Source organism: Quercus lobata, chromosome 4 (genome assembly GCF_001633185.2).
Source record: "Quercus lobata isolate SW786 chromosome 4, ValleyOak3.0 Primary Assembly, whole genome shotgun sequence".
Classification (NCBI taxonomy): domain Eukaryota; kingdom Viridiplantae; phylum Streptophyta; class Magnoliopsida; order Fagales; family Fagaceae; genus Quercus; species Quercus lobata.
The window spans coordinates 22394779-22466867 of NC_044907.1; the positions used below are offsets into that span (position 1 = coordinate 22394779).

Below are 72089 nucleotides of genomic sequence, written 5' to 3' on the forward strand. Positions count from 1 at the left end.
CGCAGTTTTATCAAACCATCCCCAACAATTCCGGGATTGGACTGATGGGACAAATGTCAGTGTTTGTAAAGACTGACCCTACACGTGGACGAAGGATAGCGAATGCAAGCTGGTATAAAATAAGGAAGTAAGTAAATCACAAGGGGGCCCAGCCCCAAAGAAAAAAGAAAGACTACGTGGGGAAACATCTCAACCAGACTGGACTTCACGGAAGAAATCCCGCCGTTGGGTAACTGGGATAAGATCTTAAAAGGTCCTCGGATCAGCTCCGAGGAGCTCCATCCCACGGAGTACGACGCCTTCGAGCTTCCTCTAAAGCCATGACCGGGCATCACCACTTGGCCAGCGGCCAGCTTTTCAAGCCCACTCTCTACAAATCATATTGTGAGGGACCTTTATTGCGTGAGCCCAAAAATGTTAGTGGGCCGCAAAGGAATCGTGTCCTTACAATTGGCGCCGTCTGTGGGGAGCTTGCGCGCTGGCGCAGGTGGCGGTGGAATCGACTCATGGGCAAACAGAAGTTTCTGGGATCTCCTCCGTCTCCGACGACATCTAGTTGTTGCTCCGACGTAAGTTTCTGCTAGGGGCTACGTCTCGCAGTACTGAGGGCGCGGATGTCTCTAGGGGCTTCTAGCCTCAGACCAACTTTCCCCGCCCTGGTGTAGGAGCTTGTGGACGAAAAATAAAAAAAATCTTCCAAGTTTTGGACAGAACCAAGGCCTTGCATGGTCCACGGACTCAAGCCTATGGGGAAACCAAGTACAAAAAATTTTAATTTTTACAAGCTCTGGACAGAACCAAGGCCTTGCATGGTCCACAGACTCAAGCCTATGAGGGTACATAAAAGGATCCTAAGTTTTGGACATTGCAAAAGCCTATCCTAAGGGACAGAACCAAGGCCTTGCATGGTCCACGGACTCAAGCCTATGGGGAAACCAAGTACATAAAAGGATCCTAAGTTTTGGACAGAACCAAGGCCTTGCATGGTCCTCGGACTCAAGCCTATGGGGAAACCAAGTACATAAAAGGAGTTTTGGACAGAACCAAGGCCTTGCATGGTCCTCGGACTCAAGCCTATGGGGAAACCAAGTACATAAAAGGATCCTAAGTTTTGGACAGAACCAAGGCCTTGCATGGTCCACGGACTCAAGCCTATGGGGAAACCAAGTACAAAAAATTTTAATTTTTACAAGCTTTGGACAGAACCAAGGCCTTGCATGGTTCTCGGACTCAAGCCTATGGGGAAACCAAGTACATAAAAGGATCCTAAGTTTTGGACAGAACCAAGGCCTTGCATGGTCTACGGACTCAAGCCTATGGGGAAACCAAGTACGTAAAAAAAAAATCTTACAAGTTTTGGACAGAATCAAGGCCTTGCATGGTCCTCGGACTCAAGCCTATGGGGCAACCAAGTACATAAAAGGATCCTAAGTTTTGGACAGAACCAAGGCCTTGCATGGTCCTCGGACCCAAGCCTATGGGGAAACCAAGTACATAAAAGGATCCTAAGTTTTGGACAGAACCAAGGCCTTGCATGGTCCTCGGACTCAAGCCTATGGGGAAACCAAGTACATAAAAGGATCCTAAGTTTTGGACAGAACCAAGGCCTTGCATGGTCCTCGGACTCAAGCCTATGGGGAAACCAAGTACATAAAAGGATCCTAAGTTTTGGACAGAACCAAGGCCTTGCATAGTCCTCGGACTCAAGCCTATGGGGAAACCAAGTACGTAAAAAAAATCTTACAAGTTTTGGACAGAACCAAGGCCTTGCATGGTCCTCGAACTCAAGCCTATGGGGAAACCAAGTACGTAAAAAAAATCTTACAAGTTTTGGACAGAACCAAGGCCTTGCATGGTCCTCGGACTCAAGCCTATGGGGAAACCAAATACTATGGCACATGAACCTCAAGATCCATCCGAAGGGAACTCCTCGTTAACAGTGGGGTCAATCCCTTAATTGCACGGGTTCCCTGGTCAACCCTCGGATCCCCCTGTGCCAAAGGGAATGGTGTGATACGGAGTTGGTCTAGCGTGCATCGCACGGCACTCAACAGCTATCCCGGTTAGTTCCATGAATTTAATCTATTTAGGATAACCATTGTTATACTTGATAACATTTGCGAGTTTGAACTAATAAGGGTTGTATTAAAGTGTTCTTCCGCCCAGAATATTGCTAAAGGCAGGCTTAGACTTAATATTCAGACCCAAAGTGGTTGTTGCAAAAAAAAATATATATAAAGAAATAAACACATCTTTTATTAAGACAAAAGAACAGCACAGTGTACAATTAAAGCTGAAACAAGCCTACATTAGAGTTAACTGCGTAAGTAAAAGAAAAGTACAAAAGAGTGAGGATGATGCCGAGGAGATATCTCAGAGGAGAGGTTGGCTACTGTTCCAAGATGTCGTCTAAAGGAAACTATTCCTCGACGCCTCTACATGCCCATAACTTAGGCAGCCAAAGAACCTGACCTCAAGCTAACACCATCTACAGAAAAGATGCAGGGAGCCAGAAGTTGGGAAGCCCCCGCAGAAATTTGCCTGCTACAAGGCAGACGGCGCTGATGGCGGAAATTCCTTTTTCGGACATACCAAAAATCTGGCATGACCAGAACCTGCTTCGGATTTTGACTAAAAGAGGGAGAAATATCCTTTCCCCTCTCTCGAGCTGAAATATTCTCTTGAGTCTACGCCTCCTTGGCCCGTACCTCACTATCTGGAGTCTCAGGAAGACACGGCGCTTTTGTGGCGGAGAGAGCTCCTTTGCCCCAATCCTCGCCTCAAACATGATGTACTAGGAGAGGAGACTGAAGAATTTGTGCGAAGGCAAAGCAACTTTCTCTCCTATTTATTTAAAAGATGAGGTGATGTCATTTAATTCACGCAGCGTCCCAAGGAACGCTACAGACAAAATGTCTCCGGCTCGATTTCCAATGCCGTCTGCAACCCTGAGATTAAAGGAGTCTCGTGAAGGCGCACCTCGAACACTGGGACGCCAAAAAGTACCGCGTGACCAAAGACTACGGAAATGCCTCTAAAATCTGTGGGCCTAATAAATTCGCGGCCCAGGCCCATTCTGCATGGAAGCCCACGGACTATGGCTCACACCAAGGAATAACCTTTGCCGAGGACAACTTCCTACTCGGCAGCTTATGAGACACCTGAGGAAAGAGCATAAAGTTTTGGACAGAACCAAGGCCTTGTATGGTCCTCGGACTCAAGCCTATGGGGAAACCAAGTACAAAAGATTTTTAATTTTTACAAGCTCTGGACAGAACCAAGGCCTTGTATGGTCCTCGGACTCAGGCCTATGGGGAAACCAAGTACAAAAATTTTAATTTTTACAAGTTCTGGACAGAACCAAGGCCTTGTATGGTCCTCGGACTCAAGCCTATGGGGAAACCAAGTACAAAAAATTTTAATTTTTACAAGCTCTGGACAGAACCAAGGCCTTGTATGGTCCTCGGACTCAAGCCTATGGGGAAACCAAGTACAAAAAATTTTAATTTTTACAAGCTCTGGACAGAACCAAGGCCTTGTATGGTCCTCGGACTCAAGCCTATGGGGAAACCAAGTACAAAAATTTTAATTTTTACAAGTTCTGGACAGAACCAAGGCCTTGTATGGTCCTCGGACTCAAGCTTATGGGGAAACCAAGTACAAAAATTTTAATTTTTAAAGCTCTGGACAGAACCAAGGCCTTGTATGGTCCTCGGACTCAAGCCTATGGGGAAACCAAGTACAAAAATTTTAATCATTACAAGTTCTGGGCAGAACCAGGGCGTTGTACTTTCCTCGGACCCAAGCCTACGGGGAAACCGACTGCTCGGATAAAAAAAAGTTTGGACTTCGCAATATGGGCTACTGGATAAAAAGGTCAGGTCATTTCATCCACGGCTTAAACACCCTAAAGGGTTAGGCCCAACGAAGGAGCAAGGAAGGTGGTGGAACGCCCCAGTATACAATGACCTAAGAGGTCTGTTCATTTAGTGGGTAGTATGTTTTGAAACGGTTATTCCTCACACGGCATCAAGCCTTCATTTCTCTCCTCGGCTAGCAGGGGGTAAGTATTACTTTTTACTGGTCTGCTTTATTATGCCGAGCACTTCTATTGAAATTATGGCAACACCTTTTTATTATTAAGTATTTTGGTCTTAGTCGTCATTGATTTAAATGCGATATTATTGAGCCGAACAGCATTTGCAAATTTATAAAAATAAAGAGACAGAACATGCAGAGTGAAATAGAAACAACTTTTATTAATATGAAAAATTATTACAACGTACAAAAAGGGGCTTCAATAAGCCTATACAAAAGAGGGGCTGCCGAAGTAGCACTAACATCCACAGTACAGATAAGCAAACAGTCAAGCGCCTTTTAAACTTGTCTTCGAAGTCTCTCCAATCTCTGCCACATTGTTGCTCATGCTAAGAGAAGAACTCACTTTAAAAAAAAAACGAAGAAGAAGGAAATAGTAAGGAAGAAATCAATGAAGAAGATGGAGGAGATGAATGAAGAAGATGGAGGACATGAGTAAGGAAGGAGGAGAAGAAGAGAGAAGAGATAAAAAGAAAGAAAAGGAGCAAAAGAGGGAAAAGAGAAAGCACCAGAACGGAACTGGTGCTGGGAAGACTATAAGAAGAGGGCGGGGGAGGGCACCAGGGAGCAAAAGAGGGAGAAGCAGAAGCACTTAGCCCCTGCCTCAGCCCTGACTCCTAACACGCTGGTGCCATATTAGGTACGCTCGTGAGGAGCCGGGTGGTGCTGGTCTTGGTTGTTCTCGACTCAGTCACGCCGAGAAGTCGACATGACGAGCCCCTGCTTCGGATTTTGGCTAAAAGAGAGGCGGGACAGATCTTAAGTCTGCGCCACCCTTGCCCTGACCGAGCCATTTCAAGTTTTGTCAGAATATGGTGTTTTGAGGAGGAGCGTGTTTCCTTCATCATTCGTTATGGAGGGCGTATGCGGATATGATGTATAACAAACGGGCTAAGTGGACGCTAAAGGGGGATGCGGATTTCAGATTTCAGAAGGAAGGAGAGGAGTCTGTACGAAAGTCACTGCCACCTGCTTGCCTTCTTATAGGAAGGGCAAAACGGATGGAATTAAATGCGTTCAAAGTTTCCAAAAGAATCTGAAGAGAAAAGAGGCGCCCGTTCCGTTTCCCCACCTTATCAGATGAGCCGCCGGACATAAATGTGCCTCGTAAAGGGAATTCATTTAAGGGCGCGTCTGGGACATCCAAGCGGCAGGAGTAGATCACGAGCGGATTAAACGGAATCCCTTGAAAACCGGCTGACTTCTTGGGAAACCGCTCACATAAATGCGGGGTCAAACTAAATGGGCCATATTGAGGGCCCGGGTTTGCCAAAACCCTCCTTTCCAACCCGGAAGTCGGACAGAAGGGTTTTGAGGGGCTATTGTGGGGCCCAACAATCCGTGGACCAGGCCCATTTGCCCTTAGAGAGTCCGAAGGCCCAATCCGAGGAGAGCTGTGGCCCAAGCTCTACAACGCAGAGCACAAAAGAATTTTGGGAGGCAGCCGAGGACAGTGTAGTCCTCGGCAGATCCATAGTCCCACCAGAACAAAGGGGTGAAACTGGTATAGGGACGAATTCGTAAGGAGATCCAAGATACCTTGGGGAGGTTATCCTTACTACCCTTCCAGATAAGACCCAGCGCCTGACAGAGCCGTACTCTGCAGCTTTATCAAACCATCCCCAACAATTCCAGGATTGGACTGATGGGACAAATGTCAGTGTTTGTAAAGACTGACCCTACACGTGGACGAAGGATAGCGAATGCAAGCTAGTATAAAATAAGGAAGTAAGTAAATCACAAGGGAGCCCAGCCCCAAAGAAAAAAGAAAGACTACGTGGGGAAACATCTCAACCAGACTGGACTTCACGGAAGAAATCCCGCCGTTGGGTAACCGGGATAAGATCTCAAAAGGTCCTCGGATCAGCTCCGAGGAGCTCCATCCCACGGGGTACGACGCCTTAGAGCTTCCTCTAAAGCCATGACCGGGCATCGCCACTTGGCCAGCGGCTAGCTTTTCAAGCCCACTCTCTACAAATCATATTGTGAGGGACCTTTATTGCGTGAGCCCAAAAATGTTAGTGGGCCGCAAAGGAATCGTGTCCTTACAGTTACCTTTCTAAAGTTTTAAAGCTCAAATAAAGTGTTAAGAGCTCAAATTTTGTATGTAACAATTTTTTTTTTTAAATAAAAAAAAAGCAGTGTATTAATAATGACATTTGAAAAGAATTGTATAATAAAATGTATAATTTGATATTGTTTCCAAGTTAAACTTTGATATTATTTATGCAAAAATGGTTACTATAGAATTATAATTTGATAATTTTGTGAGTTTAACGAAAATTGACATAAGCAAAAATTAATACTTGATGTTTATCTAATTACTAAAAATCAACATAAGTGGTGCTCTTCCTTTATTCTTGAAGGTGACTCTGAACTTGTGATCAAGACTCTCAGTAGTGAAGATGACTCTCTTTCCCCTCTCGGGCATATCCTTGCTTCAGCCAAGGCCACCGCATAAGCTAGTTGCTGTATTTTTTTTTTTTCTCATATCTGTAGACTTGGTAATTTTGTTGCTCACAACTTAGCTAAACATACTAGGTATGTTAAAGGTTTCTCGGTGTGGATGAAGGATGTTCCTCCACACCTCTATTATGTACTTTTGACCGATAATGGTTGGTTTTCTGTTAATGAAATTCCTAGATTTTATTCTCAAAAAAAAAAAAAAAAAAATCAAGGTAAAAAAAAGGTGAGATTATCATTATCAATATAGATTGTTGCATTTGATAAGTACAAAATTTATTTTCTACCACTTTACAAATGTCAAATATGTGCGTGTATATATATATATATATATATATATCCTATAATTTGAAGGATAAAGATAGGAGATTTGTAAAAAAAAAAAATAATAATAATTTGTATATTTTTAAAGGAGGGTAGGACAAGTTATACTAATTTACTAAATGCAACATATTCTCTTAATAAGCTATATAATATTTAAGATTGTGGATTCCACATCAATGAGGGATTGTTAATTTGTAACATGGAACCTATTGACTAACACGAGGCTTGAATATTATATCATCGAACTCTATAATCTTATTGAGAGAATTATTACTTTCATTCATGGACTCTTTGTATCTTTTAATATATGGGTGGGCTGTGTATGCATTGATCTATACGTGGAAGTGTGGAACTCATCTCATGTAAGAGAGAAGAGAAGTATATATTAAGCATATATATATATATATATATATATCTAATAGTTCCTCCGCTACATATCACTAAAGTGAATGCTTTCGTTCTTCTATGTCTATTTTTAGATCAAAATGTGCTAATATGATTCCCTTGACATCAATGCATTGATGATATTGATCCCTTTTGTCAAGTTGGGTGGTAGAGTGAGGTCATTCAAACAAAAAACAATTGCTTTCGAAGAAAAATATGACTTTCATTTCTCTCTCTCTCTCTCTCTCTATATATATATATATATAGAAAGAGAGAGAGGTCATTCAAACAAAAAACAATTGATTTCGGAGAAAAATAAGACTTTCATCTCTCTCTCTCTCTCTCTATATATATATATATAGGGGTGGAGCCAGGGGAGGTTGGGGGGGGGGGGGGGAGGGCAGCTGCCCCTCGACTCCTCCCAAAAAAGTCCTTCATATATTTATAAAGTTGAGTTGTACTCCTAAAGTTAGAATAGAAAAGAAACATCTTCTCTCAACCCGTGACATGGAATGAAAAATAAATAAAATACATATTTATATTTGAGAAAATCTAGACACACGTTAAAATTTCACAATATTTTCACAATAATATTATTTTTAGTTGTAATAGATCCCAGAATAAATATATTTTATTTTATTTTGACCAATAATGTACTAACACCTCAATTTATTGTAAAAGTATTGTGAAATTTTGTGATGTTACTCAAACAATTCATCACCCTTTAAACATTGAGCCTACACGAAATAAATGCCACCAAACCTGTTTACACTTTTGATCAATATATATATATATATATATTTTTTTTTTTACTTATCCAAATTTCTTTCCTATCATTTCAGGTTAAGCAAGTGGAATTCAAACTTTACACAAAATAATAAAAAAATATCTTGTATGATACTCAAGATGTAAAACGTCCATTATTTATTTCTCCTTCATTTCTTGCATTTTCATAGTTCAAAATTTGAGTTTTATCATAAATCCAAATTTTAAATAATTAGAAGATCATACATAAAGAAAAGTCAAAATTTATTTTCTCAAATTATTTTGAGGAATCAAGTTAATTGTCTAAACTTTATGTATATATAGATTAATCTCTTATTTTGATAATTGATCGTTAGGAATGTTATACAATTGTTTGTTTATTTTACAATTGTTTAAATTTTAATAGATTTTGTATGACAATTATTTTTGTTTATAATTTTATTATTAATATCGATTAATAATTTTAGGTTCTTTATTTTTTTATTTTTAACCTTGTCCCCCTAAACTATAATCCTAACTCCGCCACTATATATAATTATATATATATATATATATATTATAATATGCAGAAATTTTATTTAGAAAAGAAAACTAAGAACATGTTACATATACACTTATATTTACGACTTTTTTAATTCTATATATTGTACTTTATACTCCTACTTGAGTATATGACCTCTCTATTTAACTTGTGTGTGTAGTGCATTTGGTAAACCAAAATTATCAAAGATTGTGAAATGAGAAAGACATCATTTATTGAGTATATGGAAGTGTCTCGAACATGGCTGAATAAGTATTGCACAAATTCCATGTCAATATAATCATAAATACAAACATATATGAGTTAAATTCATGTAGTGTGAATAATATGAGCTAAGACCTTTTTTTTTTTTATTTATTTTTTTTTTTAGTTTTGATGTATGACAAGCATGACAAATATGGAGGACATACAATTCACAGTATATTACAGTTGTAATATATGATGTTTTAACTTGAACCCAGTCTTTTATATGCATAGTAGAAAGATAGAGAGGAAGAAACTTTGACAAGGTGAGACGGGAAAATCTCAAATGACTTCCTAGCTATGTGACAAATTAAATGCACTCAGAGAAACAGTACTCAATTAGTTGAAGAATTTTAGACACTCATTAAAAAAAAATATATAAATATATATATAAAAGGAATAATTCCATTTTCGTTTGTAACATATAAGGAATAATTCCTATTATAGAATTACTTGTAAAATGCCTAAAAGTATGTTACAGGAAGGGTAAGGTCAAAGCAAAGGTGTGGGGTTTTTTTTGGATATTTAATGTTGGAAATATATATATATATATATATATAAAATTAATCTAATTGATATTATTATAAGAGACAATATCAATCGACACAATGTCAACAAATTATGGAATTATATGACCATTATTACTTGAGAAAAAAAGACTATTATACATAAGTTGTGTGAATAGTTTCTTTTGTGACAAAAAATAAAAAAAGTTGCAATATCAAGTATTGAAATAAATGACGATTGATAATACATGAGTTTCTTTGGCGGCTAGGGTTAGGGTTTTCCTCTTTGGCTTCCTATAGAATTTTCGTCCCTTACTCCGTTTAGGTTCCTGTCCTCTCCAAGCATCTCTGCTCTTGGTAGGTTAGAGTGTACCCGTGGTGGTGTTTGAGTAGTCTGTTAGTGGTAGTGTTTTTTGGTGTTGGTGGTGGTTCTATCTGCAGAATGGATGGTTTAGAGAACATGTGGTCCTGTTTTTCACTAAACGAGGAAGAAGAGTCTGGTGCAGAAGTTTCAAAGGATGACGTTAAGGAGATTAATAGGTTAGTGGGCTGGTTTTTCACTAAATGGGTGCTGAACGTTGAAGCAGTAGGGCGCATATTCAAACCGCTGTGGAAATTGAAAGGAGAGGTAAAAATCTGCAATCTGGGTGATAATATTCTAGTTTTTGATTTTGAAGAAGGGCTCGACATAGAGAGGATTTTAGAGTTGGAGCCTTGGTCGTATGATAAGCATATGGTTGCTTTTGAATGGGCTTCTGAAATTGAGAATGTGCCATTGCTGGAGTTTAGTAGAGTAACTTTTTGGGTTTCAAATCCACAATGTTCCTAAGAGATCTCTAATGCAAGCCATCGGCGAATCAGTGGGTAAAACAATAGGGAAGGTGTTGGAAGTTGCTGACCTAGAGGACGATGGTGCAGGCAATGAGTTCCTTCGAGTGAGGGTGTCCATTGATATTTCAAAACCTCTTCCAAGGTGTAGGAAGCTGTGGATAAAAGGTAAGCTAGTCGGTTGAGTGGGGTTCAAGTTTGAGCGTCTCCCAAATTTTTGTTGCTGGTGTGGCCAAGTGACTCATAGTGAAAGAGATTGTGAGGTATGGCTTCGTGGCAAGGGTAATCTAAGGAAGGCGGATCAACACCTTGGCGAATGGCTCTGAGCTGATTCGGTTCGAATGGTTAAGAAATCTGTCACTACAATATCGGGGGTTTCACGATCACAAGCCCCATGGTGGAGGAAACCAAGAAGCAAAGTACACTCCCCCACTAGTCAGTCTGATGTTGCACCGGTTAGAGGTGTAAGGAATGAGAATGTTTTTGAGGTTGCTAATCCCATAACCATGGTAATGGATATTGAGGGGCTGAAGATTAATAATGAGAATGGTCCTATTGTGAGCACAAAAAATAAGGAGACATGTGCCAAGACATCCCCATGCAAGGTGAACGTGGGGTCCCATGCAATTAACCCTTCACCCATGCCTTTGGGTGACTGCTCCAATTTGGCATCTCCACTGATCCTTACACAGCGGACTAGAAAGTGGACCAAATTGTTTCGTGACAGTAATGAAGAGAATGAAGCCGCATCAATTCTGATGGATTTTGACTGTAGGCCAGAACTAGAATCTAGTGATGAACAAGGTGGTAAATGGAAATGTATGGATGTGTGTGATCGGGAGAATAAGGAAAACTTTCAAGTGGTAGCTGGTTTCCAGCACCATCGCCAGCAATGAGTTGCTTAAGTTGGAACTGTCGGGGGCTTGGGAACCCCTAGACAGAAGACGAACTAGTTGCTTTAGTTAGCAACAAAGATCCCAAAATTGTTTTCTTAACGGAAAAAAAACTTGAGAAAACTTCAATGGAGAGAATAGGTTGTCGTATGTAGTTCCATAATATTTTTGTGGTTCCACGTACTAATAGAGGAGGTGGCCTTGCTTTGTTGTGGAGGGATGAGATTAGTTTGGATATTCAAACTTATTTTGATCATCACATTGATGCTTTCATTAACCATAGAGTTGATGACGCTTGGCGGTTTACGGGTTTCTACGGAGACCCTGACACCGCCAGTCGGGAAGACTCCTGGTCCTTACTTAAAACTTTGAGTCAATGAAGCAGTTATCCGTGGGTGGTTTTAGGTGATTTCAATGAAATTCTATTGGCTGAAGAGAAACAAGGGGGTTTGGATAGGCCTGAATGGCAAATGCTAAATTTCAGGGAGGCATTGGATTTTTGTAGTCTGAAAGATTTGGGTTTCAATGGTTTCCCTTCACTTGGTGCAATAGGAGACCGGGTAACCATAATATATGGGTTCAGCTTGATCAGGGAGTTGCTACAGTTGATTGGATCCTTTGCTTCCCCACTATCAGAGTCCACCATCTAGATTGCTTCCATTCAGACCATAAACCGGTTTTTCTTGGCTTGGATTCTGAAGTGAACAGGTTTTATAGAAAAGGTCGCCCTTTCTGATTTAAAGTTATGTGGCTTAAGGACAGTTCCTGTGAGAAAGTCATCCAAACTTCTTGGAAGAGTGCTAGGTGGTTCGGTTTGGTGGATAAGTTTAATCAAAATATTGTCTCTTGTTAGGAGGGTCTCAAGGAGTGGAACCAAAATACTTTTGGGCATGTTCGGATTACCTTACAGTGAAGTCTTAAAGATCTGAAGCAAGCCGAGGAATCTAATGGTTACCGAAACAATCCTGGGTATATTTTTGAGCTCCGGTCTAGGATTGAGAAACTTAAAAAGAGGGAGAAGTGTATGTGGAGGCAGAGGTCAAGACTAGAATGGTTAAAAGAGGTTGATCAAAATACCAGGTTTTTTCATTGTAAAGCTAACCAAAGAAACAAAAGGAACTATATTGCAGGTTTGGAGGATGATTCAAGCACTTGGCAAATGGAGGAAAGCCGAATGGGAAAGATCATTGAGGAGTATTTCGTCACCTTGTTCACCACATCAGATCCAACCCTCGATCATGGATGAAATGAATGCAACCTTCACCTGTAAGTTCACTCTTGAGGAAGTCCACCAAGCATTGAAACAAATGGCACCAACCACTGCCCCTGGCCCTGATGGTATGTCCCCTATCTTCTATAAGTCTTTTTGGAAAATTGTGGGTGATGATGTGACCAAAATTGTTCTTAATGCTCTTAATATGGGTGTTGTCCATGAATCCCTTAATGCCACCTTCATTTCCCTTATTCCAAAAGTCAAAAATCCTAAATGGGTCTTTGGTTTCAGACCAATTAGCCTCTGTAATGTAGTTTACAAACTTATCTCAAAAGTGTTGGTTGATCGGCTTAAACAAGTGTTACCCAATATTGTTTCTGATTCTCAAAGTACTTTCTTATCGGGGAGGTTGATTACGGATAATGTACTTGTGGCATTTGAAACTCTCCATCACCTAAAAAGAAAGACCCAAGGGAAATTAGGTTACATGGCTTTAAAACTTGATATGAGTAAGGCATATGATAAGGTGGAATGGATTTTCTTGGAGAAAGTTATGAGGCATTTGGGGTTTGCTGACAGTTTGATTAAAATTATTATGTCTTGTATGTCAACTGTTTTTTATACTGTCCTTTTGAATGGTCAACCCGTGGGTAACATCAAACCCATCAGAGGGTTAAGACAAGGTGACTCCCTCTCCCCTTACCTCTTTCTACTTTGTGCTCTTGGTCTCTAGGGTTTGTTAAAAAAAGTTGAAGTGCAAGGTGATATGAATGGGGTGTCAATTTGCCTTAATGGTCCTAAAGTATCTTATCTATTTTTTGCTGATGATAGTGTCCTATTTTGTCGAGCCAAGGAGGAGGAATGCCAAACTATCCTAGATTTGTTAGCAATCTATGAAAGAGGGTTGGGGCAAAAAATCAATAGAGAGAAAACCAATATTTTCTTTAGCTCTAATACTCTTCCACAGGTTCAGAGTAATATCCAGCAACTCCTTGGGGTACCGGCCATTTGGCAATATGAAAAATATTTAGGTTTACCGGCCTTAGTGGGGAGAGCTAAGAAACAAAGTTTCATCTACCTAAAAGAGAGGGTTTGGAGGAAGCTCCAAAGGTGGAAGGAAAAAATTATTTCTCATGCAGGCAGGGAAGTGTTGATAAAATTGGTGATTCAGGCCTTCCCCACATATACTATGAGTTGCTTCAAACTCCATAAGGGGTTTGTGAAGGAGTTGGAAGTTTTGATTAGAAAATTTTGGTGGGAATATAATGGGGATAGTCAAAAGGTTCATTGGGTGAATTGGAAGCGCTTATGCGAGGCCAAAGAAGTTGGTGGTTTGGGCTTCAAAGAGATTGAGAAGTTTAATGACTCATTATTGGCTAAGTAGGTGTGGCACTTGATAAACAACCCAAACTCCCTTTGCCATAGGGTGTTCAAAGCAAGATTCTTCCCGGATTGCTCAATTCTAGATGCCAAAGACTCTACCATTGGTTCATACGCTTGGAAGAGTATTCTAGGAGCTAGAGATGTGATCCATAGGGGTATGGTGTGGAGGATAGGGAATGGGCAAAATGTTAGAATAAAAGAGGACAGATGGCTCCGGATTAAATCCAATAAAGCTGCTATATCACCTCTTACTTCAATCCAGGCTGACACAAGGGTGTGCTCTTTGATCAATCATGAGTTAGGAATGTGGAAATCTGATGTGGTGGAGAGGCTTTTTCTCCCTCATGAAGCTTCGTTGATTTTGGGGATCCCTTTGAGTTTTCGAATGCCTCCTGATGACATTACATGGGGTTTAACCCCTTATGGTATTTTTTCAACTAAAAGTGCCTACAAGATGTTGGTTTCCTTGGATAATAGTGGTGAGGTAGGTAGCTCTTCCCCTGATCCCCAGTTGAAATTTTGGAAGAGTTTATGGTCATTGAGGGTGCCGAACAAAGTGAAACATTTTGCCTGGCGTGCTTGTAATAATGCCCTCCCCACAATGGTTAACCTTCAACAGAGACATATCAGCACATCTGACCTCTGTGAGCAATGCACGACTGAACCCGAGGACACCCTTCATGCATTGTGGGCGTGTAGTAAGTTGGAAGAAGTCTGGCGCACTCTGTCTTGGACTCTTCCTGCTGCTCAGGCCTCCCTGTCGTCCTTTAACGCTTTATTGGATTGTTTTTTGCAGGTGAAGGACGATTACAGAAAGGAGATCTTTATCATAATAGCATGGACAATATGGAACCGCCGAAACGCTTTGAAGTTTGGGCGTCCAACGATACCGGTAACCAACATCATCCCAAGAGCAGGTTCTCTTCTTCAGGAGTTCATTGCAGCTCAAGAAGTTTCAAACGAGCCACCATCTGTTACGGTCTCATCTCAGTGGCACCCTCCAGAGTTCCCGTACTACAAAGCCAACTTCGACACGGCGGTTTTCAAAGCAAGCGCCTCAGCTGGGATTGGCGTGATCATTCGAGACAGCAGGGGTGATGCTATTAGTGCTCTCTCAGTCCCAACACACCTCTCTACTTCAGTAGCAACAATGGAAGCGCTGGCTTGTCAAAGGAGGTCCTCTTCGCCAAAGAAATTGGGCTCAGACAAGTAATCTTTGAAGGTGATTCTGCAGTGATCATTCAGGCTATCATCCAAGGCAACTCAGCGTCAGCGGAGTATGGAAATATCATAGACGATATCAGGAGTCTAGCTGCTGATTTTGATTTTTGTCTGTTCATTCATGTTAAACGCAACTGTAATGTAGTTGCTGATGCTCTCACCAAGAAGGCTAAAACTTTATCGGACCTAGTTGTTTGGCTTGAGGATGTACCAGAGGACATTGCTCCTCTCCTTTTATTTGATGTTCCTTAATAAAAGTTTTCTTCCCTGGGCCTCATGGTCCGGGTTCTCAAAAAAAAAAAAAAAAAAAAATATTTTTTTTCTTAAAAAAAAGAATTTTTTTTAAATGAGAATCTTCAAATAAAGAATTGGATCTCTCTCTCTCTCTTAAAAATCAAATAGAATACAACTAGGATTGGATAGCGTGGGCTATACTGTCATTTTCTTTAGCTCGACATGCAATAATGTTCATGAGAACAATAACACTAAAAGTGATAGATGATGTTGCCTACATTATAGTTTCCTTGGATTTTTCCTAGAGTTGATAACTTAAAAGAGTTTGTTGAGGCTTAAGGATAAAAAGAAAAAGGAAGAGACAATGATCACACATTGTATTGTAAGGATATGTGTACTGAATAATTAAAATTTAAAACATAGATATCATTCATACATATAGGACCAAACCTGTTGTGATGAAAGCCAATATGTATCTTTCATTCTTTCCTACAAGATGCATTGTGTTTGACTGTATCCCACCCAACTTGGAGGGAAATGATGTGAGCAATGCCAAAAATGCTTAGCCCCCTACATATATTACGAGGTTTTGTGCTAAGATGATGAAGACAATTCATTGCTTCTACCAAAAATAAGCCATTCATTGCTTAATACATACAATTTTGCTTTATATGGCATATGCATGGATTTATTTGGTTCGCAGTCAATCTTTCTTCTAAATTAGATGGAGTTTGAATTCTTTGCTCCAAAAATAGGAGAGAAAAAAATAACAGCTTGTTGGCAACTTGGCAAGTTGGCATTGCTAGTATTTTCAAATAACATGAAGATAATGTTTTGAGAAGATTCATTCTTCTTTCATCTGAAAACTATATATTAAGTATTAACTTCCGAAACATATTTTGCATAAAAACAAAAAAAATTTAGAAAAAATTAAGGTAGATAATGTTTATTTGGTTTGCACTTTTGTGTGCATGTGCGCACAAAGAGAGAGAGAGAGAGCGAGAGGCTATGTTTTCATTTAACTAATTTATTTAATTAAAGTTAGCTTTTATTTTATCTAAGCAAATAAAGTAGCCAAACAAATGCGTATGTGCTTAGAATACTATCATCAGCCTCAACAATTTAATATTTTAGTAAAATATTGGCTAAACTCAACCACAACATCTTGCATCAATCTCAATAGTTTGTTTGATTTTTTTTTTTTAATGAACAATACCTCAATACACATGTTGACGTGCTATTCACCTAATAAAAGTATTTTTTATTCATTCTCACTTACTCTTTGTTGTCATAATCTCTCTCTCTCTCTCTCTCTCTCTCTATGGTCCTTCGGCAGTGAGAAATTGCCTTGTCATGAGATTGACGAGGTACATCATGGATCGACAAAAAGTTGACTGCGTGATCCTTTGGAGGTGAGAAGTTGTCTCGTTGTGAGATTGATGAAGTTCATCTTGGATTCGAAGATGTTTGCGGAGTTGGGACGTAGGTCCATCATGAAGCTTGAAGCTAGGATGCAGTGGTGTTTGGGTTGTTAAGATCAAATTCTTTAGGTTGATGGTTGGGTCTTTGAGTTGAATTTGAACAAGAAGGAAAATTGGTAAAATAGCCTTGATAGAGACATTTTAATTAATTAAAATAGAATAGTGATATAGGATTAAGACTGATATAATTGTGTGTGATAGTAGATTAGCAAAAGTGACAGTGAGATTTTAAGACCAAATTTAGTAAAGAAAGTATCGAGGTTGAAGTAATGCTCTCAAGCAAGCTATATATGTGTCACTTCCAAAACACTTTCTAAAACCTCATATTAAGTAGATAGGTGACCAACTTCGCAAAAAAAAAAAAAAAAAAAAAAAGTAGATAGGTGACCAAAATATATATATATTTTTTTGAGAAACAGTGACCAAAATATTCTTATTTCCTATATGAATATTTTATGGTTGGTTTAATCCTTACTATTGTTATTACTTTGACCCAAATTTTGTGAATTTTAGTTCCACCCTAAGAGAGAGGAAATAATTGAAATGATTTCTTTTTTAAAAATATGAATAGTAGGAAGTCATGAAATTAATCAAACTTTAGAGAGAGATCCCCCACCCCAACTTTTTTTTTTTTTTGGAGTAACTTTAGCCTGGTTTTAGGATATAGAGGTAGTATGTATTGTGCTAGTCGCCGACACCATCGCCATGTAAGGCTTAGAGTTAGAGAGGTGTGGTACTCATGTTCCATAGTTCTTAGGAGGCATTAATGGATAGATAAACTTCCAACTTTTCTACCAAAAAAAAAAAAAAAAATCCACCTTGAAGTTTCCCTTTTTTGAGATTTTATTTATTTATTATTATTTTAGACAAATTAACTTAGGTAAAAATAAAATGAATTTGACTTACCCACAATACTTTTTTAACTGGACATTTTCTGTTATGTTAAATATACAATGACAAGTGATAGTTAATTTTAATCTCCACATTTTATTTAGTTAGTGAATGATGCAATAGTTTCTCATTAAAGTAAAAGGAATTCCAGTTAAAAGAGTAGTAAAAATAAGCCAAACCCAAATCAAACAAGGATAAAAAAACATATCGTAACCTTTTTTTGATGCCAACACTCATTATGAGTTACCTAAATTGTTATCTAGGAGATATAATTTTAGGCCCCAATCATCAATATTTAAAAATAATTCAACCTACTTTAAAAAAAAGAAAAATGAATTTGTGAGGGTCATCTATTAGTTAGCAAATCAATAAAAAGTTAATAATAAATATTTTTCATATATATTTTTTCTAACTTCATCACATGCGCTTTGTGCGTGTAATGAGACTTTTTATTTTTATTTTTATTTTTTGAGTTTACACATTTTACTTATTTCAGTTTTATTTTAAGGAGTTGTATTAGTACTTTATTTTAGAAGAGTTGTATTAGTACTTAACTATTAATGTGAGGGAGAAATGTGGAGGTGAGAAAAAAATAGCTCTTGGAAAAAAAAAACAATTCTATTTTTTATATTTTTTCAAAAAGAAGAAGTTGTATTAGTACTTAACAACTAATGTGAGAGAATAATGTGGAGGTGAGAAAAAAAATTGGTTTTTAATTATTTATTTATAATTTAGCTAAAAATTAGAAGTTTTTAAATTACTATTTTTACTTGTTTAATCCTATGATTTAAGCATTAAAAAATGGATGAATCTGAGGATATTTTGAGTATCTAAATTAAAGATCCCAAATAGAAAAACCCATTCAATAGTAATATAGATATCAAATATTTTGTAAAGATGATAAAAAAAGAAAAAGAAAAAGAAAATCTATTTTTTGTGTCTTAACGTTAAAATCCCGCTATAAATCGCTATAAAAAGACAGACGTAAGAAAAAAAAAAAAAAAAAAAAAAACCCAGCTAATGGGCTATATGCTGGCTTGTCAAAGTACTCAAGGGCCTATCGTCCAACACAAGCTATAGCCCATTATAAATAAAAAAGAGCTTCCACACACCCATCCAATGAGCGCTGACCATCCTTCTCTGTCACTTGCAGCCGAAAAAACTCCCACACCACTCCCTCTCTCTCTAAAAGCCCAAACCCTCCCAAACCAAACCAAAACCGCAAAACACCTCTCTCTCTGGCTAGCGTCGGTGTTTCCTATTTTAATCCAATTTTACAAGAAAACGCACCTCAAATACACACACTATATATATATATATATATATATATATATTAGCTGGAAGAAGAAAAGAGAAAAAACAAAGAAAAAGCTTTGGATCTCAGATACATACACCACTCAGATCATCATAGATCCCAAGCTATAAGGTACTCTCTCTCATTTCCTCTCTTCCTTTCTCTGATTTCATCCATGAAATACCGTTGCCGCGGTTTCTCTCTCTTCGCCGCAATCGGTTTTTCCTGATAAGGTTTTTTTTTTTTTTTTTTTTTTTTTTTTTTTTTTTTTTTTCTACATAGCGGTTTTTGATCCTTTGTTCTGTTTGATTGCCGAGAAAATGTTCTGAATCGTTGATTCTGCGATTGTTTTATTTCGTTTTCTTTGCATCCAAAAAAAAAAAAGAAAAAAAAGAGTATATTAATGATGGAATTTGTTATCAGATTCTGTGTTGTTGCAATGGAGCTCGCGCAGCTAGAGGCATTGTGCGAGAGGCTGTACAATTCGCAGGACTCGGTGGAGCGAGCTCACGCGGAGAACACTTTGAAATGCTTCTCGATGAACACCGATTACATTTCTCAATGCCAGTACATTCTCGACCATGCCCTGACTCCCTACGCGTTGATGCTCGCGAGTTCGAGCTTGTTGAAGCAAGTCACTGAGCATAGCTTGGCTTTACAGCTCCGCCTTGATATCCGTAAATAAAATTTCCTAAAATTTTATTTCACTGAATTGCAATTTTTGTTGTTGATTCTAGTGAAATTTGAATGTATGAACTTTTTGTTTATTTTTATCTGTAGGTAACTACCTTATTAACTATCTGGCCACCAGAGGACCTGAATTGCAGCCTTTTGTAACCGCCTCGTTGATTCAACTCTTGTGTCGAGTTACGAAGTTTGGTTGGTATGATGATGATCGTTTCCGTGACGTGGTTAAAGAGTCAACCAACTTCTTGAGCCAGGTTACTTTGTAGTGCATTACATTAAGAACCCTGTCAATGCGTGAGCGCGTGTTTTTTTTTTTTTTTTTTTTTTTGTGTGTGTATGCGTCTTTAACTGCTCTGTTCTACTGCATTTATGTATGCGTTTTTCACGTTTTAGATGTTCTTACTGCGTAATCATTAATTGAGTCAATTACCTAGTTAGTATATTCTCTACAGTCTATGTATTGTTTTTAATTAATTAGTTAGCTGGTTGGCAATGCTTGTTTGAAATATCTTTAAGATTTCGTTTTTGATTGGTAAGAAGAAACCAATTTATACAAGGAAAGTTTGTATCAAAGACATTTATGTAACTTTGTATACATGCATATAATGTTATTTTAGAAATGCTTGGGAAACTATACATTTTGGTTGTATAAGCGTGGAAACTGATGTGGCTGCTATAGTGCCATGGCACGTGTATCTTTACTCATTTATCCTTATATATTTGACATGTGGAGGGTGCAACTCAAGGGTATTGCATATTCCAATTGGCACTATCACAAAATCAATGTAAAAGGGCAAGCTAGGTTCTTGTCTAGGCACTCGGGTGAGGTGAGGTGAGGTGAGGTATTTAGCTAGTGCCTTAAGCCCCTTGAGGTGAGGTGATGCTAGTGCCTTTCCCTCCTAATTGAGTGCTTTGTTGAGGCGATAGACGCCAGAAGTTAGCTTCTCATTATACTAATAGCTCTATCATTTAATGTATCATACTAACACAGAAATCTGCCAATTTAATACTCATTTATATTGGCCATTCTTATAAACGATTATGTACCTTCCTAAACCTATAAAAAAATAAAGACAATATACCTTCCTAAGTGGTTCTTCATATTATTATTGTTGTTGTTGTTGTTGTTGCTGCTGTTATTGTCTGCGTCAATTCAAAGCCCAAAAAACGAATTAGTGTTTAAAGAATTATAATTATTTTTTTAAGATAATTATTTAAAGACTAATGATCTTTTGTGAACATGTAGGCCCTTTAAAAATTTATGTAATACATTGCTGTACTTCTATAGCTACTTGTTGCATGCGGTTATCGGGTGTTATCTTTTAAGTGATTTTGTTTCCATCTTTTTGACCTTTTATTTTTATTTTTATTTTAATAATAAAATTTATACAATTAATTGTGATAAAAAGTTACCAATTGAGGTCTTGAGTGTGAGGCTGAAGATTATGATAATGATGTTGAATATGAATTATTCTGTTAGGGTTCATTAGTAACTATTTTTTTTTTTTTTTTTTGTTTCCTCTCTATCTATCTATGTTTATTTTTTTTGATAAATTGGGGAATTTGCCTAGGCGTACTTGTGGTGGGTTTGGTGTAAGAAGGCGATAATCTTTCAGTGATCCGTCCATCCCTAAGAAAGTCACTAAGAGATTACCGCATCCTTGCCTAATGGGCCTTCCTAATTTCCTGTCATGCACACTGTGGAAGTCTGGCACGGTGGCCTTTTATCCTTTAAGAAGATGATGTAGGATAAATTCAGGAATTTACCTATGCTTGTGGTGGGTTTGTGTTTTGAGAGTTTGTGAATGTAGGTTTAGTTGTAGAAGAAAAGGATACTCAAAACTTGACTAGATTTTGATCAGATGAGGAACACTTGATAAGAATATACCATTTATTGAAGCAAAAAAGCTTTTACTCCATTGTACTGTGGCCTGTGAGCTGTGTTCCTTTGTTTTCTCTGACTGGGGTACAATGGGTAATGCTTAGGAGGGTTGTGAAAGTACTTTGTGGGTGGAGGAATTGGTCTGGAAAGTGTAGCGGCTCTATTTGGAATATGATCCCCATTTGCTTAACGTGGGTAATTTAGAGAGAAATTGTTCGAGCTCCCAATTGGTTAACTGAAATTATTGATTGTAAGGTTGTTTGGGTGGGCCTAAACACTTGGCAGCACATATGCATGTTTTGTTGTACTTTTTATTGTTTCAGTTTTCTTTCGTAATGTATTGAGCAATGTATTATTTTAGGGGTGCCTTATGTATACACCGTGTACATGAGGCTTCCCTTTTAACAGTAAATTAAAAAAAAAAACCGCTAAGGAAAAAATTATAGCTGAACAGTTTTGTTTCCCTTGTCCTTAATTGATATCCTTCACCTTCTTGCAATGCATTTGTTTACTATCATCCTACATTTTACTGTGCATCCATGAATTTTTTGCTTCTTGTGCATAATTTTTTTTTTCCCTTGAGTTTCTTATATAGTAGATTGCTTTTCAATTTGTGCAACCATACTCTTTAGTGCCTTCTTGCAAAATATTTGGTTCTCATATTGTATACTTTCCGTATACTAGTGTTGCACCCCTTTTTGATGGAATGCTTACTTATATAAAAAAAAGATAGCATCTGACATTTTCCCCATTTGGTTAAATGGGCTACTGTTTGCACTCCCATTGCTTCGGGGGGTTTGGGGATAAGAAAGGTAAGACATTTTAATGAAGCTTTGCTTGGGAAGTGGCTATGGAGATTTGGGATGGAGAGGGCTGCCTTATGGAGGCAAGTGACAGTGGTGAAATATGGTTGTGGATGGGGTAGCTGGTGTACTAGGCCTACTAATGGTCCATATGGTGTTGGCTTGTGGAAAAATATTAGTTGGGGATGGCCTTCTTTCTCTCGCCACATTCTATATGATATAGGGGATGGGTCTAGGGTGAAATTTTGGTAAGACCGTTGGTGTGGTGAAATATCTCTTATAGTCAGCTATCCTGAATTGTTTAGATTTTTCCAAGATCAAGAGGTTAGTGTGGCTGAGATTATGAAGTTAGATAACGGAATCCTGCTTTGGGATGTAAGTTTCTTTAGGGGTGTGCATGCTCGGGAACTAGAGGGGTTTCATGAATACCATATATGGTGTGTCAGTGAGAGGGTTTGGTGAGGATAAGATGTGCTGGAAATCTGATAGAGAGAAGGGCTTCATGGTTAGGGATTATTACAATCTCTTAGTGGGCTCTAATGACTATTGCTTTCCTTGGAAAAGCATTTGGAAATAAAAAATTCCTTCTCGAGTAGCTTTCTTTGTTTGGACTGCTGCTTTAGGGAAATGCTTAACGATTGATAGTTTACGAAAAAGGAAGGTTTTGATATTGATTGGTGCTATATGTGCAAGTGTAATGGTGAATTGGTTGATCATCTTTTTCTTCATTGTTCGGTTGCAATGGATATGTGGGCTATGGTGTTCGGTTGGTTTGGAGTGAATTGGGTTATGCTGCAATCTGTAGTGGGGCTTCTAGCACGTTGGCAAGGCTGTTTTGGCCGTCATCGAAATGGGTATATATGGTTGATGGTTCCCCATTGTTTATTGTGGTGCCTTTGGAGGAAGAGAAATAGTGGGTGCTTTGAAGATAAGGAGAGATCCATATCAGACTTGAAGCTATTTTTCTTTAGAACTTTAATGGATTGGTTGGCTGCTTTGCAGGCACAATCTTTTTTTATCCTTTCTTGATTTCTTAGATTCTTGTAATTTTTGTTCTTGATTGTTTGACCCCTTGTAAACTCCTTGTGTACTAGGGTGTTTCCCTTTTTTTGAAATTAATAAACTTTTTACTTATATAAAAAAAAGACATTTTTCTCATCATCCATTTTGGCTTCTCTGCTTTTTAGTCATACTTTTAATGCCCTGAATTGTTTCTTTCCCATCCTGTTAGATCAATTTTCATAATCTTTTACTTTAGTTGATTTCTTTTCATTAAGGGTGTTGCTACTAATTGTTCCCAACTGGTGGTGTTTACATGGATGGTCACTAAGAAATAATTTATTTTTAACAGGCAACGTCGGATCACTATGCTATTGGTTTGAAGATATTAAATCAACTTGTGTCTGAGATGAATCAGGTCAGTCTACAACTATACCCAAGTTTATATAGTTAATAATTGCTCCCATGTTAAAAGCTTGAAAGATATGTTATTCTTATCCTTATCAATATAACATTTCAGGATACTTGGAATGATCACACCGTACTCTTTATTTATTTATTTATTTTTTTGTGTTATCAAAGAATAAAGGTTGTGCAACAATTTTGATGCCTATTCCTAAGAAAGTTATACTAAAATGAAAACTAAGATTATATGTCTTTGTGAGAATGCTGATGTACCTTTGGCACTCTGATTTCATGTTACTTTATTTTGATGTTTGCTGAAAGTGAAAAAGTGAATCATGGCTGCATTTATTGGTTATGGTCCCTTTCCAAGATTAGGCATTATGTTGAAAATGTCGTTTTATAATTCACTTTCTCCTTTTATTTCTCATGTTATTACAAATGCTATCAGTTCTGTCATGACCAAACTAACAATAAACAAATAAATGCATGAATTTGATGTTGTTCTGTATTATTTTAATGAACTTTTGAAATTTGATACTGTTCTGTATTTTTTTTTTAATTATATATTATTGAAATTTGATGTAGTTCTTTATTAAAAAATAAAAAGCAGTGATTGTTATACCAAGCACAACTAATTTCCAGACTCATTAAACCAAGTTCAATTGAATTTTTATGAGACGTTTCCAATTTTTCTTTGTGGGAAGTTGTGGTTACAAGGTTGACAATGACCCTTTTGTAGTTATTCCCTTCTAACTTTATCCTGATCATTTGGATGCTAGTATAAATTTTACTCTATAGCCTAGGATCTTCAGGAAGATTTTCTTAGTAAATCAACTTTGACATGGTTTGCTTTGAATAACTTTGTTCAGTACCATGACTACTTGTTTTTTGGGCAAGTGGTGTTTGCTCTGATGTTTGTTTTCTTTTGAGAAATTTATCCATAACTGATTAAAAATAATAATATAATCAATTTCAATACTTTTAACACTAATTTCATTAAAAAAAAAAAAACCCTAACATGGATGTTGTACCAAATAATAAAATGTCTACCAGCATTTGCTATTTTCATTTGGATAGCATGCTTGGATATTAAGTTCTAGGTGTCAATGTGAACTTTTAAAAATTGAATCAACCACATATACCTTACTTGGTTGAAGGCATATTATTAATCCTGTATAATCATTTTCAAGAATTTTCATCTTTCAAGTCAACCACATAACATTTACAGAACAGCTGCAGCAATCTGCTGATCTACATGCTTTTTATAAGCATGTTTTAGCTTAAAATTTTATGATATATCTTCCGATGTTATGACAGATTAATTTCAACTTCATGTGTACAAAATTGTGATTGTGCTTAACATTAGGAAGCATATTGTTTAGATTTCTAGTATTTGTTGGTTGGTTTTTGCATTTCTGTTCTCATAGTTTGGGAATATAAGCAATGCATTTTCAATTGTTGCGAGAACCAGTATTGTCTTAAGGAATCATCTTCGCTTAGGTTTGCTGGTCATAAAGGCTTTTCATAGATTTTCTTTTTTCCTTTTTCTTTGTGCGTCATCCCTAAATATTATTTTATTTATTTTGATCTAATTACTTACAACTGCTTGTATGTTTTTGACTTCTAAATCCTTAGCCCAATCCTGGTTTGCCTTCAACACACCATCGAAGGGTAGCGTGCGCCTTTAGGGATCAATCTCTTTATCAAATCTTCCAAATATCGTTAACATCATTGCGTCAACTGAAGAGTGATGGTAATTTGCTAAATATATTTAAGCTTTGATGAAGACCCTTCATCCTGTCTAAAGTTTTTATTTGCTGCTTCATTGGTTGAATTTTTTTTTTCTGATGGTTTTGCATCTATGTAACTTGCAGTTGTAAGTCGATTGCAAGAGTTAGCGCTCTCTCTTTCACTTAAATGTTTATCATTTGATTTTGTTGGGACATCAATTGATGAAAGTTCAGAAGAGTTTGGTACTGTTCAGGTATTTGCCTCTTCTGATTTATTTATTAACCATGTGATGGTCCTTCAAGTTTTTGAATCAGATTGTTAAGTAATTATGGAACATGGTGGTGATCTGACAGATTCCGTCTTCTTGGAGACCAGTTTTGGAGGACTCTGAAACATTGCAAATATTTTTTGATTACTATACTATTACAAAGGCCCCTCTTTCCAAGGAGGTTAGCAAATTTCATGCTTCTTTTATATTCAATCTGTGTTTGTGTGTTTAAAACCTAGACATTTATTTAAATTCAATTAGTCCTTAATTTGTTGGAAAGAGGTTCTTAGACAACATTAAATTTTGAAATTGATCTTTACATGCTCCATAAAGATACACAAGAGAATAAATGGGTACCTAGGTATGTATATATGCTATTGATATTATTTCATTTGTATTTGAATTTGTGTGTGTGTGTGTGTGTGTAAGGAGGTGGGGGAGGGGGTTTTGATTGTATTCTTTGCCTTTGTGCTTTTATTTATTTATTTATTTTAATAACTAATACGTTTTATTAGTAAAAAAATGCATCAAATACGTTTTATTTTAATAACTAATTAAGTTGTAAGAGTACAATGATCTAGGAAATTTTAAAATTAGAGAAGGGAAAGGATATGCCCCTGAAGTCAGCATCCACCCAAACAATGTTCTAAAAAGTTGCATCTCTAAATCTAAAATAGTATTCTCACACCCCTTGAGGGCTCTAGCATTTCTTTCATGCAAAAGACGCAACATTAGAAAATGTGGAACGGCATTCCATATTGCAATGTTTCCATGGACAGAACTAGTGGGGTGGTTTAGGAGAGTTCAAACACCACTTGGTTGGATGGGACAAGGTGTGCAACCCTATGGCTAATGGAGGGTTAGGGGTTTGGAAACTTATTCTTTCTTTGGATAATCTCATGCTTAGGGGTTGTTCTTCGGCAAATCGGTGTTGCATGTGCCGTTGCAGTGGGTATCTATGGATCATCTCCTTTTTCATTGTCTTGTAGCCCTCCTTTGTTATACAGTGGGTCTTGCTAGGCTCAGTGGCAGGATTATGATTTTGTTGGAGTCATTGGCTTGGGAAGTATAGTTCAGATATTTGAAATTTAATTCCATGCTGTTTGATGTGGACTATTTGGATGGAACATAATCGCTGTTCCTTTGAAGATTCTTAGAAGACGTTGGTTGAGTTGAAAGACTTGTGCTAGCACAGTCTTTTTGATTGGTCTCAGTGTTGGGGTTTTACAGATTGTTCTTCTCATCAATAGTTTTTTTTCTTCTCTTAGATTAGCCTCCTGATCTCTTTTCTCTCTGTTTTCTATTAGTGCTTTTCTATGTTCATCATCATGAACACCTTGTTTGTTTCTTTCATCTTTTTTCGTCAATAATATTACTCTTATTGCCTATATATATAAAAAAAAAACCATTCTTTGTTTGGAAAGTGGTTATGGAGGTTTGGGTTGGAGGAAAAAAAATTGTGGAGATGGGTAGTTAGTGTGAACTATGGGGAGGAGTGGGGTGGATGGTACTCGAAACTTGTTCGAGGAGTGCAGCTGGACAAGCTATAGTGTTAAAGCTCTTTAGTGTGCTGTTCCAGTTTCTAATAGAAATAATGACTTGATATAAATTTTTTTTTTCTGGATAAGCTAATGAATTGATATAAATGACAATGCATATGTTTCTAAATGACACTCAATGGCCATTGCCCACTGAGAGAAAAAGAGAGAGCTAAGCTATATTTATGATTGGAATTGAATTCTTTGATGTCCATTTTGTGTTTTGCCAAAATTAACTTCATTATACAATTAAATTTTTGTAAACAAATATATATATATATATATATATATATTTTCCTGATAAGTTTTTTGTAAACAAAATTTAATTAAAGATGACAAATTGACTCTAAACATGGGGTGCCCACACGTTGCAACAAACATGATTTTATTTTTTCCAAATTTGAAATTTGAAATAGTAATAACTTCTTTTTAAGAGATAAATGACACAATTTTAACAAGTTCTTATCAATTATCACTAAATTTAAAATTTAAAACAGTCATTTAAAAAGCTTTTGAACACACGTGTAACTCGTGTGAAGAGGCTAGTAATAATAATAACCATTGTCCATTAGTTGAATTAATTGGGTTCAAGTGTGACTATACAAAGCAATTTATTGTCTCCAATTTTGTCATTTCTCACATCTTCAAGCGTTTTATCAATTGGTTACCAAATGGTGGTTTGTCAAACACTCTAAACACTAAGAGGGTGTTTGGTCATTGATTTCAAAACATATTGTTTAGTGTTTAAACACTGAACACTATTGTTCAAAAATAAAAAAAATATGTTTGGTAGACCATTCCAGAACAGGGGTGTTTGAAAAATATTGTTCAAAACATATGTTTAAAACAATGGTTTTTGAAATCACCTTCAGGCTGATTTTAAACAACAAAAACTAGTGCTGAGTGGCACTTTCGTAATTAGATTGAACAGTATTAAGGGTCCACCAGTCAGCTTTTTGAAAGAATGGGTCCACCAGTCAACAAAAACTACTCTCTCACCCACGCAGACAGGCGGGACAGCAACCCAGTAGCATTTAAAAAATATTTTATATTTATTTTGTACTTTGCTGATTTAAAAAATATTTATTTTGTACTTTATTCAGCTTTTTTTTACCATCTAACACACACATACTAAACACATATTTTATATTTTTGAACACTGAAACATGTAATTTAAACCATGATACCAAACACATTTTTTTGTTTTATAAACACTAAAAACATGTATTTCAATAACACTTTTTAAACTACAATTTTCACATCTTTTTAAACAACAATTTTTGAACACTATAACCAAACGGGCCCTAAAGCACTTTAGTCCAAAAGCTCTACAGTTAAAGATCTAGTTCCTACAATAATGTCAAATGTGTCCTTAGTCTAAGCACCTAGCTAACATGGAACTAGTTTTAGAACCGAATGATTGCACTATATGGACGGAACTAGTGCTGCTAAAGCTTGATAGCAAGGATAATTCGAAAAGAAAGTAGTGCCTATCCATTGAGAGCATTTGTTTCTTGGTAGGGCTTGTCAAATCATTGAAAGGCTTTGGTGATTCTCCAATTTGGTAATTTGAAGATTTGAAAATGGTTGAGTTTGCCAATGGTTAGTGTCTCGAGAAGTTTAGAAATGTAGTTAAAAGACAGTTAAATGACTATTAACAATAAAAATAGCTAAATCAAGATTCTAGGAAAATAGAGAAAAGGAACAAAAAAAAAGAAAAGAAAAAGTTCATACTCTTAAGAGTTTCCACTACATTTGATTTTTCATTCTAACATAGCATCAAATTTACTAGTGTGCATTGGTCATTTTAACCAAACAAAGACTTAGTAAGGAGAAAAACAAATTTCTATGGAAGAATATAAGGAAAGGGTGGGTCCAAATTTTCTGGCTTCATTAACACTGAGGTGGGTGTGGGCTTTAATATCAAGTTTTTGTGCGACTCTAAGGTGGCTTTTACATAATTATTTCGTAATGATTGTAAGGAGGAGGCTTTAGTGGTTGATCACTCGATCTATTTTGAGAATACTTTCCACTGGAACATTAGTGTACTTAGAGCAATGCAAGACTAGGTATTGGAGTCCGTAGCATCTTTATGGACACAATTTACTCGATCAAAGTGAGAAGAAGTGGCGTTGATGAATTATGTTGGAACTCATCTAAAAGAATTGCATTTGAAGTTAAATCATACTAAGCTTCACCTGCCATGTTTGTATTTTCCTTAGAAGAGTATATGGAAGCCTACAGTCTCAACTAAAGTGGCATTTTTCCTTTGGACATCAACATTGAGGAGGGTGGGGATCAAATGTGGTGCGTGTTCAAGAAGAAAGGGGAATTTGATACTCGTTCTTATTATAATGTACTTAGAGGTTCCTCTTCGGTCATATTTCCTTGGAAAGGTATTTGAGGGGTCAAGGTACCTAGAAAGGTTTCATTTTCTGTTTGGAGTGCGGTTTGGGGGAAGATACTGACTGGTGATAATTTAAGGAGGAGAGGTTTTTCTATAACAGATTGGTGCTGCATGTGTAGGTGTAGTGGAGACACTATGGGTCATTTATTGATTCACTGTGTGAAGGCGTATCAGTTGTGGTGTTTTTGTCCTTAAAATCCTTTGGAATCTCTTGGACTTTTCCTAGTAAGGTGATAGATCTTTTTGGGAAGAATTGGTTGGAGAAATACTTGTCCAATATATGGAATTTGATTCCATTGTGTTTGACACAGTGTCTTTGGAGGGAGTGTAATAGTCTCACTTTTAAGGATGTGGAGAGCTCAGATGATCAGCTGCTTGCCTCCTTTGTTGGCACCTTGTTTGATTGGTCCTGGGTTTGGGGTCTCATACTTGGTGAATCTGTCCCGATGTTTATAGATTCACTTCTTTCTTGTATATAGTTGGTTTTTTTTGGTAACCTTTGGCTGCTAATGTTTTTTTGCATATAGCAGAACTTTTATAATACTTTTTCTTACCTATCCCAAAAAAAAAAGAAAAAGAAAAGCTATCAACATTTAGGAGAATTTTAGTTGTCAAGAGCCTTGTAGCTCAACTGGTTGGCAGCTCTCGGTGTTTCCAATGTAGACATTTAGGGTTCAAATCCCCCCACCCCCAACTATTGAATTATTAAAAAAAATTGGGGAGAATTTTAGCTATAGATAATCTCATAAAACGAAATCTAATTGTTGTAGATTGGTGTTGTTTGTGTAAAATCAGTGGGTGAAAATTGCAGATTGCCTTCCTCTTCATTGTGATGCTGCTAGAGAGCTTTTGAGTATGGTTTTTAGTCTCTATGAAGCTCAATGGGTTATGTCATATGGTGTGGTGGAGCTGTTAGCAAGCTGGCCGGTAGATTTGGTAGATTTAGTAGAGATTTGGAACACAATCCTACATTGTCTCATGTTTTGAAGGATGTGAAAAATATGTCTTTGACCTAAATTTTTTATATCTAGAATTTTCTTGAGATGCTTGGCACCTGTAATTTTAGAACTTTAATGTAGGTGTGCCTCTTGTATACTGCCCATGTATATGGGTTGCGTTGTTTTGCACTTGTTAAATGAAATATTTACTTATGGGAAAAAGGTTCCTTTTGTCATCCACTTGGACATACTACCTGTCTGGTTATTCACCATTTTCCTGCAGTAATATTCTCTCTTAAACTATAGTCAGGCCCAAATAAAGTCATCTAAGATAAGGTACCAGTACGAAAATACTAATTGAAGGGGCAGGTTTAAAAGTGAAGCCTTTATTGCCTCAGGGTTTGTGCCCTTCCCTTCTGAAACATAGTAATGTACATAATGTGGTGATAAACTCAACTAAAGTCAGCTCAGCTAAATTTTTAATACCAAATAATTGGAGTTGGCCTCATGGATCCTTTATGCCGCTTGGCATTGTCTAGGGTGGCGTTCTCATTTGCTTCATTAACAACCATGTTTTTCTTTGTAACCACATCATTAAAGTGCATATTGTGGATATATGAAAAAGCTTCAATGGTATTCCCTCTTCTTATAAGATAAGGTGGATGCTGAGGTTATGGGATGGGGTACTATACACACTTAGGGGAATAGTCAGCTGCTCGAAAAGCTTTGGACACCCTCGTTAGCCAAAAAAAAAAAAAAAAAAAAAAAAAAAAAAGTGAAGGTTGAGGTTGAACGTTTAAGACCCACTGGTTGTGTGTGTTACTTGCCAATAAAAGAAACAATAAAGGAAACAATAATTCTAGTGCACTACTTTAAAGGCTTGTGCCATTGGAAGAAGGTTAGAAAGTTATGGAAGAACAACAAAAATAAGTTGATATATTTTTGATAAGTAATAAGCTTTGTTGATATAAAAAATGGGACACCCTAGTACATAGGGAGTGTACAGGGGTCAACAATCAAAACTAGAAATCACAAGAATCAAGAAAAACAAGAAGAGAAGAGAGTGATTGGTTTCGCAAAGCAGACAACCAATCCAATAAAGTTCTAAAGAAAAATAGCTTGAGGTCGGGTATGGATCTCTCATTATCTTCAAAACACCTACTATTTCTTTCCTTCCAAAGACATCACATTAAACAATGGAGAATAATTCTCTATATATATGCCCATTTTGATGACGACCAAACCAGCCTAGCCAACAAGCTAGAAGCCCCACAACTGAATGTGGTATAAGTTTATTATAGTCATTTACTTATATATATATATATATATATATATATATATAAAAGTCATTTGTTTGCCTGAATGAAAACCGTGCTTTTTATCATTTTGGGATTCAGAATTGCTTGTGCCTTTTTATCATTATGTGCACCTGCAAATAAGATTGGCTTTACCTTTAGAAAGTCTTGACCTTGGGCTAGGTTGGACTGGGAACTGCAGAGTAGGATTAGAACTCTAGAAAAAAGCACCAAGGGAACTCCATTTTGGCATTGGTAACATGTTGCGAGTGCAACTCCCTTCTTGACCAAACCATGTAACAAACCACCTTAGCTGACTATAGGTAACAAGTAAGGAATGTAATCTCCAAAGTCAACTTCAAGCAGTTTTCTCAAAGCATGAACTTTCTATGGGTTATACTTGTTTTTAAATTGACAAAATGTTTAAATATGAAATATGGAACTGAAAAAAGTTGTTCCAGATAATCCAGTCATATCTCTTCTTCTTAGCATAAATCTCAGATATATAGTACTTAATTTCTTTACTAGTTAGTTTACAATGTTGAAAATTCGTTAGGATATATTTTTGATGGCTCCTTGTGGTTGCTATGAGTGGATTGCCATTTGCAAAGTATTTTTGGATTATATGAGCATATATTTGCTTTTGATAATCGTGTCCACTTAAAATTTGAGCAATGATGGTTTGCTATTATTCTTATTTTGCTCTCCAATTTACTTGGTCTGTTTTTGTTTAAAGTAAAGAATTTCTCAGGCCATCTCTCTCTGTCTTTAACTGGAAAGTTTTTCTTGTTGATTTGTTCTTGAGTACGCTGCTTTTAAACTTTTTTTCTTAGGGTTAAAACAATTTTCTTTCCAGGCACTGGAGTGCTTGGTGCGACTAGCTTCTGTAAGACGTTCTTTGTTTACGAATGATGCTGCTCGTTCTAAGTTTTTGGCCCATTTAATGACAGGAACCAAAGAAATCCTGCAAACAGGGCAAGGTTTGGTTGGCTTGTCACGTCTTTTTATTTCTTTTGCCTTTTTACTATATTGATGCTGAGTGGCAATTGAATGATTGTTGATACTCTATCTCGCCCTCTCTGTGTATGAGTGCCCATGTGCATGTCTATGTTACTGCCTAGACATAATTGATTTTTCTTTTTTATTTTACCTTTGTGTTTTCATATTTTGTATGAGAGATTTGACTACTTGTTTGGAAAATTTTATTTGACCTAGTTCTAGTAAGCAATCATTTGCCTTTAACAGCTTTGTCATCAGGTTGTTTAAGCTGAAAATTTGCCATGTTAGGTTTTTGAGTTCTATATCTGGTATCAATGGAACTTGTGTTTTTGAAAATTTATTTATGGCTTTCTAGGGTCAGTGCTTATTTATGTATAAAATATGGTGAGAAAATAAAGTTAATTGAGGTTCAAACTAATCTATCACCATATCAGGAGATAAGTCATAAAATTTTAGGCTAAAATGCTATTATAGAAAAAAGCATTCAGTAGTGGATATCTGCAGCTGTTATGTATGTGTTATGTGGTTGAAACATATGAATTCATTTTTTGTTATAGTTAATTAGTAATAAGCTTTTAGCAAGTCAGTTAATGCTTGCTTCACTGTTAAAATGTTTACATTAATGCCTGGTAGTTAGCTGTTCTACAAAAGTGAATTAAGATTCAAATGTAGTGTTGGGATCTTCATAGCACCACACACAGCTGTTGATTATTGGAACATTTTTAATTTATGGTTTTTTCATTTCTCTTCACTTTTGGCTTTGTATTTACAATTTTTTGATTTGATGGGGGTATCAGGTCTTGCTGATCATGACAACTACCATGAGTATTGTCGTCTTCTTGGACGTTTCAGAGTGAATTATCAGGTATTTTTCTTTTAAGATTCTGGACATCTGGTACTCCTTTTTGGGCTCTGTACACATGTTGAGTATGCTCAGTAACTAAATTTTGTCATGTAACTGTCTATTTGATAGCAACATCCAAGCAATCACTTTTCTGGAAAGAGAGTTCTTTTGTGCATTTGTTTGAGTTTGTATTTATTTGCTTTTTTATGTTCATAGAACAACTACACTGCTAAATTTCTATGAAATATAACGCCATATTATCAAATCTGATGATTTCATTTTTCTTTTTATTTCTAGTTAGTAGATGTGGCATTGTTTACTAACTTACCTGTTTGCTCTCTTCTGTTGTTAGATATTCAATAAGAAATACATTTATCATGCCTTCTGTGGTTGGATTTGAATCCTTATACTTAAGATACACAATGACTACAAAATAATAAACTTAACTTATAGTGTCTTAGCTTTAGTAATTAGTAGTACCAGTTAATTGCATTAGTCCTTTTCTGCATGCTTCATTTATGGTCATCTCTTCTAATGTTTGGGCAATCACAAGATTTAAGCTTTAATGAGTTATGTTGATTTCAATTAGCTAGGTTGAAAAGACAAATTGAAGAAAACTGTATAGGAAATTTCTAAAATTAAGTTGGGGCATAAGTTTTTATAAATACTAAGGAGTAGATAATCTTTTACCAAAAAAGTAGCAAGGATCACTAGAGATACTCAAATGGCTAGCCTTAACTTCCTGCTAAGAGCTTTGTGTCATATTGCAATGATCTTTTAGTCACTACAAGTAGTACTAGGAGAGTGAGGGGCTCCCTTGGCATCTATTATTGGGACTATTCCTGCAACTAGATGCATTTCTATGAGTAATTGGTGGAACGCCTATTTAAGTCCCGACGTGAGCATGCATCTTTTTTAGTGAGGAAGTTGATCTTGGCCGTTGACTTGTGTGAGGGCCTGTTTGTATTCTACTTTTAAGCCAGCAGTTGAATTAGATTGCCAGTTGTCTCGACTGTCTTCTTTACTCTGTAGCATTCATGGGACACATTTGTTTGTAGTCCTGCAATCTAGTTGCATTAAAATCTGTGGCCATGGGATTGCCACCAGCTGATGCGGGAAACGCAAGAAGATTATTATTTAGTATTATTTATGTTTGCGAGCCAATTGTATTTTTATGTTTTAGGTCCTATTAGTTTATTGGGTTTTTAGTATTTTAATTTAGAAATAAGGTTATTTTTGTAATAAGGCAATTAGGGTTTCCTAGCCAATTAGAATTAGGGTTTAGCAATCCTTTATAAGCAACCTATTGTACTCCTTGAGAGATGGTTGATATTTTGATGAATGAAAAAATGGTCGTTTGGTCTTTCTTTGGTCTGGTGCTGACTCCAGGTCTACTTTAGGTGCTGACTCCTAGTGGTTTCCCTGCTTAGTGCTGACTCCAAGAAAGGCCTAGGTGCTGACTCCTAGGTCATATCCATTTCTTTTATTGTTGTTTCAATTTTGTTCTGGTTGTTGTGCGTCACCAGCCCTAGTATTAGATTTGAAAATCTTTTTGTCTACTTATTACCACTTTGTTTATTTTGTTATAAATTTTTTACAAAAAAAAGGATGAATGGATAAGCAACACCCGTTTCTTTTTTCATCCTTCCTTTTATCACTGCTGCTTTGTGTTAAAGGTGTTGAAGTTTGTTGATGGACGTCTTCAATTTTAGAGAGGAGACCATGGAGATTCAATTTCTTCTTTTTACAACAATTTTTTTATGTATGTGGAATCTCTGCATTGAAGCCCATTTGGGATTCATATTTGGTAGCATTCTTCATGCCTGGCATTTGGCACTGTATGTTATGCATGTGCATGATTGAGCTTTCCATAAGCTTATACTGTTAGAAATTCCTTTTTGGAGCCTTTGCTTGTGATTTGGAAAATTTTTGTAAAAAGGTTTTTTTTTTTTTTTTTCCTATTGAACTGTCCAAATTTTCTGTGGACATCTATTTGATGAAAATATACTGGAATTATTTGTGTGAGTGATTTAGTGGCATGATACTTGTTTGTAATTTTACTCTTTTACTAATGGATTTCAAGTTATTTTTTCTTCTCTTGATTTGGTGATGCAGGCAGTGCATATATACAGTGACTTCTTCAAGTGACATGTTAATGAATTATTATGGTTCTATAAAATAATGAGCACGAATGCTCATGTTTGCTACATTTGTAAAATTGTGTTGCAGTTGTCAGAACTTGTGAATGTGGAAGGCTATAGTGATTGGATTCGTCTGGTGGCAGAGTTTACTTTAAAGTCTTTACAATCTTGGCAGGTTGGTTGGTGTTTATTACTTTCAATTGATTCTGTAAGAATGCTGCCTATAAGTGATTCCTAACACCTTCTACAACTAGTATTACTGATTATGTTTATGCTTATTTGCCAGTGGGCCAGCAGCAGTGTCTACTACCTATTAGGGCTGTGGTCCAGATTGGTTGCATCTGTACCCTATTTGAAAGGTGATGCACCAAGCTTGCTGGATGAATTTGTCCCTAAGATTACAGAAGGTTTCATCACATCAAGGTTTAACTCCGTGCAGGTATAGCAACCCATGCCTTCTTTGGGGACTGGTATTTTGGGTAACACTTGAAAAGCAAGGACAGCAGCCTCCCTGTTTCTTCTGTTTGTATTTTGTAGGCTGGATTGCCCGATGATCTTACTGAGAACCCGTTAGACAATGTTGAACTTCTTCAGGATCAACTAGATTGCTTTCCTTACCTTTGCCGATTCCAGGTTAAATTTCTATTTTTGGTTTGTGCTTGTTTTCTTGTCAGCCTAAAGTTAATTAGGTTCTGTTCTCTGAAAGAAGTGTTTTTGTTTATTGAAATACTCTAAAATCTATCTGCGGATCTTATTTTGTTGGAGTTGTATTGGCATAGTAACAACATTGTTTTGTTGAGTTGCAGTATGAGAGCAGTAGTTTGTATATAATAAACATAATGGAGCCTATTCTGCAAGCATACACGGTATGACCATTTATCTTCAGGATGGCCTTTTGTTTTTGGGAAAAAAGAAGAAGAAAAAACTATGGGCTACTGCTTAGCTGATCATAATTGTTCTTTTTGATCGACTAAAATAGGAAAGAGCTCGGCTACAGATTGCTGATAACAGTGATCTCGCTATTATAGAAGCCAAACTTGCTTGGATAGTTCATATTGTTGCTGCAATTGTTAAGACAAAACTAAGTACCGGTTGTAGGTAAATAGCCTTTTATATTTTTTAGTAAGTTTAAATCATTGTTGTTGTTACTTTTATTGTTGAATTAGTCAATACCATGGCATGTTTACTTTGGCAATCTTTGAATGGTTCTTTACTCTTCTAATATGCAGTGTTGAGTCACAAGAAGTGTTTGATGCAGAACTTTCTGCTCGTGTCTTGCAATTGATAAATGTAACTGACAGTGGACTACATGGCCAGGTAGACAAGCAAGAATCACCTGCCGCCTACTTAATTTGAATATTAGATGAAACATAGATTTTCTAATGCAAATTGTTATATTTCTATTAATAAACCATCCTTGGTGCTTGGAGTCTCATGCATGGGATTTCAGATGAAAGTGAGACCTTCTTTAGTACTGCATTGGGTTTATTAATAAACATCTGGTTCATGCCCTTAAATGTGGAAGTCTGTATTACAATGATCTTTGTTTTAAAAGGTTGAGAAAGTACAAAAAGTGTGTGCAATACTTTACTAATGTTACACAACTTAATAAATTTATTAAGGTAACATTGGTTTATCCTACCTATTTGTGTACATAGGGAAAAGGAGACCATTTAGATAAGTCTTACTTTTAGTGGACCGAGTACTTGGAGGCTGAAAATTAGGACAACTATGTCATGATTAGATGTCGACTTGTTACAATTGCTATTGCATCAATTGCATGCTTCTTCTGCACTGCCAGTAAGAATATTTGGACATGCAGTGATTAAGATCCTCCAACAGTAGCTAATTCTTTCAAGTTTGGCCCAGCAGAACTGCTTTTCTTGAAGGGTTTTGTTATGATGATATTGAACAAGGGGTTTCTTTGTCTGTTTGAAGTAAAAGGGCGACAACTTCTTGTGCATAGTTTTGCTAGGCCATCCTTGTGGTACTAGATGGTTCATTCTTGGTCTATCTTTAAAATTTTGTTTTTAAAGAATATCAGATGATGGTTATCATGGTGGCTTTAACAGTTACGAGGTCTTGTTGGTGGTCATGGAGAAATAATCATACTGCAATGCATATTTTGCTTGGTTCTTTATTATAAAAGATTTTCTTTGTAGTTCTGTCCTGGTAATGTGACTCTAGTATTTTTCTTTTCCTGTCCTGGTAATGTGACTTTAGTTGATAGTTTTTATTTTTATGGGTGATGCTGGCTTGTTATCTCCTGGTACTTGCATTCTTATCATGATATCTTTTTAATATAGCTTTGTATGCTGTACAAAGTAAGATCAATATTTCGTTGTAGACTACAGAACGTGCTGATTATGATTTTTGTAAAATATTCTTTAAGAGTTATTGTAACATTTTGATCTTAGCGATCCTAATATATATATATATATTGATATTAGTGAAAGATGAAAATTCCTCTCTCTCTCTCAATATATGTTGCAGTGCCTTTGGAAATTGTTCTCTTTGAAGTCTGAACACATTCCACCAATTTCCATTTTTACATTGATAAATCACCACTTGTCCCTAAAGCTTAGGTTGTTAAGATATAGGGAATTTAATCATTTACCATTATTCAACACTCCTAGCATTTGTGGCCCTAGACTCTCCCACAATAAGTAGGCCCAACACATAATTTTTATTATTTCAATGGGAAGTAGAGTGGAGAGGGTTTGAACTCTAGACGACCTGTTGATAGTTGATACTATGATAAACTAGCATTTGTCCCAACTCCCAAAATATGAAGTTGTTAGGAAATGGTGAAGTTAATCATTTAACCATTATTGTAACAAATATTTTGATACGTTTTTCATTATTGATTTCATCATCTTGGCATTTTGTAGAGGTATAGTGAAGTAAGCAAGCAGAGACTGGATCGAGCAATTCTTACGTTCTTTCAGCATTTCAGAAAGTCCTATGTAGGTGATCAGGCCATGCATTCCTCCAAGGTAAATAAGTTTCTCTTCCTATTTAAATTAAGTTTGGTTGCTGCATATTTTTTTGAGATCTCTTTTACTGTTGCAGCAGTTATATGCCCGGTTATCTGAGCTTCTTGGGCTCCATGATCATCTACTACTATTGAATGTCATTGTTAGCAAGATTGCGACAAACCTTAAGTGTTATACAGAGGTGAAACGTTTATTCTTATTTTAGTTGGTTATATTTTTCTTGGATAGTGTATTATATTTTTATTTGTGCTTATTTCAGAGTGAGGAGGTAATTGATCACACCTTAAGCTTGTTCTTGGATCTGGCATCAGGGTAAGTTTATTACTTATATACTTGGATGAAACATTTGGAGAAATTGTTTTTTGTTTGCTAAAATTCATCGTTTATTGATTTTTTTCAATTACAATTAATTGGTTGACCAGTGTGGAATTTTTTTGGGTTGCAGGTATATGACTGGGAAGCTGCTTTTGAAGTTGGATACTGTTAAATTCATAGTGGCAAATCATACTGTAATTTCAGCTCTGAACTACATCTTTCTTAAAAAAAAAAAAAAATTTCCACTTTTTATTTGACTGTCTATGAAATGAATCTTTATATTTAATGTAGTCGCTCTTTCCCCACATTTCTGATTTCAGAGGGAGCACTTTCCATTTTTAGAAGAATATAGATGCTCTCGAAGCAGAACAACTTTCTATTATACTATCGGCTGGTTAATTTTTATGGAGGACAGCCCTGTGAAATTTAAGTCATCAATGGATCCACTTTTGCAAGTACTCACCTCTCACTCTCTCTCTCTCTCTCTCTATATATATATATATGTGTGTGTATTTTGCACATATCCAACTTGTATCTTAAACAGGATTCTGCCTTGATAGTGTATATGGTGTGCTTCAGTGCTTGATCCTGTTAATTTTGGCACTCAATACATGCCTTTTTGTTTCCCATAGTTAAATGAGACACTTACCCCTTTGGCTCCTCAACTTTTATGGCTCTTGTTGTTATTACTGTTGTTGTTATTGGTATTGTTGCAATCATTGATGTTAATGTTACTGTTATATCTTTACTATTATTGTTGTTGTCGTTATCATTATTTCTTTCTTGTTTATTTACTATTTGTTGGAATTGTTCTTGTGAAAAAATACAAAAAAGATCATAGTTGTTACTGACTGAATAGATGGCATGCCAATGAAAAAAAATTCCTTTTATATATATTATAAATTTTCACTGATAGAATGTATATGGAATTTTAGGTTCTTATCAGTTTAGAGTCGACTCCTGATTCACTGTTTCGTACTGATGTGGTGAAGTATGCTTTAATTGGCTTAATGAGGGATCTCAGAGGAATTGCAATGGCCACAAATAGGTAAGTATAAATTGAATTTCTGAATTTGTTTATTGTCAATGAGCGTTTAACTATACTACTGTGAATGCTTTTGGATATTTTTCAGTCGCAGAACTTATGGGCTTCTGTTTGATTGGCTATATCCTGCGCACATGCCACTTCTCTTGAAAGGCATCTCACACTGGACTGACACACCAGAAGTAAGGAAACACTGTCAGTTTCTGCCTATATTTGGATTTTTTGAACAGTACCCACATATGTATGAATAGTCAAATCATACTAGTTAGAATTGGAATCCACATTTATCAACTCAACTAAGTCTTAATCCCAATGATATTGGGTTGGCTCTATGGATCTCGTTAACTATTTGTCATCATATGTATATATTAGGATCAAATGAGAATGTTGCACCAGTCCATTACTTTTTATAGGATTAATAATTTGAAAATTTGACTGTTGGATTACATATTTTCATTACTCATACTATGCACGCCAAATTTTGTGTTTTGTGTATAGTTTGAAGGTTAAAAACTTGAAATTTAAACAAATTATGATGAGATGGTTATTGATCTTCAATAATCTTGATTTTGCAAGCATGAAGGGTATAAGGAAATAATTTAATCTAATAGTTGATTTGTCAAAATACTCTTTCAGTGAAAAATTATTGAGTGTTGTAAAATTGCATAAAGTTACACCGGGTGTAACTCAAATCTAACCATATATATAAACCATGTCTCTCTGTTTTATGTTTGGTAGTTTTTCATTTTTAATGTTTGCATGAGATTTTTTTTTTTTTTTTTTTTGGGGGGGGGGGGGGGGTTGCTTGCCTGATGTCTCTCTAGTCTGTTGGTTGAAAGAAATGGATAAGAATCTCTTGCGTACTCATCTTTTTGGATTATGTATTTTTACACTACCTAAGTGCAGCAGTGATGGCAATGGCAACCCAGCCTAGTGGCTGTATTGATGATTGAATGGTGAAAATGCCCATGGGACAAGATTGAGTAGGCCTCCTGTTGAATCTTTTCATTTTGTGGAAATTGATTTACATCGAAGGTTGCGCTGTGCCTGTGATTGGAGAAGAACACCTACTCTAATAGATGCACACTCGTTTCTATGTGAAATTTTTGGTGGACCTTTTCCATTGTAGTCATGACCAACGTTCATGTCTTCCGATGAAATTACTTGTAAAACATGAGGGTGTGCGTTATTATGATGGAATTTGGAGTTGATCAGACATTCCCTCTTGTCCACATTAGCTGCCATTTGTTATATTTTTGGGTCTATCCTGACTGAGTTCATTTACATGATATAAAAATTTTGATTTCTCTTAGTTTTGGTTTGTGGAATCAATTGGAAAAAAGAATTATTTATTTTTTCTATTTTCCAAGATCTAAGCATATTAGCTTCTGCCCCTCTATTTGCATTTGCATTTATTTAATAAGTGAAGGATAAAAGTTAAATAAGTAATGACTAATGAACAATGTATGCAATTGAAAACATACATGTAGACATATATCAATTGTTTTATGATATATATATTTCTTTTTTTTTTCTATTTGTTAGTTTCATTTTGAGTTTTTGTTTTTGTTTTCTCTTATTCTTATTGGTTGGTTCTTAGATCTTTCTCTTTTCTTTTCTCATAAGGGTCTTTTCTTACTCGCTTAATAATGCAGGTTACCACACCATTGTTGAAATTCATGGCTGAATTTGTCCTAAACAAAGCCCAGCGATTGACTTTTGACTCCTCTTCTCCAAATGGCATACTTCTTTTCCGTGAAGTTAGTAAATTAGTTGTTGCGTATGGGTCAAGGATTTTATCTCTTCCAAATGTTGCAGATTTATATGCCTTTAAATACAAGGGTATATGGATTTCCTTAACCATTATTTCAAGAGGTAAGAACATAAGCCTTGTTTTACTATATTTGATTGGTGGTTTTCAGTGTGATGTTGAAGTCTAATAGGATCTTTTGTTAGGTGACTAGTAGTTTGGTTTGTGTATGATTTTGTTTTTGTATTTTTCCTTAATCTAAGAATGGAAATTATTTTTATTTCTTGATTAGCTTTTTGTGCAGTTAAACTTTTTACAAATGACCAAACTTATATACAATCTGTTCCTTAGGTTCTTCTTTTAAAGATTCTGCCATGTGGTTGCTTAATTGAAAAAAATACACTTTTCATTTTATGAGAAAAAAATCACATGGTAGAGTTTTAAGAGGGGAATCTATGAAACAGCACCTAAGTATTGTACCTAAGTTTTGCTCTTTTATAAAATAATAAAAATAGCACTTTAATAAAAAAAAAAAAAATGTACCTATTACATTTATTTATTTATTTTTAGATCTTCTGAATTTCGATTATAATTCTTTAAGAGTTGCTTTGCTATACTAGCATTCTATGTGCTTATGAAATCTTCCCCCTCCCCCCTCTTTTATGATAGGTTCATTTGAACTTGCCCCTTTATTTGATAATTTAAAAAAAAAAAAAAAAAATTTCTAAACAAGATCTTTCAAAAATTTATCTTACCTAGTAGTGCTGAGATTAATGAGAAAAGTCCAGAGTTTATTTATTTTTAATTCAGAAAAATGAAATAAAGACATTTTATTCATATACAACATCTTGCAAAAGTCTTATCTTTCCTAGTTATACTGAGATTAATGAGAAAAGTCCAAGAGTCATTTTTTTAACCCAGAAAAATGAATTTTTTGGATTTGCCCTTTTTTTTTTGTGTGTGTGTGGGGGGGGGGGGGGGGGGGGGCGTGGGACTACATTTTAAATGTATAATTTAGGGAGGTTTTCAAACTAACCCTAAGTTACAAATTAAATCCTATAGTTTAGAGGGGGTTTCAAATTAAACCCTATGGTTTCATAAGTTGCCAATTAAACAATAAACTTATAAATTTGTTTCAATTCAAACCCTCTTCTCTCTCTCTCTCTCTCTCTCTCTGTGTATTAAAATGTAATTACCCCCCCCCCCCCCCCCCAAATCTCTCAACAATTTGTTGTTTTTGGGTCAGTGATCTCTACAATAAAAAGGAAAACTCGATAACTTATTTCTTTTTTAATTAAGGCTATAGCTTTAGTGTACATTGGTTTTAATTTGATTTGATTTTTTTTTTTTTGGGTGGTAAATTTGGTTCTATTAAGGCTAACAAATTTAATGTTAAAGGGGATTGATTTATCATCTAATAGTTACGTCTGTTGTTGAACTAATGTGATGTTATTATTAAATTTTTAAAATTTCTTTTGAACTGGGAGGGGCTACATGTCTTAAATAAGTATTATTAAGTTTGTTTTACTTTATTAAATTGCTCTAAATTGTAATGTCTTAGTTAAAGGCAGATTCTGAATATCATTCATGTTATGTTTTTAATTAGCTAACCAAAATCCCATTGCTCTACTGTTCAGTCTTGATTTACTATATAATTACAATATGGATCTATCCTTCCTAAATTTTGTTTTTAGTCACAATGTCCTCTTCTAGATTCCATAGCCTTCTATACCTTTGCTAATATCATTCTTTGCATCATTGTCTGTTGCTATACCCCGTGCACTGGCCAGATCTACAAGTTGCCAATTATGGCATTAGTTTATGCTTTTTATGATTAAATTTTTTTTTCATAAAAAAAATTTTGAATAATTTTCCAGTTGCATAGCATACGGAAAGATCCAGCTTTCAGAGTTTTAGCCATATTTGAGATTCTTTCACGGTATAGTTGAAATTAGTTAGAGCTAGTACTGGTGGTTTGGAACATATAGTAATAAGTAATTATGCAGCACATAGGTCTAGTGTTATTAAATATTTTTTTTTTTGATGAAAAATATATGTGATAAGCTGATTTTTTTTATCACCACCGAATGACAGCCCTTGCTGGAAACTATGTCAACTTTGGTGTGTTTGAACTATATGGCGATAGAGCACTCTCTGATGCTCTAGATGTTGCTCTTAAGATGACACTATCAATTCCTCTGGCTGATATATTGGCGTTCCGTAAGGTATGTTAACTTTTCTCTACAGGTCTTGCTGGAAACTATGTCAACTTTGCTGTGTTGAATTGTTCTACGCTATATATATGTTACTTGTAATTGTTTGAAGCAGTGTTCACCATTGTGAACATGATGTTTTCTTTATTCAATAAAACTTTGATTACCTATCAAAATATGTATATATATATTTGTGTGCTTTTGTGTAGGTATTTCTTTTGTATTTAAGTTGCTTTTTACTTATAAAAAAAAAAAGTATTTAAGTTGATTTTTGGTTGGGGCTACTTATCTTGTGATATTGGGATTTTTGTTCCATGATAAAGGCATTGCTATATCCTTAAGTCAATGATATGATGCAGCAGAACACAATTCTGAAGAGGGTGTGTCATGTGTGTGGGGAATGGGTAAAAGAAGAACAAAAGGATAAAAACAAGAAAAGATAATCTAGGAGTTAGCAAAGTTGACACCAAGCAGAGAAGAGATAGAAACCTAGGAGTTAGCACCTAGGGTTGCCTAGAGTCAACACAAAGCCATTGGAAAATTCCATTAAAATTTTATTATTCAATCAAGTATACCAATGGTGAATTATAAGACCTTTTAAATAGGATTTCTAAATTAAATCAAATATGGACGGGGAAAAACTTGTAACTAAATTGTATCAAATGCAGAAAAAAAACTAATAATAAATTCAATGCGAAATAAAATCAAATAACATCAATTCATAAAAACCAATCAACATCTCATCCAACAAAATCAATTATTAATCTGGTCCTAACCATCTGGTGTTTGTACCAACTCTCCCGAGGTGCGGAAGGCTTGACTGTTGGAGTGTAGCATCTGGTGGCTCTGAAAGTACTCATACATGTCATGATCTAGCTACTGTAGCTCAACTTTGGTGATCCATCCCTTCCAATAAACTAGGTAGAATTGAACTCTTCATTCCTAGTGTAAACAATGTGCTCATCCAAAATACCATCAATATGTTACTTGTCAACAGTGGGTTTAGCAGTGCTGGATCAGCTATAGGATTTCCAATTGGGTTATAAGAAGGCTCATAAAAAAGTCACATGATAACTGTTGGACCCTTTAGAGGTTCACTAGCCACTCTTATTGCTAGGTTTGGCTCTAGGCTGAAGTGAACTTTCCATTGGAGTTTTACTTGAAGGTTACTCAATGAGTTGCAGGTTTTACGGTGTCTTGCTAATTGGTGCTTAGTGACTAGTTCATAGTTTTGAATTAGGGTGTATGTTTGGTCTAATGTTGTGACCTCGTGCAGAGCAAGCTTCTTCTTGACATCTATATTGTAGTCTTTTCTAAAAATTTTCAAGGTCATTCTCTTGTTTTCAACTACATTGCATCATTGAATTGTGCCATGTAGTCTGTAGTGAGTATGTTTCCTTGTCTTAGACTATTCTGCTAATCTAGAAATTCACCCTAATAGGGTTAGGGTAGGAATTTTTCCTTAAGCCTCTCTCACCCCAAAAAGATTTACTTATTTTTAAAAAATCCAATCAGTTATGGCAGGTTGGTTTCTCCTAGAGAGGAGCTGTTCAGCACTTTGCCAAAAGTGTTTGGCACTACATGAGTTTCATCTTGGCGAACTTAACCCTCTTGTTCTTAGACAAGTTGTACCATTCAAGGAAGTGATCCATCTTGCTTAAATAGTCAGTGAAGGCCATTGGTCAAGGTGACCGTTAAAATTAGATGCCTCAACTTTGATACTCCTTATTGCCTTTTCATTGGGGTCTCTAGGTTCCCTAAGGTTAACATGATTCTGACAGTCACTCATGCCTTAGAGCTGGGTCCATATTGAAATTGGCCTAATGGTTTTGCTACTAGTTCTCTTTTAAAGGGAATCACATTTTGTGCCTGTTTGCCATGCCCTTCTCTAGTTTAGAAGCATAACGTGCCATAACTTACAGCCCTTTCCTCTGTTGGGGACTTTCACTATATGAAAACGGGTGGCATCTTCTATGTTGTTACTAGCAGGCAAGCAAGAGATTTTGCTACGGCTTATTTTTACCTTTTGAAAATGGAAAAAGCTATACCTAGAAAAAAGTGAAGTGTAGGAAAACTGAGCTTTGAAAAAGTGTGGTTTGAAATAGTGTTATCAATCGGGTACTTAATTGCTTCAAAAGTGAGACAAACGTTAGTAAGATGGATTTTGTCCTTCTGTGATAGTAGAAGTTGTAAAAATTTTTTTTTTTTTTTGATAGGTAAGAAAAATATATTCAAAAAACTGCTAGATGCCAAAAAAAAAAAACACCAGCAAAACAAAGTACAAAAATGAAAAGAAACAAAAAGAAAAACAAAAAAGCATTAATTACAGAGAAAAAGAGAGCTAAGGAAAAAAGGAATAGAGTCACTAGAAGTGAGTCCCCAAGCCCTAGCCCAATCAAAAAGGGAACCAGCGAAGAGAGCAAGCAGCTGGTCTTCAGATCTATCCAGATCCTCAAACGTCCGCCGATTGCGTTCCCTCCAAATGCACCACATCAAACAAAGCGGAACTAGATTCCAAATGTTAGATGAATGCTTTCCCAACCAATTCCACCAACTAAACAGACAATCTTGCACCGTACGCGAGGGAACCCAAGAAATCCCAAAAGTCCTAAAGACAAAACACCATAGCCGATAAGCCTTTCCACAATGTAACAACAAATGATCCACTGTCTCACCGCAACAACGACACATAATGCACCAGTCAACAAAATCAAAGCCCCTGAGACTTAAGATATCTCCTGTGAGGATCCTATTCCAAGCAGCTGTCCAAACAAAGAAAGAGACACGCCGAGGAGCCTTTACCTTCCAAATACCTTTCCAAGGAAAAGCAATGGAAGAAGAGCCATGTAACTTATGATAATATGAGCGGCTAGTGAAATCTCCATTTTTTGTCAAGATCCATCTCAAACGATCACCATTAGTCACAGAAGGAACATAGGAAGCCAAGAATCGAAAGAAATCATCCACCACATCTACCTCCCAATCATTAGGATCCCGAATGAAACGAACATCCCAAGTTCTCCTATCCCCTGCTCCTTGACATATCAGAGATGATTCTACGGATGCCTCTTTGTTTGCAGCAAAGTTGTACAAGGTTGGAAAAGCCGAAAGGAGAGGGAGATCTCCGCACCACCTATCTGACCAAAATTTCACTCTATCCCCCACCCCCACCTTATACTGGACATATTTGTTAAAAACTTCCCAACCCATCCGGATACTTCTCCACAAACCACACCCATGAACACCCCTTCCCAACTTAGAGGTCCACCCCGCCCATTCTTCCCCAAATTTCAAAGCTACCACCCTCCTCCAAAGCCTATTCTCCTCAATCCCAAAACGCCAAAGCCACTTTCCTAGTAAGGCTTTATTGAAAGTGGTCAGTTTCCTAATACCCAAACCACCATTAGCAATAGGCAAACAAACCTTATCCCAACTCAATAAATGAATCTTAGAATCACCCCACAGGAAGTCCCTTTGAAGCTTCTCAATTTTGTTGGCCACATGTGTAGGAATGGTGAACAAAGATAAGAAATAGGTGGGAAGACTAGAAAGCGTACTTTTAAGCAGTGTCAACCTACCACCTTTAGATAAATACAACTTCTTCCACCCTGTCAGCTTCCGTTTAATTTTCTCCAAAATAGGGTTCCAAATAGAAGGGGATTTATGGGACGCTCCCAACGGCATACCAAGATACGTCATTGGCAAGGCCCCAATCCTGCAACCCAAAAACTCTGCCAAAGCCTGCATATTATTTACCTCCCCTATAGGAACAATCTCACTTTTAGCTACGTTAACCTTCAAACCAGTCACAGCCTGAAAACCAAGAAGCAGCAGCCGAACATGAAGGATTTGCTCCACCTCTGCATCGCAAAACAAGATAGTATCATCCGCAAATAGCAAGTGGGAAACGCATTCCCCTCTACCCCTCCTACCATCTGCCTTAAAACCACTAAGTAAACCTGCCCCCTCCATTCTCTTCACCATCCTACTAAACACCTCCATCACAACTAAAAATAACAAGGGAGACAGTGGATCACCCTGTCTCAATCCTCTAGAACTGCCAAAGAAATCAGCTGGAGACCCATTTACCAAAACAGAGAACTGCACTGTCGAGATACAAGTACGAATCCAGCTACACCATTTCTCCCCAAAGCCCATTTTCTTCAACAACTTCAGAAGCGCCTCCCAATTCACATTATCATAAGCTTTCTCAATATCTAACTTACAAATCACCCCCGGAATCTTACTCTTCAATCTGCTATCAACACACTCATTGGCAATAAGAACTGAATCAAGGATTTGCCTACCTCCCACAAAACTATTTTGAGATTCAGATATCAATTGATCTAACACCATTTTCAATCTATTAGCCAAGACCTTGGCCAAAATTTTATATAAACTCCCCACCAAACTAATAGGTCTGAAATCACGAATGTTGGAGGCACCATTTTTCTTAGGAATCAAAGCTATAAAAGTAGCATTAAGAGATTTCTCGAACTTACAATGCTGATAGAACTCTTCAAAGACTGCCAAAACATCTCTTTCTACTACCCTCCAGCAATGATGGAAAAAAGCCATAGAAAAACCATCTGGACCTGGGGCTTTATCCCCTTCCATATCTCTAATCACTGAAAGAATCTCATCTTTCTCAAACCTCCTCTCCAACCAAACTCTCTCCGACTCCCCTATTTGGTCAAACTCCAGACCTTCCACAAAAGGTCTCCATTCCTCAGACTCTTGATAAAGGGTTTTATAGAATTGAACTACCTGAGCAGCAACTTCTGCTCCATCCTCATAGATCACCCCATCCACTTCTAAGAAACTTAGGTGGTTAGACCTTCTATGAGAATTAGCCATCTTATGAAAAAACTTAGTATTATTATCTCCCTCCTTAATGCACAACATTCTCGATTTTTGTCTCCACGAAATCTCCTCTAGAGAAAGAAGCTGTACAACTTGCGACCTCGCTCCATTTCTCTCAACTCTCTCCGTCTCAGTGAGACCAAGAACCCCTTCCTTAGCGTCTAAAACCTCTAAAGCCCCCAATAATTCTTTCTTCCTACGCCCAACATTGCCAAACTCTTGACGATTCCACTGAATAATGTCTTCTTTCAACGCTTTCAATTTTCTAGCAAACACAAAACTAGGTGTGCCCGAAAAAGAATGGCGATTCCACCAAGAGTCAACCCTATCAACAAACCCATCCGTCTTCAACCACATATTCTCAAATCGGAAGGGACTTTTCCCTCTCGCCATACCCCCTGCCTCCAAAAGAATAGGAAAATGATCTGAAACAGTTCGTGGAAGAATACGTTGGATCACATCCGGAAAGTGATGCTCCCAATCATGAGACACTAGAGCCCTATCAATCCTAGACATAGAAGGATGGACAGTGCCACTAGACCATGTATAACTCCCTCCCTCCAACGGCAAATCAATCAAGTTTAAATCATCAATAAATTCAGAAAACTTTTCCATAGTCGGAGTAAGACGAGACCCACCCCTCCGTTCGCTAGGGAAGCGGACAACATTAAAGTCCCCAAAACAGCACCAAGGAACATTCCAAAACTGCTGAATACCAACCAACTCATCCCATAAATCACCCCTCAAATTATTATCATTTGGGCCATACACCCCTGAACAAGCCCAAATAAACCCATCCCCCACACCTTTCCATTGAATCGACACCGAAAATAAGCCCACTAGAACTTCCAACTTTTCTAAAACCCTCCTGTCCCACATAAGCAAAACCCCACCAGCCGTCTGATCGGCATCTAAAGCCGCCCAATCTGCATACGGACAGCCCCATATACTGCAAACCAGCTGTCTATCTATACCAACCAGCTTTGTTTCTTGAAGGCAAACAATATCACACTTCCACTCACGCAACAAATTTCTCACTACCAACCGTTTCTGAGGGTCATTCAAACCTCGAACATTCCAAGAAATCATCTTCAGCATCATAAAGACTATAAGGCCCCACAACTCCCTCTACCTCACTAACAACACACTATCTCCCATCATAGTTAACCGTTGAGATTAGATTCCTCAACTCTCTTTTCCCTTTACCCGTGGAGGAGGCTGCTTTTTGGATAGCATTAGCTTTCTTCCGTTGCTGGTTAATAACTGCCATCTCCCTTTCTAGCCTTTGAAGATAAGCAATACACAATTTTTCATCACGATTCGCAGAAAGCCCAATCACTTTACAAAAGCCTGGGATTCTGTTCTTCACCCAACTAGAAACATCCAGAGTATTTCCAACATTCAATACCTCAGAATTTTTCAACATCTCAGAATCATTGTGCACTTCCATCGTCAGAGCCAGCCCTGGAGGGATAATAGTAAACAATGGGTTACAAACTGTCAAATTCTCCTCCTCACCCAAAACCACTTCTGAGAGAGCCATTTCCTCCACCGTTGAGACACCCAAAACAGGTAGGCCACATCCTGACTTCAATTCCATCATCGCTAAATTGGGCTGCCCATTCTCACCATCATCCATCTGCCTGGTTCCTTTATTATCCACCCCTTGTATCAGAAGCTCACTGCTCACACTTCCAACTTTATCCACACTATTGACCCCAAAATCCACGAAACCCGCACCGGATAGTCCCTTAAGGCTGTCTGCCAAGTACCTGCCCTTCGAGGTATGAGAATTTGCCTGGACAGAATTGCCCGGAGCCACTGCGAAGTCCTCGGAGCTCAACCCAGTGAAGGGACAGCCAATCTGAGCCACCGCGGGTCCGTTGGAGTAAAACCCAGCAGAGAGAAAGCCCTTAAACTCCATCGGAGCCACCGCAGGACCATCGGAGTAGGTCCCAACCTCCACCCCATCCACCACGGGATTGTCGGGATCTAACCCAGTCACCGTGAGACTGACAGAAGCAGAAAACATGCCTTCAACCTCCAACGGAGACTCCGCAAGACCATCGGTGCTGGTCCCAACCGCCAACCCATCCACCGCGGGACTGTCTGGGTCTAACCCAATCACCATGAGGCTGAGAGAACTCCTCGGAGACACTGGAGCACTGTTTCCGTCCATCTCGGCTTGAAACCAGTCCATTTGTGACCTCACCGGACCACCAACCAGCTGTGTCGGCAACCCAGGGCTCGTTGGAGAAACCAGTGTGCTCTCCCCAGCCTTCTCGTGATTATCAACTGAGTGTAAAGACTCTACAGGCTTATAAGAGCAATCCCCAGGCTCAAAAGTGGTTGGGCTTACATTGGTTGGGCCTGAATAAGACTTACTAATAGTCTGGTGGGCTGCCAACATATTAGAGCCCACAGCCAACAAACCATTGCCAAGATCCTTACCAGCCCATGCTACCCCTCCACAAAGCTCTTCTCCCCCCTTATTTCTTTTCCAGGAAACACGTCTCCTACCTTTCACATCAATCTCTACGATTAGACCACTCCCAAACCTGCAAGATCTCCTTAAAGCATTCCTCTTTCCATATTCAGCTTTAGAATTCAAATTGAAGCTTGGTGGGATACGTTTCCTATCTTCTGCCAGATTTTGCATACCTAAATCTGACACCACATTAATGCCCTGCTTCTTCCTATCCCCTCCTCCCGCCACCAACATATCAGGCATACCCACCGGAAATACCCCCACCTTAGCATCTGAGCACCTCGGATTTAACTCCAACAACCCCCTTGACAGATTTTGCTTCTCCACAGACTTCCCTTGAGACTTTTTTTTATCCTTCACCATGGTTTTGAAGAGTTGTGACTGAGTCACAGCCCTTGGCTGCATCTGACTCTTAACGATTTCAGCGAAAGACCGAGAGGGATACTGCCCCAACATTCTCCTCTGTGGCAGAGACACAAATTTGGCCTGACCTGAACCAACAAAAGCATATTGGTCAGGGTCCAACATCTTTCTCAGCTCAAGCCCAAATACCTTCCAGCCATTTTGTGCTCTACCTCCAGGAATGATAACAGTTCTTCTGTGCCCTCCAACTCTGAGTTCAGACACTAACAGGAACTGACCAAAGGTATTAGAACCTCTTTGTAAAGTGTACGCAGCATCTCCTTCCCTAAACGTAAAAAACTGTTTGGGATTGACTCCGACCACCGTGTGTTCTATGTTCTTCATCAACCATACAGCTGCATTCTTGCCCATGAATACTGACTTCATGAAGTGTTTGCCCCGTTCAAAAATACGTAAGGAGAAAAAGTTTCCTCCTTCCTCAACCACCAATTTAAAAAGCTTAAACTCAATGAAAAAACTACGGATACCACCCATAACGCTGACAAGAAGATAATAGTACTAAAACCAGTGGTCAGGGACACAGAAGGTATTTTAATTTACGTGAATGAAAGAGTTAAAACTTAGCTTCAAGTTTCCTCCTTCCTCCTTTTTGTAAAAATTCAAAGATGATAACATGAAATAGCACAACCACTGAACCTCGGTTTGTGGTATTTGACATTTGTATTGCAACATGGAAAAATAACAGAAGACATTTGACAGAGAAACCAAGAATTATGTGGTGTCGTATGAAGGGAGAGAAACAAGTTGTGTTTAAAGATAGAATCAGAGAAGGTAGATGAAGATATTGATAGGCTGTGGAATGAAATAGCTAGTTGTATTAAAAGAGTGCTACATAAGTACTTGGAGAATTTAAAGGATATGGGCTATTGAATAAGGAGAATTGGTGGTGGAGTAAGGAGGTTCAAGCAATGGTTATGTTAGAGAAATCTGTAGAAGTCCTACAATGTTGTGACAATGTTGCTTTGTACCCCTGTTGGAGTGGTCTCAGGCTTAGGGTTTTACTTATTATACTGCTATTTTTGAGTTCCACACTTATCTTAGCTTTGCTTTGTAATCTTTTAGACAATTTGTGTCCATCATCAAAGCAACTTATCACAAAAAAGAAAAAGAAAGTAGAGTCCCTTGGAATCATGCTGAGAGTCCTAGGCAACTCAAGAGAAGATGGAAGCCAATATAAAGTTTCACTTATCAAGGCCTACTAAAATTGGCCAAGACTTATAACTAGTCTAGCTAAACAAACACGTTAGCCCAATAAAGGTGCTGCTAGAATGATTATACAGAAATTGTTGCAGTCCCTAAGCTGGATCTATTTTCATATATATCAAGTTGGTGCTTGGTTTGTCCTTTTAATCTGTGTTTTTTATTTCATTGTTGTGTTCTAGACGTGCTACTGTTTAGTTTTTTATTTGAAGTTTTTTCACCAAGAATATTTAAGCACATTTTTGATTAGTTTTTTACTTTTTTGGCAGCTAACAAGGGCCTATTTTGCATTCTTGGAGGTTCTTTTCAGCAGCCACATTGTTTTTATATTGAACTTGGATACAAACACTTTTAGGCATATAGTAGGATCCCTTGAATCTGGTCTCAAAGGTTTGGATACAAATATCTCATCACAGGTGTGTTTTATGTCTCTTTTAAGGATGGGATTATTCTGTTCTTTATTTGCTACATCCATTGTTTTCCACTTTAAAATATGTTAAATGTCTTGCATGAGCATGTAATTTAAGCTGGTCTGTTTCTTATGTAAACTACATACCTTAGTGTGCATTTGCTTATTTCTGATGTACTCGTTCAAGTCCAAAGTTTTAAACTTTCCTTTTCAGTGTGCATCTGCTGTCGATAATCTGGCTGCTTACTATTTCAACAATATCACCATGGGGGAGGCACCTAATTCACCTGCTGCAATGAATCTTGCTCGTCACATTGTGGATTGCCCCAATTTGTTTCCAGAAGTAAGGCATTTTTATCTTGTGGTACAGATTGATGGATTTATCATTTGCAATTGAATGCTTAAAAAATGATTTGTGCAAGTGTGTTTTTGGTTAAGTAATTATTGTGACTTCCTCTAGGATTGCAGTTTGTTGTTGTTATTATTATTATTATAATTTTTTATTCTGGAACATTATTTATTTATAAAAATATTTAAATATAATCTTTGATTGACATAAGCTTTTTCCTCAATTTTTCTGATTTTAACCTTAAAAAATAATGTATGCTAACCACTATCACATGGTCCATACATCAATTCAAAAAATAACTGTTCCCATTAATTTTCATTAATTAATTAATGCAATGTCACGACTGTGTGGCTGGTTGCAATAGCTCTTGTAATTCCCTTTCTTATGGTTGTTACTATCCTTTTATAGATATAAATGTGCTTAATTCTCATGTATTTCATTTGTGAGTCTTTTAGGGTGAGTCTGAGTTTCATATTTCCAAATGTGAAATGAACTATAAATATCTTGGTCTGTCTCCATTATGAGTAGCAGAGAGGGTCCACTAGAACAATTATCTATTTCTATATCAAGGTACCTCGACTCTCTTTTATTTCTTTCCTCCATATATATATATATATATATATATAGAAAAAGTAAAATTGAGTTAATTGGCCCTAGAGGGTTGACAGGGTCAGCTGCTCGTTTTAGGATACCGGTTGCCCATCCTTGTTTGTTCAGATTGATTGTGTCATGGATTTATAATTCAAATTAGGTTTATCATTTGTGAGATAAGGAGGCAAGTGTGACTGAGCTTATGAAGTTCTCTAATGGGGTCCTTTATTGGAATGTGAGTTTCTTTAGGGGTTTTCATGTTCGGGAATTGGAGGCTGTGTTGAGCTTCATGGATACTATATGTGGCTCCACAGTAAAGGGGCTTGGGGAGGCTAAAATGAGCCAGAAGCCGGATAGAAATAAGGGATTTCTGGTTAAAGATTATTACAGTCTTCTAGTGGGCTCTAACGATTGCTGTTTCCCGTGGAAAAGCATTTGGAAGCAGAAGATCCCCTCTCGAGTGGCTTTCTTTGTTTGGATTGCTGCTTTGGGGAAATGTTTGACTATTGACAATTTACAAAAAAGGAAGGTGTGGATATTGGATTGGTGTTATATGTGCAAGTGTAATGGTGAATTGGTTGACCATCTTGCCTTCATTGTCCAGTTGCTATGAATTTGCGGTCTATGGTTTTGGGTTTATTTGCTGTAAGTTGGGTTATGCCTAAGTCAGTGCTGGGGCTCCTTGCTTGCTGGCAAAGCCGGTTTGGTCGTTATCGAAATGGTCATATATGGATAATTGTTCCCCATTGTTTAATTTGGTGTCTTTGGAGGGAAAGAAACAATAGTTGTTTTGAAGATTCTGAGAGATCCATTTCTGATCTCAAGTTATTTTTCTTTAGAACTTTTTTGGATTTGTTGTCTGCCTTGCGAAACCAATCATTCTCTTCTATCTTTGATTTTTCTTGATTCTTGTTGTACTTTCTGTATTTAACCCCTGTACACTCCCTGTGTACTAGGGTGTCCCTTTTTGATATCAATAAATCTTATTACTTATCAAAAGTCATTGTATGAACTATGTGGATGGTTGCTTGTACTTAACTCACTAGGAATAGAGTGATTTATTAGTCTGTTGAAAGGATTGTTTCTGCTTGGATCACATTAAGTTTGACTTTTTTGCTTAAACTGATTTTGCTACTGGGGCATATATTGCAGTCATAAAAATTGTGAATTTTTTTTTGGGAAATTTGTAATACAAAAGTTAGAGTTGCAGATTTCTGTATTTTCTATGTTTGGGGATCATTGGGTGAAGCCTAAGAGTGTTGTGAAGTTAGATGGAGGACTTGCTAGAGCTTGTAAGAGCCTGTAGGAATATGTATGCTTGCTTATGCATTATTGTATTTCAACATCTACATTTGATTGAAAAAAGTTGGGTACGTGTGTGTGCGTGCCTGTGCATTCGCGTTTTGTTTGTTTATTTTTCTATCTGGCTGTTTGGGAACTTTTCAAATGTTTAACCAAGTGTTTTTTCCAATATAAAGATATTGAAGACTCTTTGAGTGTGTGTGTGTGTGTGTCTCTGCGTGTGCTTGCATGTTTTATTTGTTTATTTTCTATCTGGTTGTTTGGGCACTTTTTGAATGTTGAACTAATTAAGTGTTTTTTTCCAATTTAAAGATATTGAAGACTCTTTTTGAGATTGTTTTGTTTGAGGACTGTGGCAACCAGTGGAGTCTTAGCCGACCAATGTTGAGCTTAATACTAATAAGTGAGCAGGTGATGCTTTTTTATTTCAACTTGTATATATCCATTCTTTATTTGATATATACATGTATACAAACTTTTCTATATATGTAATCACATATTAGGTTCGAGTTATACTCTTAATTCCTTGCCAAATTTGTTAATTTCTTAATATTAATATTTTGCCAAAAGGATTGTTGGATTAAATGTTCTCCATAAGCTCATTCTGCATGCCAAATTTCGAATTAATTGAATGATATTTACTATCAAATTTATAGATTCATGTTCTTAGTATAAATCGAATTTTATTCACTATCAATGTTATAAATTCATGTTTTTGTTATATGCTAAAAGTATTAAGAGCTATAAATTTAACCATTTTGTAGATGAGATGGTTCTTTGGTGTGAAGATTTTACTTTTCCATCCTAAACTATTCAAGGATGTGCAATATCCCCACTTCCTTTTAAAATTGAGCAATCAGTCCCTAGTCTTTAAGCAAATAAACAAATAGCCCCCTCCCCTTCACATTTTCATTATATTTAATGGTTTTTTTTTTGTTTTTGCTAAACATTTGGGGTGAGTGCTTGATTTAATGCTTAGTGGGGGATACGGGATAATTTAGGGTGGAAAAGCCCCCCCCCCAAATCATTTATCTAGCTAATAAAAAGTACAATTTCCCTTGTTTTTTTTCATGAATAATAAAAGTTTATTTAAAAAAAAAAAAAAACCCTCATTACACAAGAAATATGATAAGAGAGCAATAACACCAAGAAAAAGAACAGCTATCAATGAAATCAGGCAAAGTAAAGGAAGACTGGTTGGGTATCACAGCCATCTACTCATACAACAACATTAAGAAGAACAACTTCAACTCTGTTGAAAGCCTCTCTACTCCAAATGCTCTAAAGTTATAAAATAAATCACTTCAGACACAAGGGTATCACTCACCACACATCCCAATACCCCTTCTAGTAAACCTCCCTTGTTAGTCAAGACATCAAGGATTGTTTGAGGCATAACCCACTGAAACCAAGGGACCACATCTCACTAGTATAATCACAGTGGAGGAGAAAATTGTCAACACTCTCCCTAGCCTTCTTACACCATGTAACACCACTCAATTCCATAAACCTTACAATGGGCAATTTACCCTGGTTTTAATTTCAATCATTAGATATTTCCCTAGTGTGACACATTGGAAAGATATTGGTCAATGGTAGTATTGACAAAAAATTGATAGATGGGCAATTCTCCCTGGTTTTAATTTGTGATCATTTGATATTGGCTGAGCGCAAGACATGAGAAAGATATTGGTCAATGGTAGCATTATGGTAAGAAGTTATTGAATGGTGTAACCTTTATCAAATTAATTCTTTCTTGTTCGGTGTCTGTTGTGCAATAGTATCTGGGAAGGATATAAAATATGATAAATTGGTACTCTTGTGGATTTACTAGGCACTTCATTTAGGATGCTGTATCCATTTCATATCGGTGTTGTATCAGCCGTTTCATGTTATAATTTTCCAAAAATTGCTCGTGTCACCATCGTACCCATGTCCATACCTGTGTCCGTGCCCGTGCTTCCTACTTGTCTTCATCTATATGGTCAATTAATTTTTTTTACATTAAATCTTGCTCAGGCTCTTATAGTTTCTTGTTAAATGTTTTGAATCATTATCATTTCTTACTGAACATTCACATGCAGATATTCACCGATTTGAAAGCTCAGATTTTGGCTTCACAGGTTAGTTTTGTCTCTTCGTTGAATGCTGTTGCAACTACTAATGTTTTATTTAGGAAGTTTTTGAGTGTTGAACTTCCTATGAATTTATCAAAAAAGTTTTATCAAACAAATTGTTCAGTTAATAATAAAGATAAAACATATCAAAATAATAATAAAGATAACAAGAGAAGTTGTAACTCAAACTTCAGGTCACAGGTCAATGAAAAATGAAATCAACTATCAGAAAGTGCACAAATTTATGGCTTTTTATCTAAAGCTTTATATGTTGACTAGCATACTTTATAACATAGTGGATGTATTAGTGATGCAATAGTTGTCTTTCATATTTAATAACAACTTATGATATCACATTTGTAACTTATTAAATGAATTTGAAGTTTATGTAACTTAAAAAACGAATATCATCATCAAGCTGAGTTGGTTGTTACGTTCATATTACATGTATCTTTAAAAGTAAACATTTGATGATGGTTAAAACTATTAAAACTAAGTCTACCAAATGTTCTTTTTGCTCTCTCTCTCTCTCTCTCTCTACCTGCATTATCAGCCCTCAGTTGACACCCTTTTTTGCATCATCTTGCAGCCTGCAGATCAACACCAGCGGCTTTCCTTGTGTTTTGACAAATTAATGGCAGATGTTACTCGAAGCTTGGATTCTAAGAACAGGGACAAATTCACACAGAATCTTACCATATTCAGGCATGAATTTCGTGTCAAATAATTCAATTTCTATGAAGTAGAACTTTTTTTGTTTGAAAATTGAATTACATACATGGAAGATGTTCGTTCAAAGAATCCACTGTACTCCATAAACATCAAATCTCGGGTCATCATTGGGAGAGGACCCTGTTTCACACCAATTCCTGAATCGCCAACATGAAAGAGAAGCAGGTTCTTCATAGTTGATCGAATTGTGGAGTAGAAAAAGTTTGATATGAATCTTTGAAGTGCTACTGTATATTTTCACTTTGTCCTTGAATAGGGGAGATAGACACTCTAAATTTGGATGTTGTAGTATTAAGAGGATTTCTAAGGTTTGCAGAAACTAGTGGGTGGTGGATTACATTAGGATTGGAATTGGCTAGTGCTCGATTTAGAAGAGCAATTCTTTTTAGAACAAGGAAAGATGTAAATCATTCATCAGGTTTTATATTTCTGTATATTTTACCTGTTGTATTCTTTGTACTGTCGATAATAGAAGAAAAAAAAATTACCTTATTGATCCTACTCTCCTCTCTTCTTTAACTTTTGAGCATTTTTGTAGCGTAGCAAGAACTATTACACACGTGACACAACCTGTGATGGTTCTAGTCCTAATATTCATAACAGAGAACAACCAATGCTTTCGGAAATTGATAAAGAATGACCCTCTGAAAAAATTGGGATTTTGCCTAGTCCAAGGATCGATTTCTGATTGGTTTTAGGTTTTATATTGCAAATTTGAATGTTACTTTAAGATTCGTTTGGTTGAAAACACAATTGGTGCTAACATACATTTCTGCTTTGAATTTATTTAATTTTAGGATAAATTTTACTAATATACTTTGAGGTTTGAGCTAATGTCAACTAGGTTCAAGACTTTTTAAAATTGATCAATTTGGTTCCTAAAGTCAATTTACATTATACATGTTTGGCTCTCATTTTTAAGAATAGTTTTCAAAATACTGAAAAACAAAATGATGTTTATAGAACATTTTGGGCAGATTTAAGAGATAGAAGAGTTTGGCAAATTTATGGAGTAAATTATTTTTAATTTATTTACAACTATAACAAAACATTCTAATTTCATGAAAACAACTTATTAAAAACAATATTTTAGTTTTCAAAATCTTGTTTTGAACAGCAAAAATAGGAAATAATTTTCTCAAAATTGAATTTTAAAAACATCAGTTAAAGAATAGATTTAAGTGTGAGATTCACTATTTCTGGTTTTCGAAACAAAAAACTGTATTTAAAATCCTCCTAACAATACAAGCCCTCTTAAATGTTGAAAGGGTTGTATTTTACTAATTGCTGTAAAAATTACTACTTATTTTCACATTGAGCTTGAAGGGTTTTTTATTTTTATTTTATTTTATTTTTTTAAATTTACCTTACAAAAGTAGTGAAAGTGTATTTGAAAGTTGTTTAAATTACTTTAGATATTATTATAGTCAATTTTATTAATATTTACAAATTTAATACATTTATTTGTATTTCAATCAAATAATAAATTATGTATGATGTTACGGTGTCAAAACTTTCAACCTGTCCTCTTTTATTTATTTATTTATTTTTGAATGGTTTAGTTTTTAAAACCAATTGTTGCCCATAGCTGAGGGAATTCACACAAAATTATGATTTTTTTTATCACATCCTAATAAGGATTCAAAATAAGTCACAATTCAAAGATGTTTTGAGTGAGAGAAGTAACCTACTTACCAAATCCAAAATTGAATGTAGCTCTTATTATATTTTGTGTATAAATATCAAGGCCTTTTGATATTAAGTTTGAACATTTAAAGCAAATAATTTACGAAACTAAAGTAATGCTTTTGTGACTCCGCAGTCTTGTGCTTGTTGCGACAATAATCCATGATACGTAAAGTCTTTTGATACACTGGGTCATGTTCGTGCTCAAATTTCTTGATGCAAACTTCAAAACTCTCCATAATACAATGTGCCAGTTGTTTTGGGTCTTTATCTTTTGACATATTTTCAGAGTCTTCAATCTCTTCTTCAAGGCAAAGTTGAAACTTTGTTTTTACATGATCAATTTGAGAGTAATATGCAAACAAGATTGGAAGTTAAGAGGGATGCAAAAGATGTAGAGGCAAGGTTAATAGGTTGCACTCCTACAAGAATAAGGAGAACCAAATCTATCATAACTATCATAAGTTTTCTCATGATTTGTATCCGCATTGATCTTTCCTACTAATGAAATATCTTATTTTGAAGTAAATTCAAAACAATAAGTAGGGCTTAGACGCTTATACCTTATATACAATTGAATAATTATATTTGGAATAGATTATTTGATTTATAAATTTATTTATTTATTTTTTAAAATTATTTGTTTATAGAAGTGTCGTGTAAGAAAGGTTATTTTTAGAAATATATATATGAGCATAAATAATGTCTTTTGATTGGGATCAAAAGCTTTCATGATACTTGTTGAGGGTCATTTTTGAGCATCCAAGTAGAAAGAAGAAAGCCCAATGACAAGGGCAGCAAAGAATTGGCAAACAGATGGCAAAACCATTAGGCCCAAGCGGCAAGAATAATGGATCACAGGCCCATGAAATAAACAAATGGGCCTTAAAGAGGCAAGTGGGCCCGGAAAGAGAGAAATAGCATACTCATGGGTAGTATATGGTATAGAAAAGTGAGAAAGGGCCACCGCAGGCCCAAAGTAATGCAAACAAAGAAAGTAAGGGGTTAATGGAGGGCCATGAACCCCAAGGATGAGAATAAGGTAATTGGGCCAGAAAAGCCCAATGAAGTTCGTAAAAGCCCATGAGAATGTAGAGTTAGTAAAAGGGCCAAGGAAGTCCAAAGAATGCAAATGGGCCAAGAATTCCCAAGAGAAAGACAAAAGGGACACAAGAGCCCATAAGTAGGAAAACCAATGGACCATGCCAAGCCACTGGGGGAAAGAGTAAACGGCTGGCCTAAAGAGGCTCAGCAGGATTGAGTCGTTACAGCAGGAATGACAGAGTAATATGGTAGGAAATAAGGGCAATCAAGAAATGGGTTGAAAGAAATATAAGGCCCAGTATCAAATAAAGCCCAGCTCCTAAGGGGAGCAGAAAATTGAAAAGCAGTTCACATAAAAGGTCAAAGAGAACGGACGGCAGACTATGTAGCCAAGCCTCCAGACCACAGCAGGCGAATGACCAGCAAGCAAATTTTGGACACACATGGAAGGGAGACACGCGCAAGGCCCATGCACCACCAGCCTATACCTAGCCAATATAGGACATGGTAAGGTTGTGGGTCAGAGGTAAGAAGGCATAGTTTGGTGGTGGGGAGAGGGGAAAAATTTATTTTTGAGGTTCCGACTCAGGCTCTTTTGGGGGAAGTGTCCTGTTGGGATGATATACTACCCAAAAGAAGCAAGCTGAGTTGGAACCACTAGGTGCATACCATGAGGGATAGGGAGAAAGAAAGAACCCAAACCGTAGCAGAAAAGGGTGCCACGGCAGACAAACAAACAAAATATCATTCTTTCTCTAGTGATGGGGGGTGACACATAGACGAACCAGTGGTGGTTGGTCAGTACACCCAGACTAGACAAAGGAGGTTAAGGGCTAAAACAGTAAAATCCGATCACGGCAGGCACTATAAAAAGAGAATCTTGCTGTGAACAAAAAACAGAGTAACAACGGGAACCATAACTAAGGAATAGGAATTCGAAAATATATACCAGGAAATAGAAAAGAAACGAGTGTGAGGGAAAGAAAGAAAAGAAAACAACCAGAAAGAAAATAGATGGAGAGTTAGAACGGCAGGCATGCATCAATAGATTGATTCCCTCTCTCCCTCACAAAATCCTACTCTTTGTCAAAATCAAAAGGTGTCCTTTGTGCATCAACTATTCAGGTCCGTTTCCTTCAAGGTAATTAATTTCCACGGCAGGACTTTCCTGGGAGATTAATTGCGTTGTAAAGAAATGTTCTTTCCTCTCTGGTTTTGCTCCTGTGGACTAGATTCAATCTGGCTTCTTTATCTTTTGATTCACCCATATATATTACCATTTGCTCCCTTTGTTCTTTTCTAAGAGTAACTATTATTACTGTGATTATGCTTCTTGAATAGGGATCATTTGGTCATTTTTCTATTAAGTAGCCAGGATATTTTATTTTGTTATTATTATGTCTGTCTGCCACAACTTATTTGAAATAGCTCTACCTGCTGCAAGCACGTTCCTGGCAAACAAGGCATAGTTTGCGCGCAAGTTAGACCAAATTGAGTTGCAGTTGGACCAGTCCTAACTCCTTACCCAGAAAACTTGGGCCTAGTGCAGTAGGAAGCAGCCCAACACTATTAGCAAAAACCCACAACTTTACAATACTTTTATGTCAATATGTGATTTATTTATTTATTTATTTTATTTTTATTAAAGCTAAGAGTGCAATAATTGTAATTAAACATATGTGATCATAATTTATTAGATCAATGCACTCATTTTAATTTTGGTAATAAATATTGGTGTAAAAAAAAATGATAATCAAGTCATACTTGAATAAAATTAAAAATCCTATTATTTATCAATGAAAAGACAACAACGGTCGAGTGTAATAACAAGGAGGGATCCCCAATCACCCCCTATATTAGTAAGTTATACTCCTAAATAATGTAGACACCCCACCCCAAATCATAATATATAATATTAAATTCAAAACTTAATTATAATCCAATTTAGTTTCTAATTGTTTTCTAATTTTGAGTCATATGTCCATAGGTTAATTTGGATATGTAATTATTGGAATAATTGTTCCTCGTTGTCCACTGAGCCTGCTTTGAATGATGCCCCCTTGCTAGATTATTGCTGATGTAATCATAAAAAGCCAAATTTTCAGGAATTTTAGACCAAGCTTTGATAAACTTTGATTTTGGTTATCCCAGTGCCAACTCTTTGATATATTTCTTAATAGAAGTATCTTTGATCCCATTGATAATGAGTGCCATTATTCCTACTTTTGCAACTATAGATTTGCACTTTTACCTGATATGGAAAGATGCTTCCATTGTTGAATGTTTGGGTCAGCGTAAGTTAGTGATGCTTTTGGTTGTTGGGCTCTCACCATCTAGGGTGTAGGCGTGTAGCACTCTACTGCTTCGCCTAGTAGCAAGATGCTTGTATTGCTCTCCCACAACCCCGTTTTCACAATTTAGGTTGCTCCCATTTCACTCACTGCTATTACAGGAATCGCCTTTTAATTATTTAAAGGCTGATAGTTGAGAGAAACATCTCCCCATGTCTTATTTCATTAAAGTATTCTCAAAGGCTCTTGGAATATGAGAATGTAGTTGGCATCAAATGATATTGTCAGCCGTATTAGAATTCAATAAATGAGAGACATGTGCATAAAAATAACCATCCCACTAACACCCCTTATAAGATTGGTGGAAAAAGTTGATATGGTTATTTTACACCTGTCTCTTAAATATTATTAGATTTTGATATTGTTGACGTGATATAGTGATATAATTTGATACTAATAAATACTTTTTCATGGAATACACCCAACTCAATCAACTGGTCTCTGTGAGATGATGGGCTACCACCCTGCCCAAAGGATAGTGGCGAACCTGGTTTCTTTGATACTCTTGTTACTTCTTTAAAGCTCCACTTCTTCTTCTCTAGAAAGCGATCTCATTCTCTCACATCTGTTTAGCACAATGGGTTTTGCTCACTGTACTGCATCATTCATTTTCCTTTTTCTTCTTACATGCAACAAGCCTTTAGTTTTTGTATATACAATTTTTTTGCCTTCACACCAATGGCTCATTTTAAACACTAAGAATCTCTCACAGCCTTTTCAAACCCTCATCTAAACTTTCCCACCCCAAGCTCTTCCGAAACTCTCCCTCTCTTAGAACTCCAACTCAATCCCAAGGTGTTCTTGAGTTTGGGGAATTTGTATACTCACTATAATATGCTACTTGATGATGAAGTTGTTGGGTCCCCATATTATGTAGTTGAGTCCCCCTTGAGTGTCACATTGTCGCAAGTTTTCGTGTGGGACAAGGCTAGAGTGGGTATTAGGGGGATATGGAATGCGACTCCTTTTTGTCTTCATTGGTGTCTTTGGAGAGAACAGAATGCTTGGCATTTTAAGGGGAAAGAATTAAGCGTGGAGAACCTGGAATTTTTTTTTTTTTTTTTTTTTGAGTATTTATATGAGAGGCCAGAGAGATGATTGGGTGGTCATACCTATCCATTTCATAGTCAAAGTTTTGTTTTTGTATCAAAATAGTGTATGTGATATCACATTTTTTAAATTTAATCTGAATGAGAAAACATAACAGAACACTAATAATTTGTAGATGAAAAGGAGGTGAGACTACCTAAGTAAACAGATTCGGGTAACGTAGTAGGTTCTTTCAAGAGTATATAGGAATTGGTTTTACCTTTTGGTACATTGTGGGATGCTAGGTTTTTTTTTTTTTTTTTTCAACTGTTCCATCTTTTTTATTATCTTATAGTTAGATTCCAAGAAACATGAACACATGATTTCGATTCAGCTTGGCAAGGTCGGTAATAATCCAAGACTTGTAAAGCTAATTCAAGGTTTTGTGGCCAACAACTGTATAGCTCAATCACATTATTTGATAGCATTGTCAACTGTGATAAAAAAGATATGTTATTTTAATATATCAAAAAATTATTATCTATTTTAACACAATTCTAACAATTCACCCTGTATTACATCTTCAAATTTTTTATTATTTTACTACTTTATTTAAATATTATAAATATTATTTCTTTACTCCTTTATTCTCTTTAATTTCTTTATTAATAGAAAAGAGAAAGTAATAAAATAATACCCAAATTTTCAGCACATTAGCCCTACCCTTCTAATAAAAGTAGAATATCACAATAGTATGTGCCGATTTTTTTTTTGGTATTTGGCACATCTCATATAAGTAGGGTTTTTTTTTTTGGTGTATTTAATGCTAAAATTTTTGCATTTAGCACATTTGATGCTGTGCTAAGGGGAAAGTTGGATTCAAAACCAACCCCAAACCACACCCCCCACCACCCCCCCCCCCCCCAAACACACACACACACACACACTCTTGTTCTAAGCCAAAAAGTACGAAGTTTTGTGACAATGCCTACTAGTTATGGAACACAGTTTATCAGGTTTAAAATAAGGCAAAAACTTCTTTGGTAGAACTTGAAAAAATAACTGATTCTGAGTACAATTTTACCAATGTTAGAAGGTTTATAATTGACTGCTTGCGATGTGATATTGCGTTAGCAGACACTTTCATGTATACAATTTGTCCTTAGCCAAAACAGTTTACAATAGGAATTTTGTACCCTCAACTACTGCTTAGACTAAAACATGGTAGCACTCTTGATGTAAAGTTGATAGAAATATCAAATTCTATTACAACATTTAATAATTCATGTTCAAAGTACATCTTAAGATACACAACCCATCCAGCAGCCACGAGTGCATGTTAATAAGTCATCGAGTGAGACTTAATTGTCCACTCTTCAGTGTGCAAATTATTTGTTCTATCGCTCAAACTGCAATTTACCTGCATTTTATGTTTTATCTTTTTAACGAGTGAGAAGTTAAAGGGGTCAAAGTATAACAAAAGCAGATAAACCCATTAATATGCAACAGATATAAGTCAATAATTCAATCAGCAGTGAGTAATATTACCGTGAGTAATATTAATAATAGGATCCAGGTAATAGGTGTCCTTAGGACATTAGTTAAATGAACCATTTTAAGAAAGCTTCAATACCACTTTTATAGGAAATATAAAAAAATTGTAAAAAAAAAAAAAATTTATTACGTTTTATTTTCCCATAAAAAGTTTCTAAAAATATTTCATAAACTAATGTCTTTAGGACACCCATTAACTTATAACATAATAAAAAAGAAGTCATGTAAATCTTATGTTGTTACAAGAAGTGATAGTATGTATTACCAAAATAGATATTAACATATCTAATATTATTAACATGGATTGTATCTATATTCTTTATATAAAAATAATTTAAATGATATATCATATCATGTAAATTATTTTATTATTAAGTATTACAGTATATTATTTAGTAGGGATCATTTTAAAATTCATATTTCACAGAACACGTCATTTATCAAAAATGATTTTTTTATTGGTAAGTTACGCATCCTATGAGTCTTGAACTCATGACCCTACCCTTCATTCCATAATTAAGAAAGAGGAAGATTCCTTCTGAAGTAGAGTTCATTGGCATGTCAGTTTCCAAAATATCAACACGACAAATGTGTGCCAACAGCCAGTTTTATGAATCCCATCCTAAATATCAAAATACCTTGTCTTTTTTTCAAGGTAAATCAATCCAAACAAATATACTCCTGTCCTATCCTGTCAGTTTATGTTATCCTATCCCCATGCCAAACCAACAGTTAAAAAATGCAAAAAGCACACTTATGGTTAAATCTATAGACCACTACAAACGAAGACCAAAGCACATTCCAACATATACAATGGTTGCTATGTTCTCTTGATTTGTATAGAATTTAGTCTCTCTAGATTATGACATCAAATATTGAACACAACACAGAACTCAGAGTAGTATCTTTATAGCTAGGCAAATGAGAAAATGGTTCTATGAACTTTGCTAAATATAGCTTAAGCATCACACAATCCTCTTCCCAATATATGCCCTCCTCCCAACCCATGCTACATACAACTGATATAGAAAAAATGGGAGAAAAAAACCTTTAAAATTACCTCTCAAATGGTTCCAAATTCAGAAAGCCATAGCTCTGAGAGCCTCCCTTGGGAGAACAAAAAGTTGTTTGCTTGGTGGGTAACGACTTATTTCCTACTTCATCTGTGACCATTTCAAGGCCACAAGCACCGCAAAATGATACCAAATCTGACTCCTAAAAGAACCATGTGAAGCTTTCAAAACTCTCAACATTTTATTCATTCAAACAATGCATATCAGAAAATCCATATAATGCAAATTATACCTTCATCATCAAGAGTTTGGATAAGTGTGTCAGTGGATATGGATGAAGCTTGTAGCCACCATTATTTATACATGACAGAGCCAGTTCTCGTACCTTTCATGGCCAGCAACAGAGGTAAGAAAGAAATATTGAAGAATGTGAAGAAATAATTGTAGAACTAGAGATACTTGAAAGCAAAAACTTCTAACATGCCCCATCAACAAAAAGAAATTTATAAAATATGCAAACTAATTATGAAACTTAAGATGAATAAGCAACAAAAAAACAAAGCCAGATTAGGAAAAAGAAGAATTGAGAGTGGCAGACCTCCCCACCCTCCCCACTCAACCCAAGAAAGAGGGAGGGAGAGGATGGGGAGGGGCATATGTGTCTTGATTTCCCTTTTGGAATGTCCAAAAATAAGCGTCCACTTTCCAAAAGTGGAAGCATTTACTATGAAATTTGCAATACTACCCTCACCTTAAAAACAGAAAAAAGAAAGCAAGAACATTTTCGTTAAAAAACCAAGTATAAAACAATTAGAACGATTACTACAACTTTTTTCTTTTCATTAATACTTTGGCTATTTAGAACCAAGACACTTATTTTGAAAAGGAGGTAGCATATTAATTTAGTATCAAGTATGAAGGAATATAAAAAGTTCCATCTGTTCAAAGTGATCATTGTGGTTAACAAAGATCCAAGTTGCTAAAATGCCAGAAAGAAGTTTCGGATGAAACTGATATGTATGGTTACCTCTATGATATATGGTTCAATGATGCAATACTGTAGAAAGGATGCCTCAGCTGCAGTAGTTAAAAGGAAACGCTTATAATTGCCCATTCGAAAAAATCTGTTTCAATATAGATTAATCATTTACTCCTCAAAAAAACATAAAGAGACAATCTTTCGCTTTGAAGAAACTCATATCAATTCAAAGAAAGAGATAAGCAATTAAGAAAATGGAAAAACAGATAAATCCTCCTAAACAAGTTAAATCTAATTAAGCAAGACTCTTCAAAAGCAAATAGAATCATAGCAAATGAGAAATACCGCAAAATTCTCCGGGCAAAACACATTTCCTTTGACTTGATTATTGGAATAGGCACTTGACAAAACCATAAAGAAAGTGATTCTCCCTGTGGATCAGAAATAGCTACATTTCATGTCTTTAAGACCCAGCACAAGGCTGCAATTAAGAATGAACCAAATGAATTGAGCACACCAATGAAGTAGAGATCAACCGTTGGTTGGCTGTTAGAACCAAGATGAAGAAGCACGTAAAATGAATGAAACTCAGCTTCATTCTCATTAATAGATTCAGAACTTCTATTTGCATCATAAAGATTAAATAGAGTTGTCAGAGCCTTTGTAAGCTGCTCCATGTTGAGGTAGTGTACTGAAGATATATTTTCATTGGTACAACTTCGAAGCTTGTGAAGAGACATAACATGAAATCTAACCTGTATGATGATACAAATCAGGGCTTCATTCAGTACAAAAAGTTTTAAAATGTTTCCATGATTTCAAGCTCCTAACACAGAGAATTTATGTTGTTGATACATAGTTTTTCTGCCATGTAGACTAGATGCGTTCCATGGTCTGAAGAGATGCATCCAGAGGGTACAGGGGTTGGACACCAAGGTCATTGGGGAAGGATTGAACTAGCCTATGATCATATAGTTATATTGCTCCAATTTGACTACATATTTCTTAATAAGAGATATTTTAGTTTGCATCTGGAATTTCTTGGGAATTTCTTCAGCAGAGAGAGCATTAGGAAATTTTATTTGATCTATAAAGCAGAACACATTTATGTTTTCTTTATTATGAACAGGTAAGCACCAGCAAATAGGTATAAATACTGGTTTGGCTGATGGAAGGTGAGTTCTTTATCAACAGAAACAACTAACGACTACAATATAATCTCATATAATTGTTCTTTTTTATTGGTAAGTTACACATGTACCTTGTGAGCTTTGAACCCACAACCTCACCCTCCACTTTATTCTTATAAGGGGAGGAAGCACCATTTCACTAGCTTAGTGGCTACAATACCTATTTCATTTAATAACATAGATTGAGATTTTGGGACTAAAGCTTGGTTGTTGTTATTGTTGTTGATAACATGGATTGAAATGGTTTAGAAAAGGAAATGCTAATATTGGATAGATACATGTTTAGAGAAGGGATATACTAATGTTGAATGGCTTACGGGTAAGATGAAGGTTTAGAATTGAGAGGTTTTGGCAAGAGAGTCATACCATTTTCTCATACATGTAGATTGCTTTTTCATTGTCAATATTCTGCATGCTGAGATCTTGCCTTATTGACCTTGTTCTATCAAAGATGAAGTCATGAACCACTTCAAAAGGATGTTCTGAAGAATCCAAGAAGCTTAAAAGGTAGTCTAAAGTGTCTTCCAATACTGGAAGAGGCCGCAAATCTGATGTTGGCATATCTCTGATGGATATAGTCCTGCAAAACTAGTAAAGAGCATGGAGGATAAATTGTTTTCTTAAATCCACAGTATGTCTTGGGTACATACTACAGCACTACAAACCTCAAATGGCAATGCGTGGAATAAAGAATTCCACAAAAATAAACCTCTATTAATCATGCATCAAATATATCAAAGATTATAACATAGGGGATATCAAGCAGATTAAAAAAAAAAACAGCCAACAATGAGGCCATAACATCAGGCATTAGCTTTGCAAAGTGATGCATCAAAGAAATTGTTATTTCACTTTGATAATGTTACAAGTATAATGCTAAAATGTGACAAAGCTGTTGCAACCAAATAATACATGAGACAACCAAGTAACAACTATGAAGATACAAAAAAACATGATTCCATAAGATACAGAAAAAACATTAGAAATACAACTATGTAAAACCGATGACTCTGCAGAAAGGGCTGCACCAAAAAAGATGGACTCCAGCTAAGTTGCAGGCTACTTCCTACTAATTGAAAACGCTTAGATGGTAGAACTGGTCCAGTGACCATATTAACAAATTCCCAGTTTCTATTACAAGGCTTCATAACTTACAGGATCCATTAAAACCAACATTAAAGTAACTGGAGGAATGCAAAAAGCATAAAATTGAACAGCATATTGAGACTGCTCCATCAACTCATGTCTTAATGGAAAGAAATGTGCTAGAGCCTCAGATAAAATATCAAAGCACAATATTGGCTGTGTGTTTGAATTTCAATAAAAATAGATATCAACATCTTATAATAGCCAGCTAGCCTTAATATCAATTAAGTATTGGAACTTTTATATATATTCCAACATACAAATTTCATGGTATAGACTATTGACAAAGTCTAATTAGAAATTAATCTCAGAATCTAAGGGAGGGGCATCTAAAAGAGTGACTTCAAACATTATTTGACATCAGTAACAGAATTATTTATGTCATCACTTAATGACCAGGTTTGAAGTTTGTGCAAAAGTAGTAATGACAATTTATGGACGTGACAAATTCAGCAGGAGGTAACAGTGACAACAGGGGTTCTGGTGGACACAATGTTGTCCAAGCAAACAATTTTGATGGGGAAGATGAGTAATTATTCAGTACTCTGGGAGTACAGCGACAAGGTACTTCCCACTCCCACGTCATAGCGAATCCTATTAATTAAATTCATGATAGTATTCACCAATGATGTGAGAGGAGAGAGAGTACCACGTTGTTGTACACCGGGAGTACCTAATAATATTTTAATGTAAATGTTTCTGACACAGCCAAATTATTCACAAGATATGCCATTGTAAATAACAACAAATTTCAAATACAAATACATAAGAGTCTACCTTTTTGACAGCGAGGTCAGAGGATGTTTTTCTAGGATTTCCATCTAGCCTCTCAAACACAGCTAAATCTCGGAGCCGCTCACGCTGGACCCTTTCAGCCACTATTATCACAAACATAACAACAACAACATAGGAGTAAAACAGCTATCAACAAATACAACAACAATAGACAACTAGGTAAAATAATTGAGACCAAAGTTTCATATTTTCATATTATATGACTTCAACTGAACCAAACCCATAACATGATTTAGCAAATTCAGCACACGTGTGCTTGTGGTTCAATCAATGTAAGATATATAGCTATCTGGGCATACACAGATTGTTACAAGTTTTTTACCTGGGCACATAAAGGGACAAGTTCCAAGTAAGACAGGAAGATTGGATGAATCATCCACATGTTGTTGTACTTGTTGGCTAGCTCTTCTGGGTTTAACAAAGTCTTCACGAGCATTGGGGTTGTTATTCTTTGTAAATTTGCCATCTTTGGTGGTGGGGTTAGAACGGAATTTCTGTGACCGGAAATGGGTCGAAGAAGAAGAAGAAGAAGAAGGGTTTGGACGTTGACGGTGGCTTTTCTCCATTGCTTACACTCTTTTTTTTTTTTTTTTTTTTTTTTTCGTTTTGCCATCCATGGTTTTTGACATCAATAATTAGACCTGATCATCGGGTCGGGCAAATTGGATCCAGTAGGCTATTGGTAGTGTCAATTGGGTTTGCTCCATTTGGTTTGGAAGTATCTCTTTGAACATGTTAGGTGTCGAACTAGCTTACCTAAAAATAAAAAAAAGTGTCGAACTATAATATCACCTATGTATATAAACAAAA

The 72089-nt window shown here is 36.3% G+C and overlaps 2 protein-coding genes across 3 annotated transcripts; one reads left to right on the forward strand and one right to left on the reverse strand.

Annotated features, from left to right (window-relative positions):
• Positions 1–18594: 18594 nt before the first annotated feature.
• LOC115986939 (exportin-7-like) lies at positions 18595–58993 on the forward strand. 2 transcript variants are annotated; one of them, XM_031110368.1, is made up of 29 exons: positions 18595–18894; positions 19186–19439; positions 19543–19703; positions 23486–23551; positions 25174–25291; positions 25413–25522; positions 25623–25718; positions 32572–32695; positions 33512–33579; positions 35788–35874; positions 35986–36138; positions 36237–36332; positions 36506–36565; positions 36679–36797; positions 36929–37016; positions 38591–38695; positions 38772–38876; positions 38955–39007; positions 39141–39204; positions 39331–39465; positions 39946–40058; positions 40144–40237; positions 41711–41930; positions 43900–44030; positions 53262–53408; positions 53616–53744; positions 55956–56054; positions 57728–57766; positions 58350–58993. In XM_031110368.1, the coding sequence occupies exons 2-29, from the start codon at positions 19202–19204 to the stop codon at positions 58485–58487; spliced, it is 3156 nt and encodes a 1051-aa protein (XP_030966228.1). In that variant the 5' UTR covers positions 18595–18894; positions 19186–19201; the 3' UTR covers positions 58488–58993. The 2 variants fall into 2 exon arrangements, with proteins under 2 accessions (XP_030966228.1, XP_030966229.1); XM_031110369.1 differs by having other exon boundaries at positions 38775–38876.
• A 6704-nt stretch (positions 58994–65697) lies between these two features.
• LOC115987208 (SAC3 family protein C) lies at positions 65698–71907 on the reverse strand. The gene is made up of 9 exons (XM_031110712.1): positions 71602–71907; positions 71262–71362; positions 69705–69926; positions 68685–68903; positions 68494–68579; positions 68197–68293; positions 67462–67554; positions 67217–67371; positions 65698–66022 (listed from the first exon to the last, which is right to left on the reverse strand). The coding sequence occupies exons 1-9, from the start codon at positions 71843–71845 to the stop codon at positions 66019–66021; spliced, it is 1221 nt and encodes a 406-aa protein (XP_030966572.1). The 5' UTR covers positions 71846–71907; the 3' UTR covers positions 65698–66018.
• Between the last annotated feature and the right edge of the window lie 182 nt (positions 71908–72089).

What these genes read in the sequence shown, in the direction of transcription:
- LOC115986939 (XM_031110368.1), top strand. Translation starts at nt 19,202, where the DNA reads ATGGAGCTCGCGCAGCTAGAGGCATTGTGCGAGAGGCTGTACAATTCG. An exon ending in ATTGCAATGGCCACAAATAG is followed by an intron (nt 40,059 to 40,143) that starts GTAAGTATAAAT and finishes GATATTTTTCAG; the next exon opens with TCGCAGAACTTATGGGCTTC. An exon ending in ACTGGACTGACACACCAGAA is followed by an intron (nt 40,238 to 41,710) that starts GTAAGGAAACAC and finishes TTAATAATGCAG; the next exon opens with GTTACCACACCATTGTTGAA.
- LOC115987208 (XM_031110712.1), bottom strand. Translation starts at nt 71,845, where the DNA reads ATGGAGAAAAGCCACCGTCAACGTCCAAACCCTTCTTCTTCTTCTTCT. An exon ending in GTTCTAACAGCCAACCAACG is followed by an intron (nt 68,580 to 68,684) that starts GTTGATCTCTAC and finishes TCTGATCCACAG; the next exon opens with GGAGAATCACTTTCTTTATG. An exon ending in TTGAACCATATATCATAGAG is followed by an intron (nt 67,555 to 68,196) that starts GTAACCATACAT and finishes TGGCCATGAAAG; the next exon opens with GTACGAGAACTGGCTCTGTC.